The 59,630-nt window shown below is 41.6% G+C and overlaps 3 protein-coding genes across 6 annotated transcripts in view; 2 read left to right on the top strand and 1 right to left on the bottom strand.

The window, feature by feature from the left end:
* Positions 1–6,688: 6,688 nt before the first annotated feature.
* Positions 6,689–37,487, top strand: LOC116046332 (cyclic nucleotide-gated cation channel beta-3-like). The gene is made up of 18 exons (XM_035999604.1): positions 6,689–6,846; positions 11,249–11,396; positions 11,877–11,946; positions 21,971–22,128; positions 22,231–22,530; positions 23,199–23,407; positions 23,556–23,606; positions 24,585–24,671; positions 24,792–24,856; positions 25,432–25,554; positions 26,385–26,526; positions 26,639–26,798; positions 26,963–27,060; positions 35,154–35,237; positions 35,906–36,024; positions 36,657–36,809; positions 37,015–37,129; positions 37,365–37,487. Exons 1-18 carry the CDS (start codon positions 6,754–6,756, stop codon positions 37,380–37,382), a joined length of 2,193 nt encoding a protein of 730 aa, XP_035855497.1. The 5' UTR covers positions 6,689–6,753; the 3' UTR covers positions 37,383–37,487.
* A 1,130-nt stretch (positions 37,488–38,617) lies between these two features.
* On the bottom strand, positions 38,618–57,807 carry nsmaf (neutral sphingomyelinase (N-SMase) activation associated factor). 2 transcript variants are annotated; one of them, XM_031294630.2, is made up of 31 exons: positions 57,672–57,807; positions 53,315–53,401; positions 51,473–51,551; positions 51,055–51,116; positions 50,589–50,625; positions 50,324–50,374; positions 49,354–49,425; positions 49,082–49,129; positions 48,804–48,856; positions 48,523–48,652; positions 48,366–48,437; positions 48,157–48,265; positions 47,567–47,743; positions 47,259–47,338; positions 47,002–47,092; positions 46,386–46,449; positions 45,591–45,642; positions 44,874–44,994; positions 44,539–44,670; positions 44,415–44,457; positions 44,165–44,331; positions 43,292–43,403; positions 42,361–42,419; positions 41,722–41,789; positions 41,566–41,633; positions 41,354–41,477; positions 41,086–41,169; positions 40,524–40,674; positions 39,862–39,964; positions 39,517–39,626; positions 38,618–39,219 (listed from the first exon to the last, which is right to left on the bottom strand). In XM_031294630.2, exons 1-31 carry the CDS (start codon positions 57,707–57,709, stop codon positions 39,125–39,127), a joined length of 2,739 nt encoding a protein of 912 aa, XP_031150490.1. In that variant the 5' UTR covers positions 57,710–57,807; the 3' UTR covers positions 38,618–39,124. The 2 variants fall into 2 exon arrangements, with proteins under 2 accessions (XP_031150490.1, XP_031150491.1); XM_031294631.2 differs by having other exon boundaries at positions 50,589–50,619.
* A 1,664-nt stretch (positions 57,808–59,471) lies between these two features.
* The window catches only part of LOC116046314 (transmembrane protein 241), a 6,659-nt gene continuing 6,500 nt past the window's right edge, over positions 59,472–59,630 (top strand). For 2 of the 3 annotated variants that reach the window (XM_031294637.2, XM_031294635.2), the window contains exon 1: positions 59,472–59,630. This exon is cut by the window's right edge and continues 75 nt beyond it. Coding sequence is in view for 1 of the 3 variants with exons in the window: in XM_031294636.2 (XP_031150496.1) it covers positions 59,602–59,630 (29 nt within the window). In the remaining 2 variants the exon portion in view is untranslated. The other variant, XM_031294636.2, reaches the window with a different exon arrangement.

Raw genomic sequence — 59,630 nt, 5'->3', positions numbered from 1 at the left:
TCTCAGGGCACCTTGTAGTATCTGCATGAAACATGAATTGGCTGCTCTTAGGGCAACTTCCCAGCATATATTCTAATACTGTTCTCATGGCTGATCTTAGGGCAACCTCCCTGCATATATTCTAATACTGCTCTCATGGCACCTTGTAGTATATGCATGAAACATGAATTGGCTGCTCTTAGGGCAACTTTGCTGCATATATTCTAATATTGCTCTCAGGGCACCTTGTAGTATATGCATGAAACGTGAATTGGCTGCTCTTAGGGCAACTTTGCTGCATATATTCTAATATTGCTCTCAGGGCACCTTGTAGTTATATGCATGAAACGTGAATTGGCTGCTCTTAGGGCAACTTTGCTGCATATATTCTAATACTGCTCTCATGGCTGCTCTTAGGGCAAGTTTGCTGCATATATTCTAATACTGCTCTCAGGGCACCTTGTAGTATCTGCATGAAACATGAATCGGCTGCTCTTAGGGCAACTTTACAGCATATATTCTAATACTGCTCTCAGGGCACCTTGTAGTATCTGCATGCAACATTCATTGGCTGCTCTTAGGGCAACTTCCCTGCATATATTCTAATACTGCTCTCAGGGCACCTTGTAGTATCTGCATGCAACATTCATTGGCTGCTCTTAGGGCAACTTCCCTGCATATATTCTAATACTGCTCTCAGGGCACCTTATAGTATCTGCATGAAACATGAATTGGCTGCTCTTAAGGCAGTTTTGCTGCATATATTCTAATACTGCTCTCAGGGCACCTTGTAGTATCTGCATGAAACATGAATTGGCTGCTCTTAGGGCAACTTTGCTGCATATATTCTAATACTGCTCTCATGGCTGCTCTTAGGGCAAGTTTGCTGCATATATTCTAATACTGCTCTCAGGGCACCTTGTAGTATCTGAATGAAACATGAATTGGCTGCTCTTAGGGCAACTTCCCAGCATATATTCTAATACTGCTCTCAGGGCACATTGTAGTAGCTGCATGCAACATTCATTGGCTGCTCTTAGGGCAACTTCCCTGCATATATTCTAATACTGCTCTCAGGGCACCTTGTGGTATCTGCATGAAACATGAATTGGCTGCTCTTAGGGCAACTTTGCTGCATATATTCTAATACTGCTCTCAGGGCACCTTGTAGTATCTGCATGAAACATTCATTGGCTGCTCTTAGGGCAACTTTGCTGCATATATTCTAATACTGCTCTCAGGGCACCTTACCGTATCTCCATGCAACATTCATTGGCTGCTCTTAGGACATCTTTGTTGCAGATTTTCTTCTGCTGCGCTAAGGGCACCTTATGACATTAGGTTTGCAATTGGCTGCTCTAAGGACATTTTTGCAGCATACATTCTAATACTAGAATGCAGTTCTAGCATATGGCGCTAGCATAACAGCCTAGCTTGATGTCCATAAACAAATAGATTTTCTTTATAGTTTAGCTAGATTGAACGACATATGACAAACAGTATGTGTATATGAGATGACCCCACTTTGTATTTTTTCCTCGTTTGGTTAACCATCTTCTTGGGGATTTGGATAGATTTATGATAGAGACAATGGTAAAACCAAAACTGTAATATAACTGAAAGAACACCAGAAACTGGATTGTTTGTGTCAGTTTTTCCATCACTGTTGTGTGCTGTTCATCAGAATTTAGTCTTCATTCCTTCATATAACATTAGTCTGAAAATTATGAATTAATATGTCTGTTTAAAAAGTTGTAACGTTATGTACAATTTCACCACTATAATAAAGAAATGATATGCTTTCTTATTTGCTCCTTAAATAGAGGTTATTTTTTAATTAATACAAAGCAAACTGAACAGAAAAAGTATTTTGTTTTACTTTCTTTTCTTCCAGTTGGGGCTGAAGGGCTCGACCACTGTTGAGCTGCTGCATCAAGGCAGCACAGTGTCTTATCACCAACCCATGAAAGCTAGAAGTCACCCTGCTGCTCCAGATCTACCTACTGTATGGCTGGCTACAGACTACAACCATCTGAAAGTTTTGTTTGTAGTGAACATCATCAACAGCTGCACTTAAAGTCTCTTGGGGTCATATGGGACTCGGTTGTTCTCCATACTGCATCATACACTATATTATTTTTCTGTTTTGTTATATTAGTACAGACAACACTAAGTATCATTACTTAATCACAGTATATATTATTCTGTTGTACACTGTTGACTTGACTCCCTGCTATTGATTATACATCACTTTAACTTTCCACTACCTCATAACTTTGCCTTAATTGCTCTTGTATAGTTAATTTAGCTTCTACTAGGTGTATATACCTCCTATTTAATTTACTTGTTCTTAATTTGCATTGCAATACCTGAATTATACCTCTTGTGAAGACTTATCTTTATTTTAGTTCATATCATTAGCCTGCTCGCAACTCACCTGCACCTGGGTCATCTGTTTGCCAATATCAATGTTCCTGCTACAGTAAATTCTACAGGCAAAGTGTACTGCTTCACAGGAGCACCATACACTTTTTAGGTTTTGTGTCAAACATTGTGCAGTTTGTTATGAATTACTCATTGTTTTGACAAGGTTAATTAAAGTCATTTACCAAGTGTCGGCTCTGATCAATTTAATTGTACTGTTTTTTTTTATAAATGTTACAGAACATGAAAAACAAATTTGCCTTGATCAGGGTTTTAGTTTGTTGCAAATATGAACATGGCTTTAATAATCTGTATCTTATTGCTCTGAAAAACTACAATGATTTAAGAAATATCAGTGATACTTAACATTTATTGAATTGATTGTATATGTCGGCAGACATTACAGGCACCTATTCATGTAAGCAGAGAAAATAATAGTTTGTTCTTCTTTTATCATTTGGATTATGCAGTTGATGGTGCAGAAACAGAAACTAAGAGCAGCGAAAGTGCAGAAACGGGTGAAGTCCTTATAGATCTCTGGAACTTTGGGGACAGACAGATCCAGCAACTCTCCACTGTTGTCTTTGTATAGTGTGCTCCTATTTGAGACAAATTCATAGACATCAACACATAAGATATTAGGTGTACATAGCTTTGTTTAACATCATTACTATCTTACCTTACCTTCTCTGATTTGGTTTTGTGGACAGTCATTGTCTCTCCCGGGCCTGGTTGTGCACCCTGTGAATTTAAGCAAGATAAATAAATGGTAAGTGAATGTAACATGATGTGTGTGTAGTTTTAGTATTTGAATTACAATTACATTATTATCAGACTTGCTAACAAATATGCCCTAAGAGCAGCTAATTAATGTTCCATGGAGATACTGTAATATGCCCTGAGAGCAGATTAGAATTTATGCTGCAAAAATGTCCTTAGAGCAGCCAATTGTAGACCTAATGTCATAAGGTACCCTCAGAGCAATATTACAATGTGTGTAGGAAAAATGCCCTAAGAGCAGCCAATGAATGCTGCACTTAAATACGACAAGGTGCTCTAAGAGCAGTATTAGAATATATGCAGCAAAATTGCCCTAAGAGCAGCCAATGAATGTTGCATGGAAATACGGTAAGGTGCCCTGAGAGCAGTATTAGAATATATGCAGCGCAGTTGCCCTAAGAGCAGCCAATTCATGAATGCAGATACTACAAGGTGCCCTGAGAGCAGTATTAGAATATATGCAGCGAAGTTGCCCTAACATCAGCCAGTTCATGTTTCATGGAGATACTACAAGGTGCCCTGAGAGCAGTATTAGAATATATGCAGTGAAGTTGCCCTAAGATCAGCCAATGAACGTTGCATGGAGATACAAGGTGCCCTGACAGCAGTATTAGAATATACGCAGCAAAGTTGCCCTAAGAGCAGCCAATTCATGTTGCATGCAGATACAAGGTGCTCTAAGTGCAGTATTAGAATTTATACAGCAAAAATGCACTAAGAGTAGCCAATAATTTTGTTGCATGTAGCTAGCATGTAGCTATTACAAGATGCCCTGAGAGCAGCAAGAATTCTGCAGCAAAAATGTCCCTAGACCTAACATAAGGTGCAATGAGAGCAGTGTAACTTGCTATCATAGCCAGTAAAAGTTACACATTTCATCAGGCTAAAGTAATTAATAGAATATAAGCTGTCATTTCTTAGAGCTAGCTAGCTAATGTTGTGAGCTAGCTTACTTATATTAGTTAGCTAGCTAGTTAAATAACAGGTTGATAGAAAAACAAGCTTTACTTTAATCCAAATACTTTAATCTTGACATTTCCTAATATAGTTCAACATAAAACATACCATTACCTTGACTGCAACTATCTCCTTTTGTTTGGTAAGAGTGATGTCTCCTGAGTCCTGAGAAAAAATTCAAATAATCCAAGCCCCCAGTGTTGCCAACTCTTTTCCAATGAAAGTCACTAGCACCAGCTCCAAAAGTCGCTAAAAGTCGCTAGATGACGTCATACGCTCATTTGCATATTGTTGACGTCATTACGCAATCATTTGTATGAAGCTTAGTGGTTGTGTCAGCACGGTAGATAGAAAGAAATAGAACTCTTTAGCCAAATAATCACAAATTCAATACAGGAATTTATTTTACCTTATAATTATTACTTAGGTAGCCTATCTTTGAAGTAAAATAATCTAAGAAATTCTACAAAGGGAGGGAAAAAGATCGATAAAGAATTCTCAAAGAAGGCTGGCTTGCCCAGGTCCAGGCCAGCTCAGCGGCGTCTTTTTCCCGTCGCGTCCTGCTGTCTCTCCTACCTACACTGGCCCCCGCACACCCTGTCCCCCCCTCCCCTTCTACCTGCCTGCGCACTGTGCTCCGCTGCTCCTCAGTCACAGAACAGAAGACTGTTTTGGTGGCTACAGGAGAGAAATACCTTGCGTTCTCGCTGGACAATACTGGTGACTTTTCTACAGAAAGTCGCCAGATTTGTCGCTAGTCGCTTTTTTGAAAAAAAGTCACTAAGGTGGTCTGAAAAGTCGCTAAATCTAGCGACAAAGTCGCTAAGTTGGCAACACTGCAAGCCCCGCCTCCATGTCCCGCCTCCTGCTGTTGCTGATTGGACGGCTGAGAGAACCAATAAAATTGAACGATGCCCTGAGAACATATTTCAATGACTAAAAGTCCAACGTGCACAGCCAAGTTAAAAAATAATACTAACGTTATATGACTTTTATCCAGCGTTTTAATTTATAACCAGCACACTAGTTTTTTTTTTTATTTTGCAGCATACAAGCGAAGCAATCAATAACAAGGTTCCAACTAAATTCTTGTACATTTACCCGTGTACACAACGTGACTAATTGCTGTGAAAATTACAATATAACCCGTATCATCAACAATAATCATGAAGTGAAGAAGATTTAAGACCCTTCTCGAATTGCTGTGACATATCAGGCATGAACGTGGCCCAAAGCAACTATTAACTACTACTACTACTACTACTACTAATAATAATAATAATAATAATAATAATAATAATACTAACAACTTCTAAATTATTAGAAGATGTGTGTGCACTAGGCACTTAAAACAAAAGTTAAACAAAAAATGTGAATTCAATACTTAGAATAATGGCCTTAAAATGTAAAATGTTTTTTGAGAGAAATGCATGTGCAGTTTATAAATCTAAATGTTATGGCTGGGTCTCGCCAATGATTTCCTGAGATTGATTTGGGGATTTTTTTTGAACAACATCAGATCACTCAAACAAATGTCGATTTTAATTGGAGAATCAATTATTTTAACCCCGCTATACTAAATGTGTAATTAAAAATGCTCAAAGAAGTTAAATCTGCATCTTGATTTAGATGACCTCTTGTGTGAACCTTATGAATGAGTGATGAAAAATAAACTTCATACCCGAAAACCTGTTGTGTTGGTTCACTAACGTGAAATAAATGCACATTTCCAGATGGCAAACATTTATTGGGGCTGTCCTGCTTCTACTCTCTGGGAAGTTTGGATGGGTGGAAATAAGCCGCATCACCAGGCTCCCTCCCGTTTGTGGGAAACATATATGCGGGTTCCAGGGATTTATCACACATAGTACGTCACGTTAACCTGCCACCCTTAGATGCAGTGTCTTATCATTTACACTCATAAATAATCTAGTAGATTGTTGCCTGGCTCGGCATATACTGTAGGTGGGATATATCTGAAATCCTTTTCTTTTTCTCTGTCCAGGACATTCCTATTTTCTTCACTCTTCAGAATTCCTCCCATGTTGTTAGTTACATAATCTTGAAGGTTGTCCATAGAGAGGTAAGTGCCTGCACTGCCTGCTGTGTGTGAATATATACAATGATGTGCTGTACACTCCCTTTTAACCCCCTTTACTTATTGGTGGGAAGCAAATGGGTGAACCTGAAGCACAAAAATGCAGAGCCATCACTGCTTTAATTGATTTAATTTAACTTAAATTAATTATTTTTAAATGTATTTCCCCTTCTACCTACTTTGACTGACAGTAGTTAATTTTTTCATTTGATAATTGATTATTAAGTAGACACACTTATTGCTAATACATGATAAAGTTATTAGGCCCTGTAAATGGTCTTTGGACTGGAGTCAACACTGCAAGAGGACAGTTGCCTTGCCTGGCAGTGATTGGTGGCTGTGATAGCTGATCTGGTGTTGACTGCAGCAGAAAAGGGAGTGTCCAAAGGGAATTAATGGATCTAAGAAATGTAATTGCGAGAAAGAGGACTACAGAGTGTCCTGGATCTGAGAACCACATTGGACAGCATCTTCAGGAGGAGAAGTGGATGGTGTAACCCACACAGACTACCGCCATGTTCAACAGGTTGAAACAAATGATGGGGGCTCCTGAGCCTCCCCTTGCCCAACCTGCTACCCCACCTTCCACCCCAACTCCACCAGCTAAGGTAAGGCCCATCCTCTTTCTGATATCTTCAATATAAAACACCTGCTGGACCAGAAAGGTATTTTGTAATTTCTTTACCTTTATGTTTGTAATATTAGCACATTTTACTTTCTTATTTTTGGTGTAAGGGTCATTTGTATTAGCCGCTCCTTAAACAGCTACCATTTAAACCAAACGTTAAATTGATTAAGTTCTGTGCTCGCTACCTGCTCGTCACACTCAGATCAGTGAAAGCCTCTGAAGCAGCTTGGCACTGATGAAGAGCAGTCACTGCAGCTTCAGCAGGGAGGGTGAGCCTGCATGGGTGGATTTACTGTTTTTTTCGGGGGAAACTGGGTCAGCAATAATTTTCCTGAAATTGAGCTGTCCCTTTCCTTAATACTGTGGATGAATTACAAGTGTAGTTGTGTGCACAACTTAATCATTAGCAAATATTAAATTTGAAGCCTGGTTTTGTTGCAGTAGCATTTAGCACTTTGACATTTTCAGATCTACAGTATGCTCGATGCATGAACTTACATGTCTTACAGCTGAAGGTCGGGCTGGGTCCTATTTGTCTCAAGTATTTGTTAATGACATTGTTAAAGCTTTAGATAAAAAAATATTTTTGTTAGGGCTGTCAAAATAACGCGTTAATTTCGATTAATTAATCTGAGAAAAAATAACGAGTTAAAAAAAATAACGCAGATTCACGCAGATTAATCCATTCCATATTGACGTTTGACCCGGAGCCGTTCTAGCCACCATTCGACTGTAAAAGGAAGGAGGGAGACGAGAATGCGCTGCCTGGATCATTAACTGGAACATTTACTTGTAAAAATCTTTTTCCTGCCAACCCTGGCTACCGAAATCTGGTGCCACTGATATGTCTGCACTTCTCTCTGGTGCTCTGAAGATGATACAGGCAACACAAACACCGCTGCATGTGACGCTAGTTAACACTATACTCGACAGCAGCTAACGTTAGCCTACTGCTAGCTAGTAGCTGGATTAAACACGGTTACAATGCTGACAGCTAACGCTGAACGGTGTAAAGTGTGACTGTGTTTTACTGTAGAGGACTGTGACTCAACAGCGGGATGTAACAATCTGCAGCTGCCGTCGGAAAAACAACACAGACGGTGCGTTCACTGAAACTGGTAAACTACAGCTTCGTGGTGCATTTGAAGTTATTGTAAATGTCCTTGGTGGTTGTTTTTGTCGTTCAACAGCAATTTACTAGTGAAATAAGTTATTGTTATTGTTATACATTATTATTAAATCATTTAATTTTGACCATATGGCCTTAGCAATAAACAAGCCGTTCTTTAAATGTCACCAACTGTTGTTTAGTACCCTTTGTTTTCTTTTCTTTTTTTACTTTCTTAAAAAGTATCGGTTCAGGCACCGTTAATTATGTATGCGATTCATTTCGATTAATTAATCACAGAGTCTGTAATTAATTAGATACATTTTTTTAATCGATTGACAGCCCTAATTTTTGTTGATCTTTTTAAAGCACTTGATAACGTAGATCAGGGGTCATCAACTACATTTTTCCAAGGGCCAGAATTTTTCTAAGCAGACACTCTGGGGGCCAGACTTTCAAATAAAGAAAATAAAATGAATTTATACCTAATACGCCTATTCTTGTTCGAAATGTTCACTTTCTTGCTGAATTAATGCTATATATATATATATATTTTTTTTTTTTTTATACATGTATTAGTGTGAGCAAACTCAAAAAAACATGGAAACTCCATAATGATAACTGGCTCTTTAAGTAGAAAAAGATCTCAGACTAGGAGGCAGTTCACTGAGAAGTGATGGTTAAAGTCTGTGATTAGGAAACATGGTTGTAGTATGCAGCGTCCTGATTGGTGGAAAGTGCTTGCAGAAAGAAACGGCTGTTGTCAGGTAAGAATGTCACTGTCAAAGAGGCTGAAGCGAAAAGTTGACGTGGAAAAGCCCAGCTTTAATGATGAATGGACAGATAAGCAGGCTATGCATTCCTCATATATGCCTAATTTGCAATGAAACAATGTTGTTGCAAAATAATACAACCATCATCATCAAGAATGAAGAACGCAAACATAATGGTCGCGTCATTCATGTGCATATTAAGTAGCCACATGTATATGTTTTGGTCTTAATACATCCATAGGTTTACTGCTCCAGCGGAGAGGATGGTTCGTTCAGCCAGCAGTTAAGTTCATAAGAATTAGTCCAAATTTCAAGATTCCCGGCAAACTAAGAAACAGTTAGACTAAAAACCGACAGCTTTTGCTTTAGCTTGTTTGTAAAAATTCTCTATTTGCAGAGTAGAGCTGTGTTTGCGTAAAACAGCGCGGTGGACAAGAGTGGACTGAGCAGACAGAGCAGATTGAAATATGCTTTCTACAAGTTCATGCCGGTCTACACAGGTGAGTGCATTGATAAGTATTGACTTTTTACTCACAAAGGTTTTATTGTAGCCTACTTACAGTAACGAGACTAGTGTGACTTCATCTGCCCCAGCGGCCATTGGTTATCCTTTTTGTATCGTTTCCCAGTCAGATACAGCGTGTTTTAACGCACACACATCTTGGCTCAGCTGTGTGTGGAGCGCAGGCATCGCTGTACAGAATCCCGGCATGTGAATAGAGATGCAAATACAGGGGGCTGGGTTTGTGCTCTACCTGTGTAATGTTACCTGCTGTAAATGCTAAATAACAGAACGCATTTTTTCCTCTTTACATTTTCTGAATTTGTGATTATTCTGTTGACGATGGCTGCCATAGATCATTGCCTGCTCCTGCAGAGATTACAAAATATTGGATTTGATATGAATGCATGCGGTTGGTATCAGAGAAACAAAAATCAGTTAAATTGGGAAGTTTTTATCAGTAACAAAAGGAGTTCCACAGGGTTAAATTTTAGGTCCAGTTCTTTTCACTATGTATATCAACAATATTATTTCATCTTTGACAAACTGTTATTGCCATCTGTACACAGATGACACAGTGCTGTATTATGTTGCTGATTCTGTTCATCTAGCAGTTAAAAAACTTACGCCGTTCCTTTAACATTCTGCAAGACGTTCCTAAAGACCTATGATTTTTACTAAACACTGATAAAGTTAATGCTTTTTGCCAGAGCTGTACACTATACTGACTTTAATATTTCTACTACGAACAGACTTAAGATCGATAGTCACAAAATATAAATAAATCGACATCTGGATTGATGAAAAGCTCTCATTCAAATGTCACATCGATAATCTTGTGTGCAGTATCAGACAAGAGGTTGGCATTTCTACAGTAATAATTTTGTTGGAAAAAGGTTGTTGTTAGTTTTCTTTAAGTGTTTGACTACGGTAATGTGATTTACATGCATCCCCTACAACTCTTTCAGTAAGTCTCTTGACCCAGTCTATGACTCTGCCTTAAGATTTATAGCCACCCATATCTATGGTACACATCATTGTATTTTATATGACAGAGTTGGGTAGTCTTCTTTCCAAGAGAGACGTGTAACTCACTGGTGCAGTGGTGGAAGAAGTATTCAAATCTTTTCCTTAATTAAAAGTACTAATATCACACTGTAAAAATACTCTGTTACAAGTAAAAGTCCTGCATTGAAAATGTTACTTAAGTAAAGGTATGCAAGTATCATCAGGAAAATGTACTTAAAGTATTAAAAGTAAAAGTACTCAATGCAGAAAAGTCCTCACATTTTCGAAACTGAAAACGATCCAAACAGTTCTGTGTTTAATGGTCTAATCATTTCAGCTGGTTACTGTTGGGTAGTTTAATTTATAATAAAACATCGTATTTCATAAACTACATGTGTTTTGTGTGCAAAAAGTTCCATTTGTAAAGTAACTAGTAACTAAAGCTGTAGAAGTAGAAAATGGCATGAAAAGAAATGACTCAAGTAAAGTACAAGTACCTCAAATTTGTACTTAAGTACAGTACTTGAGTAAATGTACTTAGTTACGTTGCACCACTGCACTGGTGTCTCTTTATCTATAAGGCCCTTGCTGGAAAACTACCATATTACCTTGGAATTGCTTTGTCACTCAGGGACCTTATCAGACTGGCTTTTACTTCATGTTCCACAAGCTCGGTCTGAACTTGAGAAATCTACTTTTAATTTTAGTGCACCTGACTCCTGGAACAAAATACAGCACCTCCTTAAAATCAATTCACTTGTACCTTTTGGACATTTCAGAAATCTGATTTTGTATTTTCTTTTACATCTTATCCTATTTTATCTATGAAATAATTTCCCAAAGTTTTAATAGCTTTCTAGTATTTGTATGATGTTTTTTTTCTCTTCTGTTCTTTTTTTGTCTTTGTAATTGATTCGATGTCACTGTATATTAGGGTTGCGCCTCAATCATCTCTCGAGTAAAGGTTGAACGAATGTATTGTTATATACAGGAAGAAAAGCCCCCTGAAAAGAAGGATGAAAAAGAGCAGCAAAAGAAAGAAGAAAAGAAAGAGGAAGAAAAGAAAGAAGAGGAAAAGAAAGAGGACAAAAATGAAGAGAAGAAAGAAGAAGAGCCCAAGAAGGAAGAGCCAAAACCAGGTGAGAAATAAATGCACAGGAACTTAGATATCTTGCAGTGACATAGGTGCATGAAGTACAACTTGTTCATATGTTTAGGAAGGTACTGTGATACACTCTGCTCGGGGTTGCTTAGATTTTTATCTCCCTGCTAAGAAGTCATGGCTTTTAGTTTTTCCACATTTGTGAATGAGTGCTTTTCAGCAGGTGTTCTTTTCCAATTATCGCATGAACTTCTATTACAAATTATGACTTTTCAATGGCATTTTACACTTTAAATGGGAATCTGTACTCCACTTCGTACAGGACACACTTCATGCAGATTCTGGAGCCAAGATTTCCCTTACATATCTCATTTTTACAGATTAAAAGCTGCAGTAAGTGCAAAGGAGGGTCTATTACAGTAATGCCAATGATTATGTGTGTGATTTAGTCATGTCCTTTAGTGTGTTTGTTTTTACTTTTTAGAAACTGACTGAGTGCTGCTGTATTTTTTCCCAGCTCCAGCTCCTGCCCCAGCTGCTGCTGCGGCCCCAGCTGCTGCTCCGGCCAATCCAGAGGGGGCTAATGGGTAAGAATGCACCATATACTGTGGTTTTTTTTTTTTTTGTCCCATTGTAATGTTATGTATTGTCCCATTGTTTGTTGTCTGTGGGGTCTGAAACTGTGTCATGGATGCCCTGCACTTTTTAACTGCGCAACAAATTTACTTTTATTTAGTGAAGGTCTTGGGCCTCAATGGACCAGACCCGGGCAGCAGACACTGGCTCTGGGGACGTGGAACGTCACCTCTCTGTGGGGGAAGGAGCCGGAACTGGTGCGGGAGGTGGAGCGCTACCGGTTAGATCTGGTGGGGCTTACCTTTACGCACAGTCTCGGTTCTGGAACCATACTCCTGGATAGGGGTTGGACTCTTTTCTTCTCCAGAGTTTCCCAGGGTGTGAGGCGCCAGGCGGGTGTGGGGATACTCACAAGCCCCCGGCTGAGCGCCGCTACGTTGGAGTTTACCCCGGTGGACGAGAGGGTCGCCTCCCTATGCCTGCGGGTTGTGGGGGGGGGAAATTCTGACTGTTGTTTGTGCATATGCACCAAACAAGAGTTCGGAGTATTCGGCCTTCTTGGAGACCTTGAATGGAGTCCTGCATGGGGCTCCAGTGGGAGACTCCATAGTCCTGCTGGGGGACTTCAACGCGCACGTGGGCAATGATGGAGACACATGGAGAGGCGTGATTGGGAGGAACGGCCTCCCTGATCTAAACCAGAGTGGTTGTTTGTTGTTGGACTTCTGTGCTAGTCATGTATTGTCTATAACGAACACCATGTTCGAACATAGGGATGCTCATAAGTGTACGTGGTACCAGAGCACCCTAGGCCAAAGGTCAATGATCGATTTTATAATCGTTTCATCTGATCTGAGGCCGTATGTTTTGGACACTCGGGTGAAGAGAGGGGCGGAGCTGTCAACCGATCACCATCTTGTGGTGAGTTAGGTCAGGGGGTGGGGGAAGACTCTGGACAGACCTGGTAAGCCCAAACGGGTAGTGCGGGTAAATTGGGAACGTCTGGAGGAGGCCCCTGTCCGACAGACTTTCAACTCACACCTCCGGCGGAGCTTTTCGTGCATCCCTGTGGAGGCTGGGGGCATTGAACCTGAGTGCACAATGTTCAAAGTTTCCATTGCTGAAGCTGCGGCGAGGAGCTGTGGTCTTAGGGTCTTAGGTGCCTCAAGGGGCGGTAACCCACGAACACCGTGGTGGACACCGGTGGTCAGGAAAGCCGTCCGACTGAAGAAGGAGTCTTTCCGGGATATGTTATCCCAGAGGACTCCGGAGGCAGTTGCAAGGTACCAAAGGGCTGCTGCCTCTGCCGTGAAAGAGGCAAAGCAGCGGGTGTGGGAGAAGTTTGGAGAAGACATGGAGAAGGACTTTCGGTCGGCACCAAGATGCTTCTGGAAAACCGTTCGCCACCTCAGGAGGGGGAAGCAGGGAACCATCCAAGCTGTGTACAGTAAGGATGGGATGCTGTTGACCTCAACTGAGGAGGTAATAGGGCGGTGGAAGGAGCACTTTGAGGAACTCCTGAATCCGACTAATACGCCCTCTATGTTAGAGGCAGACCTGGAGGATGATGGGGGATTGTTGTCAATTTCCCAGGCGGAAGTCACTGATGTAGTCAAACAACTCCCTATGTGGCAAAGCCACTCGGATTGATGAGATCCGTCCAGAAATGCTCAAGGCTCTGGGTGTGGAGGGGCTGTCTTGGTTGACACGCCTCTTCAACATTGCGTGGAAGTCTGGGACAGTGCCAAAGGAGTGGCAGACCGGGGTGGTGGTCCCCCTTTTCAAAAAGGGGGACCAGAGGGTGTGTGCCAATTATAGGGGTATCACACTTCTCAGCCTCCCCGGTAAAGTCTACTCCAAGGTGCTGGAAAGGAGGGTTCGGCCGATAGTCGAACCACAGATTGAAGAGGAACAATGCGGATTCCGTCCTGGTCATGGAACAATGGACCAGATCTTTACTCTCGCAAGGATCCTGGAGGGAGCCTGGGAGTATGCCCAACTGGTCTACGTGTATTTCGTGGATTTGAAGAAGGCGTATGACTGGGTCCCCCGGGAGATACTGTGGGAGGTGCTGCGGGAGTATGGGGTGAGGGGGTCTCTTCTCAGGGCCATCCAATCTCTGTACGACCAAAGCGAGAGCTGTGTCCGGGTTCTCGGCAGTAAGTCAGACTCGTTTCAGGTGAGGGTTGGCCTCCACCAGGGCTGCGCTTTGTCACCAATCCTGTTTGTAATATTTATGGACAGGATATCAAGGCGTAGTCGGGGTGGAGAGGGGTTGCAGTCCGGTGGGCTGAGGATCTCATCGCTGCTCTTTGCAGATGATGTGGTCCTGATGGCATCATCGGCCTGTGACCTTCAGCACTCACTGGATCGGTTCGCAGCTGAGTGTGAAGGAGCTGGGATGAGGATCAGCACCTTTAAATCTGAGGCCATGGTTCTCAGCAGGAAACCGATGGAGTGCCGTCTCCAGGTAGGGAATGAGTCCTTACCCCAAGTGAAGGAGTTCAAATACCTTGGGGTCTTGTTCGCGAGTGAGGGGACAATGGAGTGGGAGATTAGTCGGAGAATCGGCGCAGCGGGTGCGGTATTACATTCAATTTATCGCACTGTTGTGACGAAAAGAGAGCTGAGCCAGAAGGCAAAGCTCTCGACCTACTGGTCAGTTTTCGTTCCTACCCTCACCTATGGTCATGAAGGCTGGGTCATGACCGAAAGAACGAGATCCAGGGTACAAGCGGCCGAAATGGGTTTCCTCAGGAGGGTGGCTGTCGTCTCCCTTAGAGATAGGGTGAGAAGCTCAGTCATCCGTGAGGAGCTCGGAGTAGAGCCACTGCTCCTTTGCGTCGAAAGGAGCCAGTTGAGGTGATTTGGGCATCTGGTAAGGATGCCCCCTGGGCGCCTCCCTAGGGAGGTGTTCCAGGCACATCCAGCTGGGTGGAGGCCTCAGGGAAGACCCAGAACTAGGTGGAGGGATTATATCTCCAACCTGGCCTGGGAACGCCTCGGGATCCCCCAGTCGGAGCTGGTTAATGTGGCTCGGGAAAGGGAAATTTGGCGTCCCCTGCTGGAGCTGCTCCCCCCGCGACCCAACACCGGATAAGCGGACGAAGATGGATGGATGGATGGAGATTCAGATTTTTTTGAGATGCAATTTTTTGTTTTTTGAAGTCACAATCCTATATTTAATTTTAATGTTGCCTTTAATTAGCCACCCTACTCATTTATATTAAGTCTACCTGTGCAGATGTGTAAAGGAAGTGTTTCAGAGCTTCTGAAAGTGGGCACAAGTCCTTACAGTGTGGTACTTTGTGTCTGTTTGAGCGGATATTACAGAGAATGGGCAAGAGGAAGACAGAGAGAGGTGTTGCTGATTGTTGATAAAAAATGCCCGTGCTGAACATTTCTGCTTTGGGACGACCTGGTGAACAAATCACTCATACCTGCAGAAATGTTAGTGCACTTGTGATGCCTTAAATAGTAATGCTGTGATGCTGTATGAAGAGGAATCCGCCGACACTGTTCTTGATTATAAAAAGGTTTATTACAAGCAAAGATTCAGCATAAATTTTACAAACTCCTGCAGAGAGCTTGGAAAACGACCAACCCAAACCTCAAAATTTGCCGCTCTGCCTTTTCTTTGTGTGCACAACGTATATATCCTATGCATTGTATCAACATAGGACGTGATATTTGTAAGTATACCATTGGACCAGATAACTGACCAAACAATGCCTGTTATCTGGCACAACTCCAAAAAAGGTATCTTCTGTCTTGGGGGGACCTCTGCTCATGTTAACAATTTCCAGATGTTCTCAGTGAATGTAGGGTAAAGTTCATGCATCCTCCTTATACCAACTCTTAAGTCAAAGTGTATAGAATGTTATAGAATGTCAATATACCACATTTCCCCCCTTCGAGACTTAATAAAGTCTCGAAAAACAAGAAGAGTAGGAATAACATTTCTCATTATAACATGTTCCTTATAATATAACTTTTGGAGTGTATACAAATTTATAGAGTGTAACAAAATTTAATTTATGGAGTGCGAGAGCGAAAAAACCATCTGGCAGCTTCCTTTCCAAATAGCCATCAATCAATCAAGATGGGAAAACTCTCTCGCGGCCCCTCTGCCCTAGGCGACCACCTCAGTACTCCAGATCAATTAGAAACTACATCTTTATCAATTTGTATAGCTATAGTTTAAGCAAATACATGGGACAACCTCAGAAAATAGAATAAAATCAAAACAATGTCCAAATTCAGGCAGGTCGACCCTTCGGAGCTGAAAAAGGACTTCCATTTCCTGCCTAGAATCCATTTCCCTAAGCGTCAAAAAAAGAAAAACATCTGAGGTCTCCATATATTCACTCCATGACAAAAAACATAATTCTTCAAACAATTGATGCAAGAACATGACACAAATTATGTATTACTCTGCAAACACGTATATATATCAGACAAACACAGGAATGTAGTCCACTACATTGCAGCTTCTCAGCAATGTTGATGTGGTGAAATCTGAACAGATCCACACCGTCCTGGTTCAGAGTTCTCCTAGTTCCTTCATATTGTCCATATTTGTATCTGAATCTCCCTCTGCACATTACCCCATATGCTCTGGAAGAAAAGAAAACACTGACCAGTATCGTTTGCAAAACAACACATGAGAAGACACTAAATACCCCTACAAAATCCAAAGAAATGTGAAAAAAGCATACAGTAAACCAAACCCTTATCTATAAACAAAATTTCCAATTCCCTCTTTGCCGACCATTGATAGTTAGCAACAAAAGTTATGTCATTTCTGAAAAAAAAATAACTCTTATCCTGATGCATCAATCACACCTTCAACAAATTAAATCAAACAAATCATAAACATCCCTTTTTAACACGTCTTGGTGTAGCCAATTGGGGATTAGAGAAGACCAAATTTATTTTAGGAGCCAATCATTTTGTAGCATGTAATTACTCGCTTTTTACAAAGTACCACACAAAGTCTCTCTTCACTGTTTGGTTACCAGATAGTGGGTGTAATAAATCTCCTCATGTCCAACTCTGTCAACCTCATCTATGTGACATTCCTGTTTAAATTCGACACAAGACAAACCAAGTCTGCTTGCTAATGTAATATGCAGAACAATCGTTCCTCTCCATTAAATTGTCCTGTAATTATTTTCTTCTAACCCTACATACTCCAATAACACCACTGCACTTATGCATCCATCCATCCATCTTCGTCCGCTTATCCGGTAACGGGTCGCGGGGGTAGCAGCTCCAGCAGGGGACCCCAAACTTCCCTTTCCCGAGCCACATTAACCAACTCCGACTGGGGGATCCCGAGGCGTTCCCAGGCCAGGTTGGAGATATAATCCCTCCACCTAGTCCTGGGTCTTCCCCGAGGCCTCCTCCCAGCTGGACGTGCCTGGAACACCTCCCTAGGGAGGCGCCCAGGGGGCATCCTTACCAGATGCCCGAACCACCTCAACTGGCTCCTTTCGACGCGAAGGAGCAGCGGCTCTACTCCGAGCTCCTCACGGATGACTGAGCTTCTCACCCTATCTCTAAGGGAGACGCCAGCCACCCTCCTGAGGAAACCCATTTCGGCCGCTTGTACCCTGGATCTCGTTCTTTCGGTCATGACCCAGCTTTCATGACCATAGGTGAGGGTAGGAACGAAAACTGACCGGTAGATCGAGAGCTTTGCCTTCTGGCTCAGCTCTCTTTTCGTCACAACGGTGCGATAAATTGAATGTAATACCGCACCCGCTGCGCCGATTCTCCGACCAATCTCCTGCTCCATTGTCCCCTCACTTGCAAACAAGACCCCAAGGTACTTGAACTCCTTCACTTGGGGTAAGGACTCATTCCCTACCTGGAGAAAGCACTCCATCGGTTTCCTGCTGAGAACCATGGTCTCCGATTTAGAGGTGCTGATCCTCATCCCAGCCGCTTCACACTCGGCTGCGAACCGATCCAGTGAGTGCTGAAGGTCACAGGCCGATGATGCCATCAGGACCACATCATCCGCAAAAAGCAGCGATGAGATCCCCAGCTCACCGAACTGCAACCCCTCTCCACCCCGACTACGCCTCGATATCCTGTCCATAAATACTACAAACAGGATTGGTGACAAAGCGCAGCCCTGGCGGAGGCCAACCCTCACCTGAAACGAGTCCGACTTACTGCCGAGAACCCGGACACAGCTCTCGCTTTGGTCGTACAGAGATTGGATGGCCCTGAGAAGGGACCCCCTCACCCCATACTCCCGCAGCACCTCCCACAGTATCTCCCGGGGGACCCGGTCATACGCCTTCTCCAGATCCACAAAACACATGTAGACCGGTTGGGCATACTCCCAGGCTCCCTCCAGGATCCTTGCAAGAGTAAAGACCTGGTCCGTTGTTCCACGACCAGGACGGAATCCGCATTGTTCCTCTTCAACCTGAGGTTCGACTATCGACCGAACCCTCCTTTCCAGCACCTTGGAGTAGACTTTACCGGGGAGGCTGAGAAGTGTGATACCCCTGTAATTGGCACACACCCTCTGGTCCCCCTTTTTGAAAAGGGGAACCACCACCCCGGTCTGCCACTCCTTAGGCACCGTCCCCGACTTCCACGCAATGTTGAAGAGGCACTTATGCAGAATAGTGAAATTCAAATCAGGTTTCTAAACCTCTATATAATAACAAAAGATGCTTATCCATCATTGGGCTATAATAACTGATTTCCATTCGTAAATCTATACTTAGAGAGAAATCATGAACAGATGACTGGTACACTATAAACAACAAATTAACCAATGCAAACAACTTTTCATTTGACTAAAATATATCTGTGATTGGGACTTAATGTCAGGCTATTTAGCTTATAATCACACAATTGTTCTAAGCTTATTTTATTTAAGAACAGCACTCTCAATCTGCTGTTTGTAACAACTTTACATCAATCCAATTCAAATTCATACATGAGATCACTTCCAAAAAATTATCTGGGCAACACTCAAATAATAGAAACATGTTCAAAAGTTGCCTATGTCATTGGACCACAAAAATAAAACAGTGAAATGTTCTTTTAACATTTCCCGACACACCAACCAAAGTACCATATTTGTCACTAGTCTTGTTAGAAGCTGTCACAGGAAAGTCATTACAAATTTAACAGAATATATTTCACCAGGTACTGACAAAATGTAAGGTTTTCATACCAAGTTGCTTAATTTAGATGCATGTCTCAACCCTTCACATAGGTGTGTTCACATAGGAGTAACTCTATTTTAAAAGTAGAAATAATTACTTCTTTAGAGTAATTGTATTTTCAAATTGTGTGTTTGTCGGTGCATTACCTCCTTTTTATGTGTTGGTGCGTCAATGCATCAATGCGTCAATGCGTCGATGCGTCGATGCGTCAGAGCAAATCCGGTCTCTCTCACTCCTCCCTCTTTCTCTGGTCAGTCTGCTGATGTCAACGCTCATCTGTGCAGATCTGTACCAACTTGTGACTGTCCTTGTCTTTGACAATTGTTGGATCTCTTTCCGGCCCTGATGACACCAGCTGACACCCCCTCTCAGATCTTCTAGGTATCTCTAGAATCCTGATTCCAGGCTCCTGTATCCTCCTCTGTAATTTCCTCTGGAGTTTCTTCCTGGTCTATTACACTCACGGGCAAAGTGTCCATCCTGTCCACAATTAAAACACGCTTGTGGAGATTGCATAGAGTATGAATCAAATCTTCTTCCTCTTCCTCTGCCTAAGCTTCCTCGTCCTCTTCCTCTCCAGTTCTGTATCTGTCCAAAAACTGGCTGTGGATATAAAACAACTGGCTTGACTGGAATTGTGGCGGTAATTGTTGATTTGGTGAGCATTGATTCTGCATAACCAAAACCTGCTTCTTGTCCTTCTTATTCTCCACCAGCTGCATTCGATTGAGTTTTCTGAGAGTTTCTCGGTCCTGTTCTTTCACTTTCTGGGATCCTTTTTTCAGCAATTTGTCCCTCTGTATCTTCAGCTTCTCCAAGTATGACACACATGATTGAATTGACTCGCCGTTTCTTCACAGGAATCGGATTCATTCATTCTGTTTTCCACCTTCACAAATGTCACTCATTTCCTTGGCACAATGCAATAACCACATGTGACAGCGGAGAACTTTAGCAAAATCAAAAACCTTATAGAATTATCAAATTTTGAATTATTTTATTCAAAGTAAAATCATTTTAGATGCCTCGCCACTCAAAACAAGTGGTCCAACATTTTAAAATGGCAGAGGTGACAATCCTGAAGCCCATCAATCAGTCCTCTCATCTCTTTCTTTCAATAGAGGTATAGAGGCTGGAATTTTCTTAATCCAGGGTGATCAATCACTGATATGAGTTCCAGCAAATCACCTATGCCAGCTATTAATCTCTCTTTTTCCTTTTTCTTTCAGGCCTGAGCCTTATTTATCCTACTTTTATCCTCAAATCTTTCTCCCAATTTTTCTTTTCATGCTTCAGAAGCAAGCATAATTAAGGCTTCCTAATTAGAAGGACATTTTAAATTCTTGATTATAAAAAGGTTTATTACAAGCAAAGATTCAGCATCAATTTTACAAACTCCTGCAGAGAGCTTGGAGAACGACCAACCCAAACCTCAAAATTTGCCGCTCTGCCTTTTCTTTGTGTGCACAACGTATATATCCTATGCATTGTATCAACATAGGACGTGATATTTGTAAGTATACCATTGGACCAGATAACTGACCAATCAATGCCTGTTATCTGGCACAACTCCAAAAAAGGTATCTTCTGTCTTGGGGGGACCTCTGCTCATGTTAACAATTTCCAGATGTTCTCAGTGAATGTAGGGTAAAGTTCATGCATCCTCCTTATACCAACTCTTAAGTCAAAGTGTATAGAATGTTATAGAATGTCAATATACCACACTTGTTACTTGCTAAGTTGTGATACCCACTATGGAAAATCGTTCAGGTCTGTTGTGTCGTCTCTGGCATGAGATCACAGAGAAGAGGATATTTTTGATGGAACATTTAAAAGATCCATCAAGAAATTATGTGTTTTTATATTAGTATTATTTTTTCATTGTAGTACAACATGTGAGGCTAGATGAGACTAACAGTAATTAGTAGCTATACACATAAACGTGACTGGACTAAGAATACCTTGACCCTGGATCTTGAGCTCTGTCCATTTCAGGAACTCCTCTTGCCTCACGTTTCCAGGTATCAGAGTATCAGCTTCAGTACAGCACAGTAAACAATACGAGTTGTGTCAGTTTACAGTGATTTATCGGACTTTGCAGCACCAGCATTAACATAATTGCCAAGCTTTAGGCATAGCTGTTGCTAATATCTGCCATTTAAATCTAGATTTGTTATTTTTACTTTCCAAACATACATTAACGATGTTTAACTGATAGTGCAGATAGACAATTTACTCTGAGTGGCTTCACCTCCATGGTTTCTGCTTTCCTCACAATAAGAACAGTGGGCATACTGTATGTTAGCTGCAGTAACAGCAGCCATGATCACACTGTGACTTGCAGCCTGTGACTCCTAAAGTAGGAAAGGAGATTAGGAGCTTAGTGGTATTTGTGACTGAGAATGATCAGGGAGGGCGTTCACGTCCAAGTGGGAATTAGTTTCAAAGATTTAGTTTGTTGCAAATTATTTATACAATATACAATGACGTTTTTGGTGGAAATGAACAATAGCTGAATTAGAGAGATAATAGCATGGATAGTCTTATCTCTCTGAGGTTCAGATTAAAGTGGGAAAGAAATCCAACCTGTTTGCAGAGCTAATATAGCTCAAATAGGGTTATGCATCCGTCTGCCTTTTCTTCTATCTCAGCAGATTAATAGTGACAATGATAACATTAACTACATTGCTACACTTGCAACATTCTCCCATTCATTGTGAATCTCCCTGCTTACCACTAAATATTATTCTCCAGTTCAGCCCCTCACTTTCCTCCTCTCTGATTTAATGTTACCTGTTCTATTCCTTCATTCCCCTTTCTTTTTGCTTACTGTTTTCAGTGAAGAGGCCCCTCCTTCTCCTCCACCTGTTGTCTACTTCCGTTACACAGATGACACACTCAGAAATATGATTAAGAATTTAAGGGAGCAGACAGAGATGCTAAGAGAGAAAGCCATAGACCCTTACGCCACTTCGCCAGAAATCTCCCCACCTGTCAGTAAGTATGGACATGTACAAACCAACATGCAGACAGAAAACAAGCACACAAACATGGTCAAAGCGTTCATTTAACTCTCCGTCACTCTTTTTGCCTGCTCAGCACCTATTCTGAGGAAGGAGGACTACATCAGAATGAAGGAAGAGGAACGAATAGCAAAAGAAGAAGCGGATAAAAAGAAGGCAGAAGAGGCAGCCAAAAAGGCAGAGGAGAAGAAGAAAAAGGACGAGGAGAAACAGGAGAAGGCTGAGATAAAAGAAATGGAGGAGAGGCTTGCGGCGGATGCCAGGAGGAAGATGAAGAAGATCTTCCCAGGCTTGATTTACCTCTGCATGGACTTTGCCACTAGTCCAATCGAAAACAAGATGGATACCATCGTGGGAAACACCATAGATGGTTTAGGTGAGGTGCACACAGGGAACAGAACAGCTGAGATAAAATGAAGACCCAATATATACTGTCCTTGCAAATAGCTGCTTATCTTCAAAGCTTGACAGTTAACTCCAAAAGTCCTCCAAAAAAACACAAGATATAACTTTTCTGGAGTATGACAAATAAACTTGACTTCCCTTAATGTTTTCTACTGTAAAACTGTAACAAAGGACAAAAGACAAACATAAATGAGAATAATCCAATACAGACACCAAAAGTATTAAGACAGACCACAACTAATAGCAACAGAAAATGCTGAGTTATACAGTAGTGCTAACCACCAACTTAAAGCCATGCTAGCTATCAATTAAGTCATTCTACATTAGAAAACGCCAATAAAACAAAGATACAACAAGTATAATTCCTTTTGACATCCTTAAAGTACTTTATTTATTAAATACTAACTATTAGTTTCCAAGTCAACAATGTAGAAAGAAAAATTGTAGCAGGAGAAAACAGTAATGGCTCTACCCGATTTAATCTGATCTGAATCTAAAACTGAAACTAAAACTACTACTGCTTTTGTACACAAAATTAGGTTGAAAAATGTAACTTTTTAAAAAAAAATTTACTTCAGAGAGGGCAGAACACAATAATATCTAAACTACTTGTGTCTGTGTATGTCTGTCTCTCTCCAGATCGTCGGTATATTACCTGGTTGGCCGTGGTAGCGGTGGCATTTAACTACAACATTTGGTTTTGCACTGCCCGGATGGTCTTTCCTTACCATAATGATGTTGTCAACCCCTACTGGATAACTTGTGACATTCTCAGTGACCTAGTGAATGTTATTGACATCATCATTTGGCAGCCCCGAATACAGTTTGTCAAAGGCGGAGACATTATTGTAAGTCACAAGGCATTATGAAGCATCACTGTTAGTGTGAACTGTGTCTAATCTGTATCTGTGATTGTTGGCTATTAGTGGCTTTAAGTGTTCTATGCATATTCTTAAACCCTGCTGAGCTGTAATACTGTGTGTAATTCTCCTGCAGAAAGACCGAGCGGTATGTAAGGAACATTATCGGAAATCACATCGATTTATGGTAAGACTAATGATATGTCCAGTGGTGGAAAGTAACTAAGTACATTTACTCAAATACCATATTTAAATACAGTTTTGAGGAACTTGTACTTAAAGCTACATTGTGTAAGAATTCCTCCCATCTAGCGGTGAAATTGTATATGACAACCAACTGAATATTACTTTCTAGCCCCTCCTATTCCAATCACATTTTAACTCCTACGGTGGCCGAACCCGAAATTAGCTCTTACTATCTCCATTGTTTACACGCAGCTGTTCTAGCCACTCCAATATTAACTCTGGTCTTGTTGCTTTGCCTGTCGCGTTGACATTTTAATTCTCTTTTTCGCTACCCTGCCAAGTAAACTCCCCCTGGCATTCGTCACGGTGCGGGTTGCCACTGAGTGTAAAAGGGCGTAAGGCGCAAGTATGTCCGTCTTTGGCTAATGTATTTTAAAGATGGAGGCGCAACATGCGGGCCGTCATTAGAGCGAATCGCCTGTATGTATTCTGAATGATTCTAAATGGCAGATTCTACGCTTACGAGAATACTTTAATTAGTTGGTGGAAGTAATTACACATGAATGAGCACATATTTGTGAAAGCACAAAGAGTTTTTTTTTTTTTTGCTAAGAATCAACTCAGAAAATTACACAATGTAGGTTTTAAGTATTTTCATTGTATGCCTGTTTATACTAGTCTGGCCCTACCAGGATGCCTAAAATTTCCTTTGGGATGAATAAAGTATCTATCTATCTATCTATCTATCTATTAATACCTCTGATAACACTTCTGTACTTTTTAAGTACAATTATGAATGAAGGAGCAATTGGAGTATTTGTACATTGTTGTACTGGTAATTTAAAAATAAATCTTGTACTTCTTCCACTATTGTGTATGTCCCAGCTAAATAAATCTTCTCACTGTAACCTCAGAGGTACAGAAGTAGTGTAACCTGTTGTGAAACATAACCAAGTCTTTATTCAATTCCTCTTTTTAGACTGATATGATCAGCATCATCCCCTTTGACCTTCTCTGCCTGTACTCTGGATTCTCCTCCATATACCGATTAAACCGCTTCATCAGGGTATGCAGCCTACTGATTGTTTTTACTGTTGATGGAAATGAAGAAAATTAGATTTGTGTTTTAATATGCTTCATATATCCTGTCCAGTCCCTCACTAGTTTGTTTCCTTGTGTGTTCTAGGTTGATAACTTCTTTGAGTTCAGCGATCGACTTGAGAGTATCATGGCCAAGGCCTACATCTGGAGGTAAATGGAGGTAGCATGTGAATGTGCCGGCCGGCTGGCCAGTAGTTATCTGTCCCTGAGTCTAGGGGGCGGAGCTTCTGGAGTGTGTGTGTGTGTGTGTGTGTGTGTGTGGGGGGGGGGGGGCGTTGGCTGTTCAGTTCAAATGTCAACAATCTTTGCGCAGCATCGCTTGCTGCACCTTACTCACCACCTAACTGTACTGCAGAGTTGTAGAGTCTGTAAGCAGAAAAAAGATGCCTGTTGACTGTCGACAGTTTCTAAACCATTTACTTTTCTAACTGCTTGTCATTTAGTCTTTGTAACTAAATTGTTTGTATAACAGATATCCACCTGACACTTCTGCTCACACTCCAAACATCTTATATTGTACTGAATTCTAATATTACTTTAATTTGTTCCGTTATGCGCCCCCTCTGCTGTGTTCACAGCCTGTCTAGATGCTGTTATTCATTTACTTTATAGTTTTTTCCCACTACTGTATCTTGACAATATTTGCAACTAACATGACCCTTATTCCACACACACATCAGTTTAGTTCCAACTAATCGTTTTATTTCGCTCTCTTTCTGATGCAGAGTGATTCGCACCACAGGTTACCTGCTCTACGTACTCCATATCAACGCCTGTGCGTTCTATGTTGCCTCTATGTACCAGGGTATTGCAACGACCATTTGGGTGTATGATGGAAAGGGCAACGCGTAAGTACTTATTGCTTTGTCTCTTGTTTGTGATTATAGATGTTAGCGTTGTTTTGGAAGCTCTCTGTGGGGCGGAAACATGAAAGCTAATCCTTCATCGTGTCTGTCCACGGTGCTGAATATTTCAAGCAGTCTCTCTATAGTATATAACTCCCTATTTAGTGCTCAGTTTACTGTCTGACATCTTATTTGAGTGTCCAAAGTATGAGTGCAAATTTTATGCTCTTTAAAGTGTCTTCAAAAATCCCCACAGTGGAATGAAAAAGTTAGTGTTGCATATAGTTTCTGCCAACAGTCATCTATTGCAATATGTACATTTTGGACCTTTGTAAGTATTACACTGAATTCAAGGAGGCATTCCCAGACAACAAGGAGTTTCCTGTGTTGTTGAAGATAGCAAAATTTAGCATAAAGGCATTAATAGTGTCTTTTTACCTAGAGCTGCAAAGATTAATCGATTAGTTGTCAACTATAAAAAGAATGGCCAACTATTTTTAAAATCCATTAATCGGTTTGAGGAATTGTTTTATGAAAAAAAGTCAGAATTCTCTGATTTCCAGCTTCTTAAATGTGAATATTTTCTAGTTTCTTCACTCATCTACGGCAGCAAACTGAATATCTTTGAGTTGTGAACAAAACAAGACATTTGATGACGTCATCTTGCACTTTGGAAAACACTTATTGACATTTTTCACCATTTTCTGACATTTTATACACTAATCGAGAAATCGAGAAAATACTCGACAAATTGTCAACAATGAAAATAATCATTAGTTGCAGCCCTATTTTTAATCAAAATGAAATGAGCTTGTACCCTGTCCTTTCCATAGGTACCTGCGTTGTTACTACTTTGCAGTCCGCAGTCTGATCAACATCGGAGGTCTTCCAGAGCCTACAACCGTCTTTGAGATTACCTTTCAGTTGTTAAACTTTTTCATTGGCGTCTTTGTGTTCTCCAGTTTGATTGGACAGGTAGGTAGGAGGAAGATTTTTAGACGGAAGTTTTATTCAAAGCTTGTCTTGACAATGTTATATATTGTAATTCAACACTCTCCCTGTCCATCTGTCTTCCTCTCTCTCTCAGATGAGAGACGTCATAGGAGCAGCAACAGCAGGTGAAACATATTTCCGGGCATCGATGGATGGCTGTGTTGACTACATGAACACCTACTCGATCCCAAGGGAAGTCCAGAACAGAATCCGGACCTGGTTCAACTACACCTGGGCAGCTCAGGGCATGCTGGGTGAGTCCCAGAAAACCTTCATACCTCAAATGTATCCTTATCAGAATGAAAAACCCGATGAGACACTAAAACTCTCCGACTAATATTGAAATGACAAAGCAAATTTTCTAGAGATGTTAACTTACTGTATGTTGAGATATGATAATGATCCATGTCCTCTCCAGATGAGTCCGAGCTGCTGGATAAGTTGCCTCTGGTGATGAGAACTGCCATCGCTGTTGACATCAACCTATCCACCTTTCAGAAGATTGCACTGTTCCAGGTGACTCACCAATCACTGTCTCCTCCTACAATTTGAGACAATTAAATTGTGTTTTGGAAAATGTGATACACATCTAGAGTCATTGTAAGAATTATCAGCAGGATGTATATGTATATCTGTAACAGCTGTAGGCCGGCTCCTCATCTACAATGGGTCTCCGGTTAGAGAGTAGGGCTGAACGATTTTTGAAAATAATCTAATTGCGTTTTTTTTCCCAGATATTGCGATTGCGATTCGATTATTTTTTTAAGCTCTTTGTCTTCTGTATTATTCAACAAAGAATAATAATATAATAATTTATAGTATATTACACACAATTACACACTAGACAGTTAAATAAGTAAAAATATAGTATATATCTATATACACACACACACACACACGTGTAATTTTTTACAGTGCACAGAGAGGAGCTGCCTCCAGCCCCACCCCCTCGTGAAGTTGCGTGCTGCCATGTGCACACGATAGAGAGGCTATCGTTGCGTTAGCTAGTTGCTGGTGTTCTTGCCATGGGATTAACTGTACTAATAAAACTGTTGAAACACCGCGGCCACGCTGCTGTGAAAGCTCCCCGAACATCATTTATCAGTCTGATTGTTACCCCTCTCAGTGGCAGCTCCTCCACTCCATATCTTTATAACGGAGCAAACCGCTAATCAGAGCTAATCGCTGCCAACCGAGCCTTGAGTTCTGTGTGCCTGTATCCATTAACTGCATGTATGGACTCAAGCCCAAATAAAACCCTTCATTTTATTAAAATGGCTGTAAAAGTTTTAAACTACAACTCAGAGTTGTTTGAATGACAGAAATCAGCTCAAGGTACGGCATACCGTTAGCGTGCTAGTTGATGCTTTCTCTGCGGAGTGCAGACTGATTTGCTCTCGCGAGTCATGTGACCAAATCGATGTACGTATGGTATCTGAAACAATAATCAGAGTAGAAAATAATAGTGAGTCAATATGACAGTAAAATGAATGCATGTCATATATGTCAAATGAATAGAAAATTGTCACATTAGCATCAACTATCTCAATATACTACACTCAAAGATTAGCAGCTCACAGCGTTAGCATTAGCGCGTTAGCATTAGCTTAACAAACTTACATGTGCTCATTCACGCATACAATGTTCATTCCTTGGCTGTACCAAGTGGAATAACTCACTACGGAATATCAACGCAGTGGTAAAGGACCCCAGTCCTTACTTAGCTGTACGATACTGCCACCTAGTGGGAATAGTGGGAATTCAGTACAGTCGCTCCCGTAATAGCAGGGCTATTATGTAAAGTCCATGAATTCCCTCCTCCATAACTCCGTTGGTCAGTTGTCATCATCCGGGATTCCTGGCAATTGAACGTGCAACTGGGCGATGATAAATACGGCCATTGATTTTGACCTCGGCTGATCTAACACATCCATCAGCGCTGGTGTGGACTTTGACCACTCTGCCCACAGGCCAGGAGGCCCGCGGTAACTGGGGGTCCACTATCATTACTACAGTCCCAAGTGTAAGATTGTCGGTGGGCTGCTGCCATTTCTGACGGACCTGAAGATGTGGTAAGTAGCTCCTGATGAATTGTGACCAGAAGTGATCTGCCATCACTTGGCTATGCTGCCACCGTTTTCTTGTGACAATGGTGGGAGCATATGATACTTGTGGCAAAGAGGCGTCCCGCCGCCCCATTAGCAGCATATTTGGCGTCACAGGGTCTGGATCTGCTGCGTCAGCTGACACATATCCCAACAGTTTAGAGTTAAGCATTCCTTCCACCTCGATCAGCAGTGTCAGGAGGACTTCCTCAGGAAGAGCTTCGGTCCCCATGACAACCTGTAGAGCAGTTTTAGTGGAACGAATTTCCCGCTCCCATATGCCCCCAAAGTGAGGGGCCCCAGGTGGGTTAAACTAGAACGTGATCTGATGCTTAGCTAGACCTTCACGTACCTGAGGCTCAATGGCAGCGAAGGTCTCTTTCAGTTCTCTTTCTGCACCTCTGAAATTTGTCCCTTGGTCGGACAGAATCTCAGACGGGGTGCCGCGACGGGCGATGAAACGTCTAAGGGCTAGCAAAAAGGCATCAGAATCAATGCTGTTGATCAGATCCAGGTGTATGCACTTCGTTGTCAGGCACTTGAAGATTAGCCCCCAGCGTTTCTCATGGCGCCGACCAACCTTTACGGTGTAAGGTCCGAAGCAATCCACTCCTGTGGAGAAGAACGGTGGTTGGAAAAGCCGCAGGCATGCCGGTGGAAAGTCTGCCATAACTGGCACTGCTGGCTTGCCTCTCCATCTTTGGCAGTCCACACATGTCCTCTGGTATTGCTTGATTGCCTGTCGACCCCAGAGAACCCAGTATTGGCACCGCAGTTCGGCAAATACCCGTTCGGGCCCTGGATGCAGCAGCTTTATGTCAAATGCTTTAATGAGGAGACGTGTCATTTGGTGATTACAGTCCAGGATAATAGGATGGATATCCTCCACGCTAGTTTGGTTGACATGCCGTAGGCATCCTCCCACTCTCATTAGCCCAGTATGAGCATCCATCTCTGGTGCCAGCATTTTCAATCAACTGTGTGATGATACTGGTTTGTTGGCTTTGAGTGCTTTCATCTCTTCTGGGAAGCTGTCAGCCTGGCATGATTGCAAGAGGTGGAGTTCTGCCTCCCGCAGCTCATACTTCTGTGCATTGGCATTTGTTCCCGCCGCCCCGTTTAAAGCCTGCTGTGTGGCCTTTACCAATTCTGACCAGTCTGTAAACTGGGTGACATCTGGGGTTGGCAGCGACGGAGCTGACTGAGTTAGCCCACAGAAGACATCCCTTCTCAGCTCATCTGGAACCTCTGACTCTCGTATGCTTAGTGGAGCTGGCCATTGCTCTACTGGGCCCCAGAGGAATGCAGGTCCATGGATCCAGCGGTTTGGGACTGTGAGCTCAGCCAGCATTTTGCCTCTGGTGACATCATCTGCCGGGTTGTTAGCTGAATCAACATATCTCCAATCACAAGGGTTAGTTAACTCCTGTATCTCTGTGACTCTGGTGCTGACGAAAACCTTGAAGCGACAGGAGTCGGATTTCAGCCAGGACAAGACTGTCGTTGAATCAGTCCAGAGATGGGTGTTCTTAAGTGGTAACGTGAGCTCCTTGTGCAGGAGGGAAGCTAGTTGGGCCCCGGTTAACGTTGCACAGAGTTCAAGTCGTGGTATTGATAATTGCCGTTTTGGAGCAACACGTGAGCGAGCCATCACGAAAGCGACATGAACCTTGCCTGCACTCACCATCACCAAGTAGGCCACAGATCCATGAGCCTGCTCAGATGCATCACAGAAAACATGTAAATTGAGTGTCTGATGGGTCGAACTGTCGTGGTGCGTACCGCCGAGCCACCAGACGTGTAGCAGCTGCAACAGTGGAAAGGCTCCGGAGACAGTTGTCGACGTAGAATGACTCTTCTAGAGCCTGCACAACGTCCTCATTTCCAGCTGCATGATCCTTCACATGCTTTTGAAGGGCGAAGGTAGCACAACAGGGGCTGCTAGTTGTGCTGAACGGCAGGACTTTCCACTGGTAGACGTCTGGGGGATCATTCTGTCTTAGGTTCCTCCAGGCGAAACACACCAGGGGTTGGTCCTCGGGTATCAGGCGCACCTGGTGGAACATCGCCTTAATGTCGCCGCTCACTGCCACAGAGTGCTCTCTGAACCTCAAGAGCACCCCAAGCAGTGACGGACTAAGAGCTGGACCTGGAGTGAGTTGGTCATTGAGGGATAGTCCCTGATAAGTGAAGGAGCAATTAAACAGAAGCCTGTGTTTTCCGTTGTGTTCAACCAAGTGATGTGGAATAAACCACGACTCGCGTGTCTGGGCAACCTCCTCTCGACTGAGCTTTTGGACGCTCCCTGCATCAATGAGCTTCTTTATCTCTGCCTCATAGATGAGAGCTTTGGTCGGGTCGCCTGCTAGTCTCCTTTCCGTACGTCACAGAATCGGCATCACATCGTCAACATGTGCTCTCAGTAGAGGTGCATTTTTGATACGTAGCAATGGTGTAGCATATCTCAAAGTGTCGCCATCCTTCACACAAATTGTGCGCTCCTCCAAGAGATTAACAGCCTCTTGGTCCTGACGTGACCGTGTTGCCATTTTCTCGCTTTGACCCCTTGATGTGAGCAATGTCCTGTCTTATTGTTCTCAGGGCCATGGACTCAAGTTCTCCCGCAAGCCCAAGATGGTGTGTCGCCTCTGTGAGAATGATGGTACGTTCGGCGCCATCATCGAAAATTGCATAAGTATGCAATGATTTCTTTCCATTACTCACAATGACGGGAACGACCTTCAGATAGACACCTGCAACTTGTTTGATAGGGATAAGTGATGCTCCCTCCACTGGGGTGATGAGGTAGACACCTGAACTTGGCTTAGCGATAACGTGCAGTACATGAAGGTGAATCTCCTGACATTCACTGCATGGCTTCTTTAGTGTACATGTGCCAGGCTCATGGCCGGTGCGACCACACTTACGACATCTTCTACCCTCTGTAATCCACGTCTCTATCTGATCTGCTGTCCGGGTCACAATCGTCAGGCATTGCGAAAGATAGTGGTCGTTACTCTTACAGAAGAGGCAGACTCTCTGTCTGTATTTCTTTGTTTTCAGCGTTGGGGGTGTTGATACCGTAAGCGGTATAGGCTCGGCCTGAGATGTGTCACTACCATGGTAGATAGTCACTGGCTGAGTCCTTTGCTTTAGTGAAGCTGCATTCTTGTCCTATTAACGGCTTCTCGGTTTGGTTTCGTTGACACAATTTGGATGACAGCCGTTGAGCTTCAGCCTTCACCTTCAACCACCCTGCAAGGTCTCTGAGATTGTAAGGATTAAGGCCCTGTGTTCGCAGTTGACCCCGTACTTGCAGATGCTCTATAAAGCTGTCCCTCAGATTTCTTGGGAGCTTACTGAGGAGCCTATCCACATGGCCTGTTGACGTCAACTCCAGTCCATTTGGGCCCTCTAGAGAGGTGAGCATCCCTACCAACAAGTCAACACGTAGGGCGAAACTTTGGAAGGCTTTGAAGTCCCCTTCTTTGACTTCAGATGAATTCAAGATTGCAGCAATTTCCCCTTGAGCGATGAGGCTGTCCATATTCCTGCTGTAGGGCCTGCATTGCTGCAGTGTAGGGTTGAGCATGATGGCGGCAAGCCTGTGCAATTAGACGGGCTTCTTCCAGCACCAGCTGCTCCATTAGAACCCTATACTTGTAATGTTCTGACAGCTCAGCATGTGGGTTCAGGAGATGATCCAATGCCATTTTCAGATCTGTAAACTCCCTTTCACTGTCGTTCGTTAACTTCGGAAGTGTTGGTACTGGAACAGGCTGCATAGGCAGAGGAGGTGCAGTAGTGAATGACTGTAACATTGGCTGCGAAACTGTTGAGCCTGGTTGCATGTGTGCTGTGGCATATTGAGGAGGATAAGACAGATGATAGGAAGGCTGCAACGGCTGAGTAACTGCCTGAGCTGGGGGATAGGACGGCGCTAATCCACTGGCTACATTGTGTGGTAGGGTGTATGGTGCTGATGACCATGTAGGTCGTAGCTGACTAACCTGCTGTGCAGCTGCTGTTGGTGCGCCGTAGTTTAGATGTGTAGTGGCTGACGCTGGTAGGAAGCCTGGCTGTGTAGGTACTGCCCATCCTGACTGATGAACTGTAGGTGCAACAACTACTGGCATCGACCGTGTTAACACTGAAGATGTAGGGGCAGGTTGTAGTATTTGGTATGCCGGTATTGTAGTCGAAGGCAGCTGGAGATTTTGACTAATTATGGGCATCTGTTGTATGATGGGCTGTGACCAACTGGTGTATGTTGTCTGTGGGACATATTGAGAGCCACCTGCTGCTGGAGCTAAAGCCTGAGGTGATGTATAGCTCGTCTGTGACACTAGTGGATACGCCGGAGACAGTGTGGACACAGGTGGCCCTGGCCGCAATGCAGAAGGTGGGACATAATCCCAAGCAATATTACTCACTGGCGTTGATCCGGGAATATTGGCAGGTGTGTGGGAGCAATGCGGAAGTGCGTGGAATTTGATAGAGCCAACAGATAGGGAGGTGTCCTCCTCTGAATCCGCTTCACTTCTGTGCTGCCCTTCATCTGGTTGGAAATGCTGAAGTCCTAAACCTCCACTCAGCTAACTAGAGAGAGCTGACAGTTCTGCTTTGCCTACTACATCCTGTGGTCTCTGATCCAATCTCATCTGGTGCCCGAGCAATGCTGGTAACTGGTCACCTATCAGAGAGTATGCTGGTTCTCTGTTTGATGACCGCAGTTCTGGAGTGCTGGCACTAAGAGGTTTAGACCTGACCAAGGCTTGAGGTAGGTTCACCTGATAATCTTGCAGATGCGCGGGAAGATGTCTGCTCCATCTCTGTCCGAGTATTGTCGGTAGAACTGTTGCTGCTTCCTTTTCTGCCATTCTGTTCCACTGTAGGTGAAGAATCCGGCTCGAAGGACCAATGTAAGAATTATCAGCAGGATGTATATGTATATCTGTAACAGCTGTAGGCCGGCTCCTCATCTACAATGCGTCTCCGGTTAGAGAGATAGACAAAGGGGCAGAGGTCTTGATTCCACTTAACTTTACTGGTGTTCAGAATCTGGTACAGTGGTTTGAACAGTAGGAACAGCTTCCTGTCTATGTAGGAAGGTAGTCTGATACCTGTAAGGTATATGCATGTACGTATGGTATCTGAAACAATAATCAGAGTAGAAAACAATAGTGAGTCAATATGACAGTAAAATGAATGTAAAATTGTCACATTAGCATCAACTATCTCAATATACTACACTCACAGATTAGCAGCTCACAGCGTTAGCATTAGCGCGTTAGCATTAGCGCGTTAGCATTAGCTTAATAACAGCGATGTAGAAACCGTATTAAATCTACTCAGAAATATGAACTATCAATCAAACTCTCTAAATCGTCCTTAAACACAGTAAAGCTCTGCCACAGAACTTAAAGGTAACTGAAACATGGGTTCTGGTTATTTAACAAACTTACATGTGCTCATTCACGCATACAATGTTCATTATATCTGTCGGTACACGATCCGTTCTGCCTGCACGATCCGTTCTGCACATGCGCAAAATGTTCGCGCATGCGCGGTTGTACGAGGATTTACAACACTGCACGATCTGTTCCACGCTTCCAGTCGACAGCCAAGCTAACGTTAGTTTAGCTAACAGCTAATTCGGCTAACCGCTAGCTGATTGTAGCGGTCTGCCGTTAGCCTCCACAGGCAAGCTAATGTTAGTTTAGCTAACGGCTCATTCGGCTAACCGCTAGCTGATTGTAGCGGTCTGCCATTAGCCTCCACAGGCAAGCTAACGTTAGTTTAGCTAACGGCTCATTCGGCTAACCGCTAGCTGATTGTAGCGGTCTGCCGTTAGCCTCCACAGGTAAGCTAACGTTAGTTTAGCTAACAGCTAATTCGGCTAACTGCTAGCTGAGACAGCATGTAATAACTTTAAAAGACCCTCAAAATAAAACTTGAAAATAAACGTTGACATATATAACAAACACTTAACATATATAACAGCTGTTACGTCAGTTCTACTTTACTTGTGCTCATTTAAAATACAATCACTCAATACTTGTCTTTATTGTTATTACTGTGAAGTCTTAATTTAGCTGTAGCCTGCTTTTCCCATTACGTTTGAGTTAACGTTATTTTAGACTGAATCTAGCTGTCAGCTAGCGGTTAGTCGAATTAGCTGGAACAGATCGTGCAGGTCGTATCCTCGGTAAAACAGTATTATCTTGCGCATGTGCAGAATGGATCGTGCAGGTGGAACGGATCGTGTACCGACAATATCTGTGGTTCATTCCTTGGCTGTACCAAGTGGAATAACTCACTACGGAATATCAACGCAGTGGTAAAGGACCCCAGTCCTTACTTAGTTGTCCGGCCTAATGCCTGTCCATTTATCTAACTAATACTGCCACCTAGTGGGAATAGTGGGAATTCAGTACAGTCATACACATCCATCTGGATCCAGCACTGAAAACTCACCCGTTAACCTGATATTGGGTCTTCCAGGGCTGCGACCAGCAGATGTTGGTGGACATGTTGTTGAGGCTCAAGTCAATCGTCTATCTACCTGGAGACTTTGTAGTGAAGAAAGTGAGTAAGCCTTTATTTATTTTTTTTATTTTTAAAGATAAACCTTGCAAAAATAAACCCTACCACGCAGCTCAGCATAACAAGCTTTCGAAGAAATCTAAACAAGTTGTTCGAAATCTTTGAGGCCTAGGAAAGGTAGTCTCGCATTGCCAGACCTTCCTCCACAGTGCTGCGGAGGAAGGTCTGGCTAGTCCACACAGCATTCCTGGATGGGAGAAAAACGTGCTCTGGTTTATTGGCATTTCTTTAAACCAATCACAATCGTCATGGGCGGCCCTTAGCGTCAGACGGAGCAATGGTGCCTCTGCAAAATAGCCTCGGGAAGAAACTTGTTTTGGTGGAACATGTGTGTACACGTTCAAAGGTTGTTTTAGTCATGCAAAAGAAAACTCAGATTGGACAGATAGGCTAGCTCCCTTTCCACAACCGTGTTGTTTTAACTAGTGTCACGTTTGTCTCTTGTTCCGTTGTGTTTTGTCTTTGTCATTGCCGCTCTTGCTGTTTAACATGTTTTTATTTAAGGTGACCTTGGGTGTTTTGTAAGGCACCTCCAAATAAAATTTATTATTATTACTATTACTATGCAAATTACCAATAATGCATCCAAGGTTTTATTATCTGATTGCAATGCAGACCTCTGTGTTCCCGTCCTGCGCTCTCCTCCACAGTGGGACATCGGTAAAGAGATGTACATCATTAAAAGTGGAGCAGTGCAGGTGGTGGGAGGACCTGACAACAGTATTGTGTTTGTCACACTGAAGGCTGGCAGCGTGTTTGGAGAAATCAGGTTGGTCTGCATTTAGTGATCTGTGACTAAACTACAACTAGAACATAAAATAAAAGAGCTGACAACAACCTATTCATGCTTCATTTTCATCATCCAGTACATGTGTCTTGAGGACATTGTTTGGCAATATTAATAATTACCATTGTATACATAAGAATATATTTTCTTCAGTTAAATTTGGTGGTTTTCTTACCTTAAGACAAAGCTAAATTATAGTTTAGTTTAGTGCAGTAGTTTCCAAAGTGGGGTCTGGGGACCCCTGGGGGTCCTTTAGGGGGATCCCAGCAAAAAGGGGAATAGTTTATTTCAGTATAATTCCATTCATAAGTAACACAATGACAGAATGTATGACTATTTGGGATGTCTTCCTCTAATAAAACATCTGAAGGCAAAAATCCTATCAGATGGGATGAAATCTTATCGGATGGGGCTCCGTGGTCTAATTTGTGTCAGTTTAAGGGTCCTTCACGTGAAAAAGTTTGGGAACCACTTGTATAGTGCATGTCTGCAGCGTTGCAGTATATAGTGTATTATATTGTGTTGTCTGCACCCGCATTTCTCAAGAGATCAATGTTATTTGAAATGGAACACTGGACACAGGATATATATGTTTGCCTCTGTCTCCATCACAGTTTACTACAGTCTGCCAAAGATGGAGGAAACAGGCGCACTGCTAACGTGAAAGCGCATGGCTTTGCTAACCTTTTTGTCCTGGAGAAGAAAGACTTGTTTGATATCCTCATCCACTACCCAGAGTCTCAGAAAGTGTTGGCCAGGAAGGGAAAGTGAGTTATTTACAGTTAAAACATCTTTGGCATGCACAAGTTTCATTGTGACTATGGCTGTTTAGGCAAACATTTAAAGTAATTTATCAGCACCAACAACCAAAAACCTTAGTCAAATCCTTGTGATGCTACATAAAATTAAAATGTGCAAATTCAATTGTAAAATGCAGCCCATTAAGGATTGTGTTTGTGTGTGACTTTAAAGGAAACTGACTAAAGCCAAAGGCCCAGCTCCTGCGGAGGAAAGGCCAAAAGGTTTGACTCTTTTTGGAAAAAAACCACCAACACCCAAGCTACTGAGACTGATCCAAAATATGAAGGTAGTGTTTACAGTGATGCAGCATTCTTCATACAATGATAACTGGGATTTTTTGATTTCGTTGTTGACAAATAGCCTTGCCCTACTATAGAAAATGTAAGCACCGGATAGCTTTTGTAAATGTTTATGAGCATTTATAACCATTTATGATGACAGAACTGGTACCAAATTTACAGCAGTGGCATCATGGGTAATGAGCAGTGACATCATGGTTTATTTTGTTCTTCTGTCCACAGAAAGGGGCCTACAAGTAGACATGTCGAGAGTGGGATGTGTGATGCTGCTGAGCTCTACCACTTCAAATCTAAATCATTTTGTATATTCCACTTTTCATTGGCTACTGAATGGCTCACAAGAAGTTAGTTTAGAAGTTTAATTATAATCTAATGATATTCACTTGTTAACTTTTGTAGATTCCTTAATAGTTACATTTAACCTGATCAGTGGCAGTAACCAAATCTGAAGGTTTGTGTATTGTAAATTATGGTCCATTATTTGGAGCATAATTTTTTGTATAAAACAAAGTTAAGATGTACTAAATGTGTCCTCAGTTTTATTACTAAAAGCTCTTCCGTACCTCAGACTGGTGTCCCCTCTGTAATCATTTAGTTTGTAATTGGTTTGAGTTTGGAAGAACTGGAAAGTTGGTATTAGCAGTGATGGCTCCACCTAGTGTTTGACATTAGAATTTGATGACAACAGTCCTGGCTCAAACTGTTTGGCTGACAGCTGATCTGTGGAAAGCACATGAAAGAAATGACTGCCTTGCTCTTCACAGTACCTAGCCTGAGGTGCTGCCTGATTAAAATGAGGTGTGGAGATGTGCAAACATTAGGGCAGTGTGTTGAATTGAGTGTATTTGAAACATTATACACATTTATACTTTCACATTTTAAGATGTCATAATGTTACCTTTTACACTGTTTAAAACTGGTTGCAACCTGTGCAGCTCAGCATAACAAGGTTTTGAAGAAATCTAAAGTCTAAGTTGTCTGAAATCTTTGAGGCCTAGGAAATGATAGTCTCGCATTGCCAGACTGGCTAGTCCACACAGCATTCCTGGATGGGAGAAAAACGTGCTCTGGTTTATTGGCATTTCTTTAAACCAATCACAATTGTCATGGGCGGCACTAAGCCCCAGACGGAGCCACGGTGCCTCTGCAAAATACCCTCGGGAAGGAACTTGTTTCGGTGGAACATGTACGTTCTAAAGTTGTTTTAGTCGTGCAACAGAACACTCAGATTGGACAGATAGTCTAGCTAGCTGTCTGGATTTACCTTGCAGAGATTTGAGGAGCAGTTAACCATAGTCCTCAGAAATCCACCGGAGTTTAAAATTACAACACAAAGAAAGCGGACAGTAAGGGACATCCGGCTGAAATGGGGGACATCCGGCAGAATTTCCGGCGGCAGCGGAGCAATCCTGGAAATTAAACGCCGTCAATATAGACTAAGGAAATGGTAACAAACAGGAGACAGCAAAGATTAATTTTAGAGATCAATGTTATTTGGATAAATCAATACCTGAGCAGCCTAAAGCTTTTTGAGTCCGCTTCACAGAATAAAATGCACATAAAGCTATAGTAACAATTTAAAAAAAGCTGTATAACATGATGAAAAACAAATAATACATTTGAAAAAAAATATCCACAAATAAGGCATGTACACTGTTGTAGCTTCCTGCTCTCATGCACAAAACTGCTTCTGGACATTTTATCTCAATATGCAGATAGCTATATGAACTAACATGACTGTATGTGACTTTTGTTGGGTTTCGCATTGAGAACACTTGAGAGCGATTTTAGTTGTCACCAACTGCTCTGTGATACTGCACATTTACAGTACGGTTTCAGCTCCTCATAACTATTTAATAAGTATCTGTTCAAAGTCAGATAGTTGGGTCATGTAGTCTGCAGGATACTTGGCCGGTAATGTTCAGTATATTGCACTGGAAGTCTTTATCTCCCCAGCAGATGGATTGTGCAGAAACAGTTCTTTAACTCTGGAGCTTCCAGAGGATGATCTGTCTGTCCTCCCCGCCTGTGATCACTGTGGAGCACAGCTCACTCATCCACAGGGCTGTGACAGCACCTGTGCAAAGACACCATTTTTACAATGAACATATTATGCATCATACAAATCTATTTATTTTTGGAAGAACAGTAGACTCAAGTTCATAAAAACCCTACTTTTTGTACTTTATCATATTGCAGTGATCTTTATTTAAAGCTGCTATGTACATGTAGCATTAGCACCTAGAAAAATTGGAACAGTACACTTAAAAAGCTGCAATATTATTGTTACTCAATATAAGCAAACAAAGCAATCACATAGATGGGCGTTTAACCAGGTGGGCTGTAGAATGTGGGTGGACGAGCTGTACTGTACCTGAGTGTGCAGGGATCCGCTGGGTGACTGTGTTGCTGAGCAGGTCCCACAGCAGGAGGTCGCCAGACTGTCCCCCACACAGCACTGAGTTCCCGTCCCAGCAGAAACACCTGGACCCACACATGTTAAATCCTTTTGACTTGCAGCATATGTAGAGAATATTTGACCTAAATACCTATGTCAGTACAGTACTTATCCCTCACATGTACAATGTAGGGCAAAGATTTATAACATGAACTCTCAATTACATACGAGTCTCGGGCTTCGTAAGGAGCTTCGACTGCTGTGACCTCTTGCTTTGGGTGAAATGTTGCCTTTCCTGTTGTGCAGATGGTGTGATCTTACCTCTGCTCCTCCTCAGCTTTCACAGATGAGATCACCATTCCCGTCTGGACGTCAAGAACCTTCATACAGGAGTCAGCACCAACACTGAGGACATGTCGGCTATCTGTGGATGTTAAAATCTCAGTCATTACTTTAGCCACGGTTTCTAGGTGACTCCCGTGTTTACGGTCAGTTGTTGGCTTGATTTGGGAGGTATCAGAGCCCATCTTTGCTCTTTCAAAACAGGATTAATTTGTTTGCTTGCTGAGATCTTTAAAATGCACTCTCAGAGCCACAGATCTTTGTCATGGTGATGTCATTTCTCAAGTTTAGATTTGGTGCTGGCCATTTCAATGCAGTGTGTTGAAGTTAGTTTGTTGGTGCAAAACAATAAGGTGCTTAAAGAGACAGTTTCTGTGGTCTGTACTGACTCTTGAAGGTAAAATGTATATTGCACCATCTGAAAGGCAGTCTCTAGGACTTAGGCTCTGATAAACAAATCAAGAAGCCCCCTTACCTCTGGCACTTTTTGTGAGGGCAGATGGTGTGCCGTGAATTACACGTACAACCTACCGGTTTGACATTAGGTTGGACTCTATAAAGGTTTTCCTGAACTTTAAACTGTGTGCCACTAAATGCCGACCAGTACTAAGTGTCCTACTGGCTGCCGGTTTGACACATACCAGGACTAAAGGCCATGTGGTGGATGGTTCCGGTGTGGCAGTGGACCTGCTGCAGGGTTCCATAGCTGCTGGTGTCCCAGATGGTGACGGTCCCATCTTTACAGCCAGACGCCAGCAGAGTCCCCGCTGGATTCAGACCAATGGTGTTCACCTGTTCACGAGTGTACGAGAGGTGAGGGAACACAGATTTGTATGTTTGGAGTGCTGCTGCTACTATTCAGTGTTTGACAAACATGTTTATCTTTTTAAGGTAATTTAGTGTTTAGGAGGATTAAACCCTTTGAAGTGTATTTGTTAGAAACATGCACACCATTACCATTATTTAACACTACATGCACACAGTCTTATCAACTACACAGAATATGAGAAAATAAACATTTCCCACCCTATTAAAAAAAAAAGATATCCTCAGTTTTTTTAAATTTAAGACATTTTTTTATTTAAACATGCATCCTGCCGGCCTGTACTCAGACCCAATCAAGTTCCATTACCTCTGTATGAGTGAAGTCAATTAAATATAAACTGTACACGCTTTAAATAGAGAGTTAGCCTCCTCACTCACCCCAGCATCATGTTCCAACTCAGCCAGTAACTGAAACTGGGATCTCTTGTGCCTGGATGAGCTGTCAGAAGCGCACTGCCACACCTAGGATATAGATAACAATATCATCTGCAACGCTCACCTCTCAATAAGACACCAACACCCCCGATAAAGCAAATAAAAACTAATGCATGCACCACATCTGTCAACAATGATGTAATGTTGTGCTATGAGGATTTTTCACAGACACTGACATAAATTCATGGCTTATTAAAGTACTAGTTTTTACCTTGACGGTGGAATCCCAGGATGCTGTGTACAGCCGGTCATCAAACCAACACATTTCACTGACGGCATCATCATGCCCCATCAGTGTGTCCTGCCGCCTGCCATATGGGATGGAGTAGAAATAACTAAGAGAAATAAGAGAAACATGTGGGTCAGTGTGAAGTCGTGAAGATCATTTTGATAATCACATGTCCGTGTATATACTATACATACACATTGTTGTCCCAGGAAGAACACACCACAGTTTTACCATTTTCCAGCATCAAACATGACGATAGCGCCTGAAAAATAGCCAAGTGGTTTATTGTTTAGAGAGAGTTGGAAATGATTAGAGAGATGGTGAAGTGGAAAGTAAATACAGCTGCATACCATGTTAGAGAAGGACATGCTTCTCTGGAAGTCCTTTAACTCTTTGGAAAACATTTTAAGTGTTGAGTCTGGAATAAAGATTGATACGGCTGAGTGATACAGAAATGAGAGAACAACACCACAGTGAAGGAACTAATCAATGCTTTAAGAACCAATCTGCAATTTGGTCACCATTTCTACTTGTAAAATTGTACACCTTACTGCTTCTGACGGGAAAACTGATTTCTTATTCCTGTGTGAGATTCTTATGGCGATGACATCACTTTGCACCATTATAGTAATAGAGGAACCCCAGAGGGCCACTAGAGGCAGAAGTGGCCATGCTGAGCACATAAAATGACATCACACAATAGCACTAAAATGAATGCATTATGAAACAGGCCTGACTATAAAGAGGCTCAACACACACTGCTCTGTGATATACTTTTGCTACTTGATGATAATAATGACATACATACCATTATAGAAAATAACAACAACTATTGTTATTGGGTGAAATATGTAACCATAATAGATCAGAATATCTCAGGTAACACTATACCCGCAGTTCCTTAACAGAGTCAGTGCCTGTCTTTTGATCCTTTTTGCACCTCTAGTTGATATTTGTCTCAGATTTGAGACGTACAGATATTTTCAGACCTTGGGATGTGGAGAAAATAGCTGCCCCATCTCGAGTCACAGCGATGCCCGTCACAGCCCTGCACATTCAACAGAGAGACTTGGTTACACAAAAACTAGTCTGGATCCACAGAAGTATATTGCCAGAATAAGCCTGGCAAGCCAGACATCTGGCGAATCCTTTCACTACGGGAAACCACAAGAACAACCTCAGAGCGCAACGTTGCACACTGAAAATGGCAAAAAACTACATTGTGCAATAAGGCAGGCCTGCTTGGTTCTTTCAGTGAATGATTAATATGTTCATGGCATTTATTACCTAACTGGGATATTTCTGGGATTGGTGGGGATTTGTTATGGACAAAATACACACACTGACATACTGGTAAGAGCAAATTACATTTAACCATGTATCCAGCTAATTTAAATAGCTCACGTCACTGTATTGTGTGAACAGTTAACTTTATTTAAATATATATAGCGTTTTCTTTTGCGGGGTGCAAATGTCCCACCAAAACAAGTTCCTTCCAGAGACCGTTCTGTAGAGCCACCATCGCTGCATCCAGAATTTAGCACCGCTCATGAGGATTAAAGAATGAAGATTAAAAAAAATTAAACAACCCAGAGTGTTTCTTTCTCCTATCACAGAATGTACAGTGTGTGATAGGCATTTTGAGATTACACAAAAACACTTTTCAGTAAGTGCTCTACAGATTCTTTTTTTTTCATTTTTCTAAAGTTTTTAAAGCACCACCTGTCCTCTAGAAGTGTCATCACAATACATTTTAATAAGTTACTATTTTCTTTTCTGCAGCTGCCTGCTGCCTTCTAGCTTTGCATGCACTTCCTCAAATTGGAACCAGAGCTTTCATTTCAGTTATGTGTGGACCAGCAACACAATTATATTTGCACTTTGACATTACTGTAGCCGACCGGACGCCTCCCGACTTACTCTTTATGGATCTTGTGGCTGGAGAGTGGTTTCAGATTTCCCATGTTTGCCCAGGCTAACTTCCTGCTCTCCTCGGTCAGGTCTTCAAAGGAGGAGTCCTCACTCTGAGAGGCTGCAAAAAGAACATACGTATAACTGCAGTAGGGACATGTGGTGAACAAAAATGACAGATTGTGGTGGATGCTGCTTATGCCAATGCACTATTATTCATTCATCACTATAAATTAAATAAATCAGCAGTTATGAGCATATTATTACATTATTTATGACTTTATTTTTTAAAGATTATTTTTTGGGCTTTTTCGCCTTAATTGATAGGACAGCTAGGGGAGAAAGGGGGGAAGAGAGGGGGAAGACATGCAGGAAATCGTCACAGGTCAGATTCCAACCCTGGACTTCTGTGTCGAGGCATAAACCTCTAATTATATGTGCGCCTGCTCTACCCACTGAGCCAACCCGGCCACATGACTTTATTTTTTTTTTTTTATTATTATTATTTTATTTTTTATTATTTAAGAGAAGTCAGTTGAAACAAACCTCCGTTTGGACACACTTTAATGCATGTCATGATTGGTCACACTTTTGTCTATAAATTAAGCCCCTTCACGGATTGCATGGTAATACACCCAGCTTCTGAAGAAGAGGATCATGCAAATTGCCTCCCAAACTGCACAAAGCAACTGCTGCATGCACAGAACACTCAGACCACTGGTCTTCTCCACTTAGAGCTACAAATTATCATCGGCACCATTGGTCAACATGACTGTGAACTTCACCAAAACGATAACATGCCCTTAAACTTTGAAAGAGGCGCCTCGCTAACAAGTTGCTTTGATTTTTTTTTTTTAACTATTTGTGTTTCTGCAATTCTACCTGGAGACAGGTCACTGACTGGTGAGTTGCTGCTGGGGCTTCGAGTTATGTTGTGAAACCTCGGTGTGATCCTCTGAGGGTGAGGGATGGTGAACAGCTGTTTGGGCGTCTGGCCGAACTCCAGGATCTGTGTCAGCATGGCGATTCTCTGGTCAGGGTCCTCGATGCTTCTCATGGAAATCGAAAGTTAGTTCCACGATGTAATGTAAAATGCCTCAATCGATATTTTGTGAGTGATTTTCTTCGATACCTATCGCAGTCGATGCCTCCTTCATAGGTCAGTGGGTGAAACACTGAAAGACAATGAGATAAATATGAGTCTTTGTCCAGTTTTGGTCGGCTTGATGTTGAAAAAAAGCTGCCGGTTATTTTACCATTATGGGCTGCGACAGCTTCACTGCCTCTCTGTTTGAAGCCAAACACCAGGTCAATCCACTCATGAAGGTTCTCCGACACATACTGACTCTCCAGTGCTGTCTTGTGCTTTTGAAGAAAGTCCCTGGTATCTGGAGTCATGACAAACAGGACACAGTAAATGTGAAGCAGCACACGGACTGAAAGTAATAGTAATATTGTTAAAAACAGCACAGGGACTGTAGAGTTTGACATTGTGTTGTCAGGTGGATGTTGGCGTGGGGATGAGGGAGGCTAGGACACCTGGGTCCAACAAAGTTTACATGCATACCATGGTCAGATGGGAGGACGTTACCTGAGGCCCACGCTGGGAGAACAACATCCCCGACTAAGCTTCCGTTCTGCCTTCTGCCCAAACCAAGACTCCGTTTATTTTCCAGGAAGCTACAGTCATCCCCATAAAACTCTGGAATCAACTGCATTAATCGGAAAGACATACAGACAAGGCGTTAAACACATTCCCTACAGAAACCTTATCAAGACTGCACAGCATGTGCATGTTCTTGCACATCAAAAAGCGCTGCGCTGTACAAGCAGATAGTGCCTTCATCAATGACTGAATGGATTAATTGCTTGTGTCAGACTAATCTATAATGCCCAGTTATGGTTGGAGTATCTGGTCTCTGCATTAAGATTCTCAACCCCTCCCCCCCCCCATTGTGAAGATTGTTTTTGGCATTTTAGGCCTTTATTTGTGACAGGACAGCTTATACATGAAAGTGGAGAGAGAAGGGGAATGACATGCAGCGAAGGAATCAAACCCGCGGCCACTGCGTCGAGGACTGAGCCTCTGCATATGGGCCCGCGCTCTACTAGGTGAGCTACTCAGGCGCCTGAACAACAAATAACTATTAAAACAGTAAAAATTAAAATGGCATGCACGGATATATGAATGATTTCACACCTATTACCATAATCATTTTGGTGAACAGAACAACTCTGATTTGAAAGTTTTTGGTGAATACGGCAGGGGTTTCTAACTGACATAATGTACAGTAGAGTCATATTTTACCTCTTTGAAGTCAGTTGCCCCCTCCAAGCAGTTTTTCCATGTATCACAAATGCTGTAAGAAATCAATGCAGGTCAGTAATTACCAACATGCAAGATCATACTTTCTTTAAAGCTACGGCGCATAGTTTCTGTCTCCCGGATAAGGAATTCTAAGTAAGTAACTAATCTCTAACAACACTGTCGGTGCATCCCCATGATACAAGCCTTCCGTGATCGCGCACCACCCCTCCTCCACGCAGTTGCTTGTAGCCAAGGAGGACACGGAGGATTAAAAAAACATGATGCACTCTTCAGAAGAGGTAATTATCTTCACTCAAGCTTCTGCGCGGGAAAGTCACCGGATGACACAATCTTCTGAACATAGCCATACTGAGAAGTACAGAGAGAGTTGTGTGGAGCTGATAGTCTTAATTAGCTTTGTAGAAACTCATTTGGCAATGGCTTGAATGTAACGGATGTTCATTAATATTAAAATACTACATTTAATTATTTTTTTTAATTATATTATTTAAAAAGTCTTTAATGCAATAACACTTTTTCATGTATTGCAATTTGATCCCCCCCGCCCCCATAATATTCATAAATATATACATTCATGTGTAAAAAGCAATCATCTAATTGTACAGTATGAAGAAATATCTTAATCGTTTCTTATTTTTTTCAGTGTTAAGTTATTCCAAATCTTCAGTCACTATTTCAACACCAATACAAGAGTAAAAATCTGCGCTGCATCACTGATTTGTGACTGTGATGATCATTTCATGGTTTATCAAATTTGAAGTAGAAATAATGTACCTGTTAAACATGCGATCTGCATGGTCATAGCGGCCGTTCTGGAGACACAGCATGTGCTCTGGAGCTGCAGGGGAGAAGACAGTAAGCAATTAACAAAATATTAGCTTTGTCTTTCAGTAGAAGCAGAAATTGTAGCCACATGTCAACAGACTTTAACACCCAGAATACAAATGCACCTCTTATTTGTAATCAGTCTCTAGATTGCTGTTGTATAACATGCTAACAGCTGTTGTGAAAGGCGCTCCATAGAGATTAAAAAAGAAACCAAGAAAGAGGCTATTTGATTTAGCATTTTTATGTGTTTGTTTGATCGTTTGTAGATAGACTGACGTTGACAATGCGGCTGCAAGATCAATTAGAATACCTATAGTATTACATCTAAAACATGTTGTGATTGTAGTTTTTGAAGGAAAGTTTTGGAGGTACAAAGAAAACATTTGAGTTGAACGTGTTAGTGAACAGTGACAGTATTCTTACAGTGCAGACAAGCACGCAGACAAAGACAGACGCAGTGGTTGAGCAGAGGTCGACCGTGCATAAACACACTGAGTGTATGCTGTGTGCACTCTCTGCTTCCATACATGCTGTAGCTTTAATGATGAAGCGTGTGACATACCGACTCTGACCAGGTAGAAGAGGACGTAGCCTGGTGATGAGTAGTGACTGCCATACAGGAAGCGAGGTTCAGGCATGCCTCTGTAGCGAGCCTGTGAACATGACAACTCTGTGTTTACTGATACTACAGATAGTACAGAAACAATATCTGGCAAACATCCAGTTTTTGCCCAACAGCAAGGTAAATAAAATCCATAGACGTAGTCAGTGGGTTATACTGTCTATCTAAAAGAAAACACAAAAACAGCCAAGTCTCACCAGCAGTCGGTCTAGCCGCTCTTTGTTTAGGGCTCCCACAGGTTTGCTCAGGTCCCTGAATGTGGCAGCGTTTGTCATATCTGGGAAATGGAGGGCGACGTCCTAACAATTAGCTACTGATGCATGTTTAATATGGCCGATTATAGCCCTATCTCAGTATCATTTCCGTTATAAGACGACTGGATGGTAAGTACAGTAAATGCATCCCAGAAGCTGGATGTGTAGTGACCCATATCACCTGGGCCTCTGCAGCTAACACGGTATGTAAATTAATCTGTGTGTTTTTTGTTTTTTTTCTGTTGACCCACCCAACTGTGCGCTGGTGTAGTCAGCGATGACCCAGGGGAAGATGGGATACTGGGAGAGGTCGTTGCAGCTGCGGTCAGCCAGGTTGTTGAGGTGAAGGAGATACTGGTAGTTGCTCAGATGGCCGCGCTGCCACTGCAGCATATAACTCTCTGCTGTGTGCTCCATCATGTGGTTCTCTGTGCAAGGAGGAAGAAAACAGCAGGGTTAAGTCAGTCATGTGTTACGGGGTTTCACCATTAAGGGTTGACGCCAATATTTCGGATCAATGCAGAGAGCTCATACTCATGTAGGCCATCAAGGGAGAGTAAACCCCCCCCCCTTTTAAAGCCTGCTTACATCATTGTGTGTATATTCGCATCATGGTTGGAGAGTTTCTATAGATCTTTTCAAGGCCAGTAGGGTTGAAATGAAAGACAGATTCCATCAATAAAAAACTGTTTTGTATCATCCGTCTCAAAAGCAGGAAAAGCAGCACACAGAGACAAACATACATCCATAAGACTTACTCTTCAATACTTTTGTACACAAGATTGTTTAGGAACTCAAGACACCCTGTAACAGATTCACTACTGGCTTTGAGCTTTCTCACCCAAGAAACTGGCGATGTAGTAGTAGATTTCATCTCTGTCGGCCGTGTTGTAAAACTTCAGGTAGATGTCGGAGCAGAAATCATTCTCGGTACAGAACACCTCAAGACCCTGGATGAGGAGAGACATGCACACAAACATGGGGATTTGAAACGATTAGAGCCATATTGACCACATTATTTATTTGCTTACTCCGGCTAGCTGTGCTCACCAGTGGTCTTAGTCCATGCCGTCTTTTGTAGATTCTCCTGACTCTGTGGAGTTGGATTTGAATCACCTGTTCCTGAAATGACAAGTCGTATAAACACAATATCATTACTCAGCTCAATAACGGAACTCAGCTTGTCCCCTCAGATGTCGCGGCTCACCGGATATCCATTGAGAGGCTGGAAGTAGAGGCTTTCATCTGTTATGCAGACGTGGCCTGGATTGCACACCAGAGGCATGACCATCTCCACTGCACACTCCATGTGAGGCATCTCAGCGACACTCTGAAAGCTTTATATCAGATTCCAAACATGGTCTTATCCAGCTGCATACTCAGATGTTATTAATACTGCAATACTCAACGCTTTAATCAGCACTTTTCATTAAAAATTGCAATCTTACAAACAGTTAAATGTGAATCAAAGTGCTCAAGTCAACATACCAGTTTTTGTCAAAAGATGACCTCGCCAGTCGTGATTGTAAATTTGCTGCAATCTAGAATTGCACAAGAACGGTATGTTTGACCACTGATGATCATATGATGGTTACCAACACTTAACAATTAAAACAATAATCATGCACTTGAAGGAAGTAAGATTATGTGGAATAAAGTACAAGAAGCAAAACGGATCATTCATGCTGATGATTTTTGTCATTTCATCATCTTTCAGGCTTTAGAGGCCCACTGTGTGCTTGGACTTTAAGCGCTGATTAACTCACCATTGCAGTCTGGTCTCCAAGCTTTTCCAGACAGGACGCCCTGTGGAGCTGCAAAATTCACCACAGTCTAAATGAGCAGAGCGACACCAACACATACCGGAGCAGTAAATCAAATGCAGCAAAATGTCATGTTTTCCTGAGTCAAGAACAATCTAACAGCTCCGTTTATTAAAACAAACAAACACACACACACCACCAACTCCCATGACTCCAGTGGCTGGAAATGTACCTCCTAATCTTGGAGCCACTATTGTTTGGGAGTAGCTACGCACCTGGAGTAATGTTTGAACGACATCTTCGGTTTTACTCCAACCTTCCAACTGAAATGTCAGTTTCTTTGCCCCCTGCCAAAGTGATGAGAGACGTCATTTGAATACATGAGCAAATCTTGGAGCACAACTTCTCTGCACAACTTCTTCCGCACTCATCGTTTGGTTAAATGCTTCTGTGGGTCTTCAACAATTTTTTACGAAATCTTAATGTTGTCATAGCTAAAATGTTGCTGTTTTACTGTGAGAATTTGCATCTCCAATGGCTCAAATTCACATTTTATCTGAGGCTGTGATAACTCAAGTGTGACTGATTGTATTTCACACTATTTTAACTCAACATGACCTTTAAGTGTGATTTATGCTTCTGCGTAAAATCTCCGCCAGGGCTACGTACATGAGACGCAAGACCCGGACGTGCACCTCTAGAAAGATGGAACTACACGTCGCGGCGTTGCATTCCCCCCCCCCCCCCCTTTTTTTCCTGGTTCTCCTTCTCCATAAACTACGTGAAATAAAGGAGAGGGTTAACTCTTCCTGCTACAGATTTCCAACCGTGGTCAGAAAAAGCAGGGGAGACACTGTTTCTCTCACTATGACTCTACAGTCGCTACTCGCTCCGAAGCTAATCGCCGTCACTCTCTCACTCACTCTACCACACACTCCCCATGCACATCTGCTGAGATTGACGCACACACCAATGCACAAGTACTAACTTCAGGCCACTTAAGTAGGCTACGGCGAAAGCTCTGCGTAGAGCCTCCGCAGAAGCATAAATCAAGCTCTACCCTCCTCATGTTATCAAGCAGAGGAAATTTAAAGCAGACTATTACATGATAAACGACCGATTTGCATGAATGGATTTTAATTCTACAAACAGACAGACACATGAAGAGCACAGTCAAGTCTATGCCAACAGCTCCAGGCATATAACCATCAGAGGAGAAGCCCCGTTGAGTTTCAGTTGACTCACCCTTTCATTTCTGTAAGGCGCTATGACATTGCTCTCTTTGATGTAAATAACCTGGAATTAAAGTGAGAATGGCATTTGTTTTTTTAAAAGCTGTCATGACAAAATATACATGAACAATTAAAGATAAGAAATCTGGATAAATCAAAAGACAAATGAAGCAACAAACTATTAACATGTATTACAATGTAACAAGCCATGAGGACTGATGCACCTTTGAAGATCAATATTTCACATAAATGGTATCTATATTTTAAAGATGACTCACCTGTACACATAAAATAGAGATGACAGATGGCCTCGGCCTTTGAGGAAAAAACAAACGAGTTAAAACACCAAAAACCTGTAGACCACTGTAGTTCATTTCTATAGTTAATTTCTTTACATACATTACTTCTTTCTTTTTTCTTTTTTTTTAAAAGGGAAACCAAAACTAAATCCAAAATTGAAACACTGAAATCAAGTGACAATTGAATTTTGGGATTTTGCTTATCAACATTGAATAACAAACATCAAATGCGTTCCAAACTAAACCATCTGGGTATGTCTTCCACGATACAGTCCCAGGGGTTGCTTGAATGTGTGAGGATCACATCAGATACAGTATGCTCAATTATTTGTGGATTCAAAACTGGTTTCCAAGCATAGTAAACCTTTGCACGGCATTTTGAAGTTACCAAACCAGTTTGACAAACAATAACAACAAACAGGAGAAGACATGAAACCACGCTCACTCATCGAAAGGGTTGTTCTCGCTCTCCACAAACTCAATCTTCTTACAGTCTCGAAGAGGAATCTGCAGAAATGGCAACAAATAATGATGCACCATCATTTACAACAACCATGGTTACTGCATCTAGTGTAAAACAGGCACACAATGCAAAACATGGATGTTATATGAATAGTTTGAAATTCAGTACGCTTTACTTTTTTCAAATTGCATATATACTGTCGGTTCTTATATCTTCAGCTTTCCATATAACATTACCGTCATAATTCCTATGTGAAGGTTTTCATATTAATATTTCCAATTTATAGCAACTTCATTTTTTTTTTTTTTTTTTTTTTTTAACCCTGTTTGGTCAAAAAAGAAATGTATCTGGTATTAAGAGTTAAAATACATATTATACATAAAATCGTATTAAAACAAACCTTTAAAATTGGCTCTGAAAAATCGTCTGGATCAAATATGGCAGATCTGGAACAGACCTTAAATGAGCCTCTAACTTTTCTGGAAGGAAAAATAGCTCATGTTAGTCTGTTAGCACTGTTAACCACCAGCCCCCACCAAAAGACACCGATATCACTGTAAACTTCATATCGCATGTTATCTTTACACATACATCTGTCCCTTATCGTTACTGGACACACATTCCGCCCCCTTTGATAGGACAATAAAACTAAATTGTCTGAATAATGTTGTTGTGAGAGGCTTGTGACTTTTTTGTTTGTTTGCTCAAGTCTTTATAACAGGATAAGATGGTGTTTGAACAGCTGCTCCTTACAAGCTAAAGGCAGTGACACACCAACCCGATAATCGGCCGTCGGACAGTCTGGCGAGGTCAGTGACTCGAGTCTGTTCGGTGTGTTCCGTGCCGTCGTCCGTCCGAGGAGCTGTCAGCCTTCATTTTGGCCGACCTGACATGTTGCGTCGGAGGGCGGGCAGTCGGACTCCATGACCAATCTGATTGGTGGAGTGCTAAGTCAGAAATGATGAGCGGGATGAGCGTGACTAAAACTCTCAAAATCTGACGAAAATCTTTTAAACTGACCTTTGTCGATCTGAAATGAAGACAGATTCAGCAACTGCATGGCCTATTTCTCGTTTCAGAAACACGTTTCGGTGAACTATTTTAGTACAATATGAGATCGTATTCTGAACAAGCCGCCATGACAGTCTGGCTTTGAATTTCCGGAGAAACCAGACCCACGTGACGCGTTCGTCCAATCAGCTGCCGGTTTTCATTTTTTGGGCGACAATACAGATTAGCACCGCCTGCTGTTATGAAGACGTATTACACGCTCAAGTCGGCGTCGCTTCGGTGTGTTGTGAGGCACTTTTTGGACCTCGGGGAGCCGACTGATCAGTCAGACTGCCTTTTCTGCCAACGGTCGGCCGTCGGGTTAGTGTGTCAGGGGCTTTACACACCTGCCACAAGCTGTAAAGGCTTTGAATAAATATCAGTAGAAGCATATCTAGGGGTTTACAACTTATTCTGGTTTTTACACAACGAGGGGGGGGTCTTCACAACATGGTGATCAGGATTATCACACATTATGACAGGAAGGTTAAAACAAAAACAATCTGGTGAACCCATGCTGAGGATACACAGAGAAACCACATTCATGTAGTGACATATTAGGCTGGATCAACGACATTTACAGGGTATTCACCTCACCTTTCGCTCTCTGTGTGTTACTGTTCTTAAACTACACGCTGACAATGGCAGGTTTTGAAGAAAATTCGGATCGTGCAACAAGGCAGGCCTGCTTGGTTCTTTCGGGAGATGATTGTAAAGATTTACAAAGAATATGTTTACATTTACTTTCTAACTGGGACGTTTTGAGACTGACTGGTGGGGATTTGTTATGGACAAAGTACACACGGCCATATAAGAGCAAATTAGATCATTTAAATAGCTCACGCATTGTGTGAACAGTTAACTTCAGGTAATATTGTACGCGCGGTGCAAATATTCCACCAAAACAAGTTCCTTCCTGAGACTATTCTGCAGAGCCACGGTTGCTGCGTCCGGAGCTTAGCGCCGCCCAAGACGATAGTGATTGGTTTAAAGAAATGCAAACAACCCAGAGCGTTTTTTCTCCTATCCCAGAATCTATGTGTGGAGGAGCCAGACCTTACTCCACAGCGCTGTGGAGATAGGTCTGGCTATTACTAGTCACATATAGTCATACTGTATGTATGTCACATATAGTGAAGTGAATGATGTTACTAGTTGTAGATGAAGCATTGTCGTTGACGATCTAAATTACCTCTCCTTTTTTGAACTGGTGGTCACGTGGTAAGCAGTGTGCTGTTCAAAATAATATTCCTCCAAATCCAGCAACAGGAGAGAAAATCTAGGGGGAAACAACAATAGAGGAGAGTGAGATAACATAAACCTACTGTAAAATGGGACCTGCAGTGTGTTGAACATTGTGTAAACGGCAGGGTCAACCCACAACGATCTTTATTGGTCATGTGCACAACAACAACACAAGTAGTCATTGGCAATGAACATCTTAGATCTCAGCCACCTCCAACAATGCTCACTAAATAACTCAAAGAAAAACACACAACCAGCGAAATCTGAATCTAAGACAAAAAAATAGTGCAAGTTAAGATATAGGGCTAAATATAAACAAAATAAAATATGAATGAAGTAATATAGCCTAGTTATACAATACATTTAAAAAAAGTGTAGACTGTATTGCAAATGAATGCGACTGAATTTGAAAGGAATGTAGTTATGTATGTATGCATAATGAGAAGTATATATATATATATATATATATATATATATATATATATATATATATATATATATATATATTTTTAGGGCTGACCACGACTGAAGAAATTCATAGTCGGTTAAAGGAGAATTCCGGTCGATTTCAACACGTAGCTCTGTTGTTTGTAAATTTGGAGTGCTGTCAGTAGCAAGAAAAACGAAAACAATCGGTGCTGCCTACACCGTGTTATCCTCCTACTAGCATTAGCACCAAACAGGCTTAAACAGGGCATGTTTTAAACTTGTTCTTAGCCTCTTAACATGTTCAAAATGTCATTAAAAGTGCCTACCCATGTGAAGTGATTCCTTCCGAGTGAACACAGTGAATCTGACTGCAGTAGATGTGAAAGAAATGCATGAAAGTTCTGCTAATTCAGCCCTGTTTAGTTCTGGTGTTGAGACCGCAGTTGAGTGCTTATGGACCGTCTACAACACAGAAAAGAGATATAACAAAAATATGTAGGCTATTCATTTAATGATTAAATAAGGTAGTGTCTCCAAACTTACCTCAATTATAACTTGTCTCCTGCTAGTTGTACTACAGCACTTTAAAAAAATAAGCATATGTCTATTTTTGAAAATATGTTTGCATCTCTTTTCGGTGTTGTAGTTTGTAGACGGTCCTGAAGCACTCCTTGCAGTATCAACACCGGAACTAAACAGGGCTGAATTAGCAGAACTTTTATGCATTTCTTTCACATCTACTGCAGTCAGATTCAGAATCACTTCACATGGGTAGGCACTTTTAATGACATTTTGAACATGTTAAGAGGCTAAAGACAAGTTTAAAGCGGAGGTTTTAGCAGGAGGATAACACAGTGTAGGCAGCTAACGATTGGTTTCATTTTTCTTGCTACTGACAGCACTCCAAATTTAAAAACAACAGAGCTACGTGTTGGAATCGACCGGAATTCTCCTTTAACACTCATACGATTTTATATCATATATATATATATATATATATATTATATCATACATATCGACTAATCCATTAGTTGATAAAAACCGAGTTTCTCCACAAAGAATCATGCAAAAGCACCACTTTTTCTCCACTGTGAAATATTTCTCCTTCAAACCACATTACTGCACATAACAGTAATGTGGTTTTCAGTGTGTGACATGCTCACTTCCTTCCTTTACATAGCTGTATACACCTCTAGAACCAGCTTGGACTTTCTCAAGAATGGCATTATAAGAACATTGTAAACTATTGTAAGTATATTTAGAGAATAACTTAATACATTGTGGCGGAGCAGTACAGTTGATGGGAAGCTTTTAAATTCTCTTTTTGAAGTTTGTCTTATACTCACATGGAGAACAATCTTTAAACCGGTGCTTTTAAATTGATGGTGAAACCCATTGTATAGATATGACAAATACATGTTTTAGTATGTCCTCCATTCTAGCTCATATTTTACAGCAGAACCTGTATTCACATGAAGAATACTCGATATGAAACGTTAATAAAATGTCCCAGTGAGGCATTTTTCTGCTTAGAAAAGATCTATTGTGTGTATTATTTCATAAATTAGTGATGCATGGATCTGAAACGCCGGAGCAGAATCGCTGCCAATACTGACCATATTTACCAGATTGGGTATTGGCCATGATGTTACCACCACAATATGTCTGCTTCTCCCTCATAGCAATATGCAGAATCTACAAATATGCTATTATTCTTCATTTTAAAAGTTGAACTGCTGGATCTCTCCTATGTCACTGAAAGGTCCACTCTCGATATACAGTATGTGCACTGGAGGCTTAAAGCTTCCACATCACACTTGTGTAAGTTGCATATTGGACCATTTAGCTTCCAAACTAGTTGTGATGTCACAAAATCGTGCTTGTACGTACACGTCTTAAACTCAGACTGAAGGTGAGCCCAGAGAAACTTTCCCCTTCAGCAGATGAGTGTGAAAACAAGAACACAGACATACATCATTCTGCACAGTGAAGTAACCATGAGTAAAACACATTTTTGAAAAGCTTTAGGGAGCTTCTGATAGATGTTGTTCTGCCAGCGCTGTGTTTCCAAAATCTCTACAACGAAGATGGGGAGTGCTACGTTAGCATGACCCCGAAGTCAGAATGGTCACAATTATGAGAATAAGACGCAGTTGCGGTTTCTTTGAGAGTGTCATTATTGCAATGTCATCACTATCAGTTCATTTCATTCAGGGGACTCGGTTTCTTTTATCAGAGTTGAGGTACCAAAATCAGTATTAGTAGAGAAAAAGTGAGATTGAATCCTGTATCGTCATAGAGATAACATCCTACGCCATGCTATGCCCTGCAGTGCCCTGCTACGCCATGAACTACTACAACTACTATTTCTAGTCACAGTTCCATTATCTTTATTGTGACTATTATTGCACCTGTTCCTCACACCCCCAACAGACACCGTCAGACACCACCTACCAAGAGCCTGGGTCTGTCCAAGGTTTTTTTCCTCGCCACTGTCGCACTAAATGCTTGCTCTTGGGGGAATTACTGGAATTGTTGGGTCTTTGTAAAATATAGAGTATGGTCTAGACCTACTCTATCTGTAAAGTGTCTCGAGATAACTCTTGTTATGATTTGATACTATGAATAAAATTGAATTGAATTGAATCAGTGGCGATTTCTATGTGGTGACTGAAGCAAAAGCTAATCTAATCTATTTTGATATGCACCTCTATATACTAATACTAAAAAAAACAATGGACAATTTAACCACTTGTCTGCAAACGGCACTTCACTTCAGCTGAAATAGTTTGTCCTCAACTCTTCTTCCTGGCTAAGTAAAGTTCTGCGTCAAACTGCACCGAGTCATCTGGAAATCCAATGCCTCACTTCAGATCAGGGCCATGCTGAACATCATTTAAACACTTTTAAGGGATGGCTCTTGTGGTACATTTGGAATATATATGTAACTCACCAAAGACTGATTCAATAGGATACTACTTTTTCCATTCGTTCACAATGGCCACTACATGGCCCGCAGTGCACTTTTGGTTGATATATATAGCTATGTGGTTATACATCAGGGGTACGTGAATATTGTTGCTCTTGTCAGGTCACAAATAGCCTTGTGAGGAGTTTCTTTAAAGGGAAACTACGCTTATTTTCAACATTCATGCATGTTATTCCTATGGGGTAGGACAGTTCAAACACATGAACAACTCTACTCCAAATCCAAAAACTAGAGGGCTAAAACTCAAATGTGTGATGTCATCAAGTATAAAGTGTATATAAGTGTATAAGTGAACTTAGACAATGCATTTGGAAAGATGTTATAGATGACACTGGGAGCACCCAGGGGAATGCTCGGGTATAAAAAAAAAAAAATCAAACAAACATTCTGTGGATTCACAAAATCACTCTCACATTCATCATCTATGGACCAGATCCAGACTTTATACTTGATGACATCACAAGTTTGAGACTTCTCTGGTTTTTGGCTTTGAGAGAGCGTAGCTCATGCACACATATTGCTTGAACTTTCCTAGGCCATGGAAATGCCATATTTGAATTCTTAATTTAGGTGGTGTTCCCCTTTAAGATTATAGAATTTAACTAGGTATTAAATAGAGAAGACATTGGACATTTCATAACGGCTTTTTTACGTTATCAATACTAAATTCCTGCTCCTCGCCGAGACCACTCAATGTGCCTTCAATAACAAGAGTGCATCCCACAGCTGACAGAGAAACTCTCATTAGCTGAGTGGCCCAGCCTGACGTTATAATGGCATTCATCCAGTCGAGAAAAACACACCGCTGCTACTGCGGAGCTCGGACTAAACCCACAGAAATTATCTGAAATAATGTCATGTTAACAACAGGAGAAGCAGCACAAACCTTTCTTTAGTTAGTTCTTGCGTCTTTAAAAAGGCCATGACTGCACACCATCCTCTAAAGAACTGAACACCGAGCAGCCGCCAGCCAGTCTGTCTGTAAACACGGAAACTTGCTGCCTGGACCCCACGTGACTGACCCTGAGACAAATGATCCCTTAACAAAGGAAAGGAGAGAGGTTTCACTCTGACTCTTTTTCGGGATACCAAAACTACGTAACACAATTTATCCCAGGCTGAGGTACCCTTATTTTATCAATAACAAAAAAAAATATGACATGATCATTTTGCATTATGAAAAAGTCAAAATGCTTTTGATTGTTGCCTATAGTGTATCACGAAATGCATCATGACTGGTTGCAATGTTGTAGTAGCAGCTGATATATATATATATATATACTGACTATAAATAACTCAATCTAAAAACCCAGATATATTTTCTACTATAGGACATGGTAGATGTTTTAAGCCAAATGTGCCCATTTTTCCCCATACAATGTATTCACTTATTTATACTTATTTATTCATCTTTTATGTGTTTTTATGTTTCTTATTTGTTTGTTTTTTGAGGGACACAATTTTTAGTTCAAAATTATGCTGAATTATGTTGAATAATGTGTTGTTAGGGGCACTCAACTGATTAAGCATTGCACTTCTGGAAAGTTTGGGGACTAATATGGGACAGAATGGTCAAAATCAATGCAGCAGGAGCCTGATTTGTCATATATATATATATATATATATATATATATACATATATATATATATATATATATATATATATATATATATATATATATATATATGACAAATATTTTTTTTTTAATTTATTTATTTTACTCTCTTTAAGCAAGAGTTTGTCTTTCTGACTTAGGGCTGCAACTAATGAATATTACCATTAAGGATTTATCTGATGAATAGTTTTTCTTTTCGATTGCTTGTTTCTTCTATAAGTCAGAAAAGAGTGGAAAATATTTTTTTTTAAAACAATTTCCCAGAGTCCAGGTTTTTACAATAACTTGTTTTTGTCCAGCCAACAGTTCAAACCCCAAATAAACTATGCATATTCATTATAATGGATTTACTTTAGTTCTTTTTTCTATTTTTAAAACTGTTTTAAACAGTTTGATATTTTACTTTCTTCCTCTTTTAAAATGTGTTTTAATACTTTGACTTGTCTGCTCTATATTTTGCATTTTAAATCACTTTGAGCTGCATTTTGTGTATAAAAAAGTGTTGTGCAAATAAAGTTGATCATTATTGGTGTGAATGCTGAAGGCAGTTTAGCGTCAGCGTTTCAACACACAGCATTCACACCGCAATTTCTTCAGAAATTGCATTCTCTAGTTTTTCTTGTTATATTAAAATTGACATTTATATATATATATATATATATTTAGAATAAATCCTCACATTTGAGAACATGTGAAAATGTTCTTGCATGTTTTTGCATATTTGCATGAAAAAATACTCAAACAGTGAATTGATGATCAAACTAGCTGGCGACGAATTTTCTGTCAATCTACTTTTAGATTAGATTAATCTACTACAGATCCTGGGGTAGCTACATCATGCATACACTGTATAAAATACAGGGTACATGTAAAACCCCCAAACTATTTGATATTAGTAGACTTGCTCTGTTATTATTTCGTATACATTCCATACTTTCCAATTGTAGATTACCGACACATCACAAACATTGGCATATTCGTTTTCATACATACCAGAATCAATGTCCTGCAGAAAATGAGAAAAGCTGCGTGAAGCACATTTGGGTCAGTTAATACTCACCCCCAGACATAGACGATCTTTGTCTCACGTCTTGACGTGTCATCAGGGACAGACAGTGAGGGAAGTTTCCGATCTTGAAATGTCTTTAGTTTGAAACAGGCGACATGTATTACATTTAGTATTATTTTCTGGTAGGAATCATGTCCCTGCTGCAGTGTGTCGGCGGGTC

This window comes from Sander lucioperca, chromosome 1 (assembly GCF_008315115.2).
Source record: "Sander lucioperca isolate FBNREF2018 chromosome 1, SLUC_FBN_1.2, whole genome shotgun sequence".
NCBI classification, from domain to species: Eukaryota; Metazoa; Chordata; class Actinopteri; order Perciformes; family Percidae; genus Sander; species Sander lucioperca.
The sequence above is the reverse complement of the archived record's forward strand: the minus strand, read 5'-3'. Positions and strand labels throughout refer to the sequence as shown.

What these genes read in the sequence shown, in the direction of transcription:
- LOC116046332 (XM_035999604.1), top strand. Translation starts at nt 6,754, where the DNA reads ATGTTCAACAGGTTGAAACAAATGATGGGGGCTCCTGAGCCTCCCCTT. An exon ending in AGAAATCTCCCCACCTGTCA is followed by an intron (nt 22,129 to 22,230) that starts GTAAGTATGGAC and finishes TTGCCTGCTCAG; the next exon opens with CACCTATTCTGAGGAAGGAG. An exon ending in GCCAAGGCCTACATCTGGAG is followed by an intron (nt 24,857 to 25,431) that starts GTAAATGGAGGT and finishes TTTCTGATGCAG; the next exon opens with AGTGATTCGCACCACAGGTT.
- nsmaf (XM_031294630.2), bottom strand. Translation starts at nt 57,709, where the DNA reads ATGGCCTTTTTAAAGACGCAAGAACTAACTAAAGAAAG. An exon ending in TCGTTCAAACATTACTCCAG is followed by an intron (nt 49,130 to 49,353) that starts GTGCGTAGCTAC and finishes TGAATTTTGCAG; the next exon opens with CTCCACAGGGCGTCCTGTCT. An exon ending in CCACATGGCCTTTAGTCCTG is followed by an intron (nt 39,965 to 40,523) that starts GTATGTGTCAAA and finishes TAACATCCACAG; the next exon opens with ATAGCCGACATGTCCTCAGT.